This window comes from Wolffia australiana, chromosome 15 (genome assembly GCF_029677425.1).
Source record: "Wolffia australiana isolate 7733 chromosome 15, ASM2967742v1".
NCBI lineage: Eukaryota > Viridiplantae > Streptophyta > Magnoliopsida > Alismatales > Araceae > Wolffia > Wolffia australiana.
In genome coordinates, this window is record NC_135849.1 from 1,898,646 (window position 1) to 1,959,593 (window position 60,948).

At 45.5% G+C, this 60,948-nt stretch overlaps 5 protein-coding genes and 1 long non-coding RNA gene across 10 annotated transcripts in view; 4 read left to right on the top strand and 2 right to left on the bottom strand.

Moving 5' to 3' along the window:
• The window catches only part of LOC144713192 (vacuolar protein sorting-associated protein 20 homolog 1-like), a 4,541-nt gene extending 4,401 nt beyond the window's left edge, over positions 1 to 140 (bottom strand). The window contains exon 1 of the mRNA XM_078587707.1: positions 1 to 140. This exon is cut by the window's left edge and continues 54 nt beyond it. Within this exon, the coding sequence (XP_078443833.1) occupies positions 1 to 48 (48 nt within the window). The 5' untranslated portion in view covers positions 49 to 140.
• A 4,390-nt stretch (positions 141 to 4,530) lies between these two features.
• On the top strand, positions 4,531 to 9,454 carry LOC144712890 (Ubiquitin system component Cue protein). Of its 2 annotated transcripts, none has more exons than XM_078587261.1 (5): positions 4,531 to 5,040; positions 5,651 to 5,810; positions 7,135 to 7,322; positions 8,159 to 8,332; positions 9,221 to 9,454. In XM_078587261.1, exons 1-5 carry the CDS (start codon positions 4,825 to 4,827, stop codon positions 9,305 to 9,307), a joined length of 825 nt encoding a protein of 274 aa, XP_078443387.1. In that variant the 5' UTR covers positions 4,531 to 4,824; the 3' UTR covers positions 9,308 to 9,454. The 2 variants fall into 2 exon arrangements, with proteins under 2 accessions (XP_078443387.1, XP_078443388.1); XM_078587262.1 differs by having other exon boundaries at positions 7,138 to 7,322.
• A 103-nt stretch (positions 9,455 to 9,557) lies between these two features.
• LOC144713124 (uncharacterized) lies at positions 9,558 to 10,538 on the bottom strand. The gene is made up of 2 exons (XM_078587618.1): positions 10,236 to 10,538; positions 9,558 to 10,043 (listed from the first exon to the last, which is right to left on the bottom strand). The coding sequence occupies exons 1-2, from the start codon at positions 10,536 to 10,538 to the stop codon at positions 9,558 to 9,560; spliced, it is 789 nt and encodes a 262-aa protein (XP_078443744.1).
• Positions 10,539 to 11,878: 1,340 nt separating this feature from the next.
• LOC144713125 (uncharacterized) lies at positions 11,879 to 16,634 on the top strand. Its single transcript, XM_078587619.1, has 6 exons — positions 11,879 to 13,374; positions 13,711 to 13,890; positions 14,001 to 14,059; positions 14,228 to 15,573; positions 16,161 to 16,372; positions 16,499 to 16,634. Exons 1-6 carry the CDS (start codon positions 11,879 to 11,881, stop codon positions 16,632 to 16,634), a joined length of 3,429 nt encoding a protein of 1,142 aa, XP_078443745.1.
• A 9,301-nt stretch (positions 16,635 to 25,935) lies between these two features.
• LOC144712939 (Alg9-like mannosyltransferase family) lies at positions 25,936 to 51,045 on the top strand. Of its 4 annotated transcripts, XM_078587367.1 has the most exons (11): positions 25,956 to 26,056; positions 26,143 to 26,204; positions 27,001 to 27,121; positions 27,687 to 27,791; positions 27,875 to 28,161; positions 29,399 to 29,680; positions 38,822 to 39,020; positions 39,539 to 39,690; positions 40,350 to 40,509; positions 41,348 to 41,439; positions 50,851 to 51,045. In XM_078587367.1, the coding sequence occupies exons 1-11, from the start codon at positions 26,015 to 26,017 to the stop codon at positions 50,975 to 50,977; spliced, it is 1,629 nt and encodes a 542-aa protein (XP_078443493.1). In that variant the 5' UTR covers positions 25,956 to 26,014; the 3' UTR covers positions 50,978 to 51,045. The 4 variants fall into 4 exon arrangements, with proteins under 4 accessions (XP_078443490.1, XP_078443491.1, XP_078443492.1 ...); XM_078587364.1 differs by having other exon boundaries at positions 25,936 to 26,204; XM_078587365.1 differs by lacking the exon at positions 50,851 to 51,045 and adding an exon at positions 49,990 to 50,211 and having other exon boundaries at positions 25,936 to 26,204.
• On the top strand, positions 32,352 to 34,482 carry LOC144712942 (uncharacterized). Its single transcript, XR_013583910.1, has 2 exons — positions 32,352 to 34,234; positions 34,308 to 34,482. It is a non-coding gene; the product is annotated as an uncharacterized LOC144712942 (long non-coding RNA).
• Positions 51,046 to 60,948: the final 9,903 nt, after the last annotated feature.

Below are 60,948 nucleotides of genomic sequence, written 5' to 3' on the forward strand. Positions count from 1 at the left end.
CCTGTCAACGTCCGTGACTTTGGGCTTCTTCACGAAGATATTCCCCATTTCTGCCCCTCCTCTCTCTCATTCCCGCCCCTCCTCACTGGCTTGCAGAGGAAGAAGACCTCGCCTTCTCCCCCACCCTTCGAACAGGAGACAAAGTCTTTGGAGATGTCATTTAGTATTTATATATAAGATGAGACCCACAAGGAGTCCGATTCACCTCCAATCTGTGGGTCCCGTGTAGTGTATGTGCATGATTATGAAAACTCTGCATCATCATCCATGGTATCACTATCACCATCATCATCATCGTCCTCATAATTTATTATATCGTCATCGTCATCATGACCATGATAGTCCTCCATAGTATTGTCATCATCATCCACAGAGTCACCACTGTCACTGTCACAGTCATTCATAGCGTCGCCGTCATCATCATCATCATCATCATCATCCATAGTATCGCCATTGTCATTCATAGAGTCCTCACCATCACCGTCATAGACATTTGTGGTATCGTCATCGTCATCGTCATTGTCATCGCAATCCATAGTATCTTTGTCCTCATCATTCATACTACCCTCATCAAACACGAGAAAAAGTCTTTGGAGAGGTCATTTACTACTTATATATGAGATGAGACTCACAACGAGCACAATTAACCTCTACTATGTGGATCCCACGTAGCGTATGTGCATGATTATGAAAACTCTGCATCATCATCCATGGTATCATCATCATCATCATTGTCATCATAATTTGTATTATCGTCATCGTCATCCATAGTGTCACCATCGTGACCGTGATGGTCCTTCATAGTATCCCCATCGTCATGCATAGAATCACTACCATCACCGTCACAGTCATTCATAGTATCGTCATCGTCATCGTCATCCGTAGTGTCGCCATTGTGACAGTAATAGTCCTCCATGGTATCGACATCATCATCCATAGAGTCACCACCATCACCGTCACAGTCATTCAAAGTATTGTCATCCATACAGTCGACATCATCACCGTCATAGTCATTCATAGTATAGCCATTATCATCGTCATTGCCATCCATAGTATCTTTATCGTAATCATTCATACTAACCTCTTCAAACATGAGAAAAAGTCTCTGGAGAGGTCATTGGCTATTTATATATGATGATGACACCCGCAACGAGCCCGATTCACCTCCACTTGGTGGGTCCCATGTAGTGTATGTTTATGATGATGCAAACTCTGCATCATCATCCATGGTATCATCCTCATCATCATCATTTACAGTGTCATTATCATCATCCATAGTGTCGCCATTGTCATCGCGATAGCCATCCATAGTATTGTCTTCGTCACCGTGATAGTCCTCCATATTATCATCATAGTCATCCGTCGCCATCATCACTGTCACGATCATCCATAGTATCATCATTGTCATCGTCATCATCATCATTCATAATACTCTCTTTGAACAGGAGAAGAAGTCAGCTAGAGAGGTCATTTGATTTATATATAAGATGAGGGCCAGAATGAATCCACTTCCTGAGTCAGTTCCACTAGGGGGGTCCCATGTAGTGTAAATGGATGATGATGAAAACTCTGCACCGTCATCCAAAGTATCATTATCGTCATCGTCATCATCATTTATAGTATCGGCATCATAATCCACAGTGTCACTGTCGTCATTAAGATAGTCATCCAGTGCTTTTGGATTTCATAGACGATAACAGATAACAGATGAAAAAATATGTTATATGTTATTGTTATAACGAATATTGGATACGAAATTATCGACGATGAACAAAAACCAAACAAAACATTTTCTAATGTCATTATTCAATGTTTATTTTGTGCTTGTTATCTGAATTGTAGCCCCCTACTTCATATGCATTTTCTCTTTGTTATGAGCATGAAGGAATGACCTAAACAGAACCAAATGGACATTGCAAAGAGACTAGTGATGATTAAGTTGGGGAGTGATTGTTAATCACAAGTTATCATAGGGTTAATAGCACGAAATATCCCAATTTTTTTCGAAAATCTGAGATATAACCTAAACTTTTTTTTTGGCACGGTATATCCCAAACTCTCTAAGTCGACGCCGACATATCCCGGTGATGACGTGTAATCCATCGTGGCTGCCAGGTGGATTTCCGGCCAGATTTTAACCTGACGGAATCCACCTGGCAACCACAATGGATTCCACGTCATAACAGAGATTCCACCTGCCAGGTGTTTTCCGATAAGAGAGAGAGAGGCATTCTAGAGAGAGAGGCATTCTAGAGAGAGAAAGAGAGGCATTCTAGAGAGAGAAAGGGAGAGAGAGAGAGGCATTCTAGAGAGAGAAAGAGAGGCATTCTAGAGAGAGAAAGAGAGGCGTTCTAGAGAGAGAGAGAAAGGGAGAGAGTGGCCTTGTTCCTTGACTACGACGGCACGCTCTCGCCCATCGTCGACGACCCCGACCGCGCTTTCATGTCCGATTCTATGAGTTTTCTCTCATTTCCCTGCTCGTTCCCTTCTTCTCTTCTCTCTCTAGAACGCCTCTCTTTCTCTCTCTAGAATGCCTATATTTCTCTCTCTAGAATGCCTCTCTTTCTCTCTCTAGAATGCCTCTCTCTCCCTTCCTCTCTCTCTAGAATGCCTCTCTTTCTCTCTCTAGAATGCCTCTCTCTCCTTCTCTCTCTCTAGAATGCCTCTCTCTCTCTCTCTTATCGGAAAACACCTGGCAGGTGGAATCTCTGTTACGACGTGGAATCCATTGTGGTTGCCAGGTGGATTCCGTCAGGTTAAAATCTGGCCGGAAATCCTCCTGGCAGCCACGATGGATTCCACGTCATCACCGGGATATGTCGGCGTCGACTTAGAGAGTTTGGGATATACCGTGCCAAAAAAAATTTAGGTTATATCTCAGATTTTTGAAAAAATTGGGATATTTCGTACTATTAACCCAATTATCATATGGATTAGTCCACATTTATTGATTTTTTAGAATGAGCGTACATTTATGCAGCATTTATTGATCAAAATAGTATTAATGTGATTTCACTTTTTAAGTTTTAATGTGAATTATTTTATTCATTTTTTGATATATTTAGACTAACTACACTTGACTTTCTTGAAGTCGATGTCAAGATTCTCATATCTTCTTTAGGCTATTTAAGTGCAAGGACTTAAGAGAATTTAATCAGCATTTATGTTGTGAAATGAGAAATTTGAGACAAGACCTAGGCCTGAAGAGAAGCTACATTATCAAAGAAGAATTAGGCACCTAGGGCTGAGTTAAAAGGTTCCACCTATATTCCACAATGATGATTCTATGCCTTGGTTAAAAAAGTTTCACATTTTTTGTATATGGCTTAAGTCTGAATCTGGTACCCATTTTTCATATCTAGACCAAGCAAGGTTGTCGATGTGACAATCTAATTGACACAAGGATGCAAATCTGAAGATCATTCTGGCCCTGTTATTGTGAATGATCCTACAAAAGAGTGAAATGAAAAATTAGATTGGGATTTTCTCTAGAAGCTAAGGCATTTTGGCACCACCCATCCAAGGACCGTCGTTGGTTGAAACTATGCATCGTTGCTCCATACAGTGTGTGGCGCACCTTTAGTATTTCTTTCAATCCCCTTACTCTATACTAAAGTGAGGAAAATTATTACATCATTGCATCAACTGGAGCTCCTCAAAGGCATAATTAACAATTAAATTATGGTTCATCAACAGTCCTTTATTATGTGCTTTGAATATGGTCTGTAAACTTGATAAAGTTAACCATCCAGCCTTGTCAAGATATACAATAGGTATGACACATTTAGAGAAGTTATCTCAGTGATATCAAAATGGGATCCAAAGTATGAGCAATATGACCCATTTTATTTAGGGCCATACATATTACAAAATTATAGGTGAAATATTAAATGAAAAAAAAATTTAAAAATTAAAGAATGCTCAAACAAACAATATACATAGCTCCCAGTTGCTTACTTAAGCATCATAAATTATTTAAATATATTTTTATTCATAAGTTGGATATTGAAAAAACCGATATCCGACTTCAATATCCAATATCGGCATCCAACCTTTGAGACAGGACGGATGCAACAGATATTCAGTATCGCAATCCGGAAATTTAGATATCAGTATAGACTGATAGCGGATTAGCCCATTTCGGAGATCCGGTTCAGCATCCATCCCGATATCGTCATCCGATATAGGGATGGGGACGGGCGAACACTAGCCCAACAGTTCTGTCCAGGACGAGAATCAAGCAATCTTCTACCTATTTCAAATTCTCTACCTTTTTATGACTGATATCACCTTCCTTACTACTATCAACTCGACTACTTGCCATATTAGATCGAGATGACAAGTGATTTCAATTTTAGGAAGGAATATTTTTTCTACTTGTAAAAAAAGTAGGAAAATTCTTGAAAAGGAAACTTTCCAAAACAGACCCATTGGCCCAACCAGTAGAATCCGAAGTGCTTGACACGTGTGAATTCACACGTGTAGATATCTCTTTATATATCTTTTCTCTTGATCAGATATCCCATCGGCAAGACATCTTCCAGCATTTTCCCAGGCGGGCAAGAAAGAAGAGGGAAGGGGGAGGAGATAATTTCTTCTTCCTCAATCTCTACTTTCTTCCTCCTCTCTTGATTTTCAATCAGCTCGAAGAACGCAGAAATCTGTAATCTGTGATGATTTTGGTGGTGGAAAGGTTCTAGGGCTGGGATCTCTGCGGCCGGTGGATCAACCACCGGCTTGGGCTTTCGAAAGAAGCGAAATTGGGAAGAGGGGGGAGATCGATTTCTTCTTCTTCGTCGTGGTTTTCTCTGTTCTTGCATCATCATGTCTGCTTTAGTTCTTGGTAAGAGGTCTTCTTGCTTCTTCGAAGAGTTGCTCGTCCACCCATCTGCCCAGACGCCTTCTGTATCGAAGAAGGCTCGATTGGGTGCTTCTTCGTGGTCTTCTTGCCCCCGAGACGCCGAAATCCAGAGTTCTGTTGGTGGTAGACGGGCTTTGATTGGGTATCTCCGATCGATAGCCCCTGATATGGACGAACAGGTTTGCCATTTTCATCTCTCTTTTTTCATTACTTGTGATTATTGTGGTGTTTTTCATGAACTAGCGAGGGATAAGAAATTCGGAGCATTTTCTTAGGCGTTTCGTTGTTTCAAATCAACTTAGAGAAATAATCGATTTTTTGCTCCTTTCTGAAACTATAATGAGATTCATCGTACTGCTATTATTATTTTGATCAAAAAATTCTTGCCAGGCTGAGACTGTGGGGCGGCCTCCAGCAATGAAATGTCTTGAATCCAGTTGGAAATAATATGTGATGCACTCACTCTATTTTTCTAGTTGTAATTCAGGTTTATATTATCTAACTTACTATTGCAGCTTTGGTGCCCAGCCTCCCTCCCCACCCACACTTCTCTCTGACTTTCTCTTACACAACTTTGTGTAAGTGCATTTTTTAGTAATATAACATGTATTCTTTTGAGCTGTCAGCCACGAAAAAATATGAAACATAGTTATTTTTTTGAGTTAAGAATTTTTATAGAAGAAAGCCTCTGGTGTAATGGCTGAGTTAATGGATGCCGACATAGAATAAACTTGGGTCTTTGGCTTTATTTGTATTTTCTCTGAATTTTAGCATCCAAAACTTTTCCAGCTCCTCGAGGAAGTGCTAGAGGCTTCTGGGGATGACTTAGATTTGGCCATCAGAAGATTGAATGAACTTCGACTGGGGTCTGCTGAGAGTCATCTGAGCTCTGCATCAAACGAAAACCCGAAAGAAAATGTTGGCCCAGACTGCCAATCGTCTGAAAAAGGTACTAGAAGTTAATAATAGTTTTGTTGGGACCGTTTAGTACTGTTTTTATTAAGTTGTTTTGATTGGTAGAGTGCATCAGTGGGTAAAATTCTGCATCAAATCCCCTGCTTTTTTAATATTTACTCTTAAAAAATGCGCGATGGTCATATTGATGTTTGATTTATAAGGTGCATGAAGTTCTTCACCTTAACCATGCCATTGGCTAGAAGGTTGTGCTATTCTGGGTTTGACCTCTTTGTTTGATCGAAGTTGTGTTTTGTGGGAAGTGCCTTAAAAAGTTGACTTTTTATTAGCTCACGTAAAAACTCATGGCTCGAAGAAGGGGTATTATTGTATTTTCCTTATGATTTCTATCCCTATGCAATAGATGTGAACCACCTAGTGTTAATTGAATCTGATATAGAAGAGTTTGGATTTTATGCTTCTCAACACTCTCATCTCTGGGATGTTCACTGATTCGTCGGGTGTTCATCCCTTTTATTGTTAAAAAAAAACCACACTCATCTCTTCTTCCCTATCTTTTTCCTCTATCTATCTTCCTTCTCGCTCTTACTCTTCCCAACAGATTTCAACTTGTGCTCTTATAGGAATTCTCATTTGAAAACCTGATAGTAATTACCAGTACAACTGTACCAATCTATTAAATATCTGAGGTTTTGTTAAGATACCGAAGTAATCTTAACGATTCCAAGGAGCTGGGAATAGAGATCCCGATCAGATTCCAAGGGATCGGTTAAGGAGCAATCTCAGAATTCAAATGCAACCAATACAGAGTCGAGATTCAACTCAGTACGATAAACTTGCACACAATATTTCCAGATAGTAGAATGAAGAACAAGAGGAATCAAAGATTGATAGACTATTGTCGGAGTGTCTTGGATGCTGGCGGCCGGATAGGACAACTTCAGCTCTGGCGGGGAGGATCTCCTGCCGCGTGCTCTTGAGGCTTAACAAATTCTTGATGCCCTTCACAATGCTGCCCATTATATATATACAGACTCCTTCCTCCCGTGCCTTTCCCGCACTTTATTCAAATATTCCCACGTGTTGGATCAATCCGCACGTGTGGAAATAGTCCTCCGCCTCTTCTTGGTTTGGTAAGTTCTCGTTAGAGGCTTATCAGGTTTCTTCCAAAAATTTATCCGGATAATATTTTTCAATTCTAGAGGCATGATCTATTCTGGAAGTTATTTATTTGTTATCATTGTACTATTTATTTACCTTTGGCCAGTTAGTTCACATAATTTGACATTAAAAACCGTATGAACATTCAATAATGATCTTCTGATTTGGATTTGATTGCATTTTTGGTTCTCCTCGAGAAGCTGGAGCCAGTGATCTTCACAGCGTCTCATGCAAAACAGAGGAGTGGGTAGAAGTGTTGGTGAGGGAGATGATGAGTGCTAGTGACATGGATGACGCAAGAGCTCGCGCCGCCGCAATGCTACAGGCCTTTGAAAAGGCGGTGATGACCACCGTTGCTACTTCTGCTGCTGCCGGACTTCAGAAGGTAAGTCAGTTGCCATAGCAGCAACTGAGATGCCATTATCCTTTGCGGCCATTGAGTTGTTATTTATGATACATCAATCTTCTCAAATCTGATTTTGTAGACTCTGGACCATGTAAATAATTTGTTTCAGTTTATGTTGTTCATTGCACAATAGCAATTAGTCTCAATACAGATTAGGCTTTTGCATCCTCAGCGACGATTATGAATTTGCATTTTCAAACTGTTTCTTTGAGCCATCTTTGTAATAGTCTCTGTCATCCATCGTTTGATGGTGAATCATCATCTGGTTTCCATGTGTCGTCAAGTTATCGTCTATCGGTTTCAACAGATGGATAACAATGATGACAAACTCAATCTGAGTAGTCACATAATCGCTCATCCAGTTTCCAGAGCCGTCATCCTCGCCGTCACCATCTTTCATCGGTGGATGATGAATCTGTGTTTTCATCGTCATATAGATTCCAAGAATTGCCATTGTAATTGTCTTGGTCATCCATCAATTTCCAAGCAAAGATAGAGCAGTTAAGTCATGCATTTATTGACTAAATTTAGGAATGACGAGGAGGATGACAATGACGATTACCACCCTTATCTTGATGTAGGTATTTTATCATCGGTTGATTAGGTGCATGTAATGATATCAAATATTCGGGGTTGATCACTGATTTTGGGATATCTTCCCTATTATTGAATATATAATATTCAATAAAAGTTGTCTTCAGGACTAAGATAAAAGGGAAAGTCACCATCAGAACTCAAAATCCCTGAATTTTGGAAGGGATATTATTTGTTTTGTAATATTAAGGTGTTGATCATTTGATTATATTTGGTCACAGGAGGAGGAAGTTCTCAAGGAACAAGTGGACGGGCTGCGAAGGGAGAATGAAATACTGAAAAGGGCTGTAGCGATTCAGCACGAGCGGCTGAAGGAATTTGAAGACAAGTCCCAAGAGCTGAGCCAGCTCAAGCAGCTCTTGGCCCAGTATCAGGAGCAAGTCCGTACACTTGAGGTAATTTTCCTTATCTCTCTACCCACCCTTTCTCTCTCTTCCTGTTTCTCTCTATTTTTCTACAGTGTCTTTCTCTCTGATATCCTTGTGCATGTATTCCCATTATCCTATGATGATTCTTCGCTGTCTTTGCGCAGATTGCCTTTTCTGTCTGATTTTCTGCTCAGTTGATGTTTCTCTTTTCTTCTCCCTCTCTGATATCTCTCTCTGACCCTCTCTTTTATCCTTTTTTTTATCTCTCTGTTAAAATCTCTCTCCAGTTTTTTTGAAAATATCTTCCTTGTCTTTATCTCTATCTTTTTCTCTCCAGTTCTGTCTCTGACTCTCTCTCTCTCTCTCATATGCTTTTGATTTTTTCTCGATATTTATAACTCTTACCCCAAATCTTTTAAAAAAAATTACATTATAATCTCTTCCTTAGCTCTCTTTCTCTCTCTTCTCCTTTCTCTCTAGTTTTTACCCTATATAGTTTCTATTCCCATTATACTGTGACGATCACTCACTCTGAATATTCCTAGATTTTGCCGTTCCTAACAGTTGCTTTGTTTCTCATTTCTCTTCTCTCTCTGCTATATCTCTCTCCAATTCTTCTCTCTCTAACTCCCTCACGTGTATAGGTCTCTTTTGTTCTCTGTATAGGTCTCTTTCCAATTCTTCATTAACTCTCTTCATAATCTCTATACACAGAGCCTTTCTGTCTCTCCCTGTTTCTCTCTATTTTTCTACTATATCTTTCTCTCAAATTTCCTTTTTAATATTATTCCGTTTGCATATTTTTCTACCCTGTGATGATATCTCTCTCTATGTGTCTATGCATTGATCTTATATTTTCCATCATTGTTTCTCTATATCTAACTCTATGTTTTTCTCTCTATCTCTTGGTTCCAGGTGAATAACTACGCGCTGGCAATGCACCTGAGGCAGGCCCAGCAGAGCAGTTCCATGCCCGGGCGCTTCCACCCAGACGTCTTCTGATCTCCTAGACCAAATGATGATCCGATTGCGGTGATGCTTCCACGTCGATGTATTCCATGCGTTGGGTGGCGTCCCCAGCACCTCATATCTCATGTTAAAGATTCAAGTAATGTTCTTAAAATTAAGAAATATCTCTGAGTCAAGTAATGTCCTCTCTCACTTTTTTTTTTTGAGGAAAATAGAGAGAGTCCCCCAGAATAGGGACCCCCCGTTGCCATTGATATAATGACATAGAAAATCAAGTCATGCATTACAAGGGGGACGAAACCAGGGGGCCACAGCCACCTCTCTTCCAAAAATTTGCCAATCCCCTAGCGTCGTGCAGAATAGCATCGACGGAGGGAGGTCTCCCCTTGAAGATGACTTCATTTCGGTGTAGCCATATCGCCCAAAGGTGGGCGAAGATCCGTTGCCACTCCGGCTCCTGGCGGAACAGCCCACCACTGATGGAGTTCCAAAAGTCCTCTTCAGTAGCGGGGTCAACGCTACCCACCCCGGCCGCCTGCCACACAGCCTGGGCCGTCGGGCATCGGAAGAACAGGTGGCCACAGTCTTCCACCGCCCCGGAGCATAGGACACATTCGGCAGTATTCCCCGGGTACCAGCGTTGACGGAACTGTCGCGTCACCAGTCTACGCCGCAAGAGAAGCCAGCCGAAGATTTTCACCTTCAGTGGGATTCGCCGCCTCCACAGTATTCGACTTCGGGGTATGAGGGAGCGGTCTGCTGGACTCCCCTGTCCCCGCAGAATGCGGTATGCAGTTTTGGCCGAAAAACTGGCTCCTCGCCACTCCTAGGTGTCCCGCGCCCCTTCTTGCGGCTGCAAAGAGGCAATCAATCGCTGTAACTGGAGGAAGTCTTCCATTCGTTGCTCGGAAAGATGGGCAGGTAATGTTGGGCACCACGCATTGTCCCACATCCCCCGAACCGGGGTCCTGGGGGCGGGCGAGAGGCCAGATAATCTGGGGAATAGGTCTCGCAGGGGCCCAAGACCGGTCCAATCGTCCAACCAGAACCGAAGGCTGGTTCCATCCCCTAGCTTCGGCCGAAAAAGAGGCTGAGCCTTGGCAAAGACCCCCCTCAGCCCCCTGATGAAAGCGGAGTCCCCTCGGAGGGGTGTAGCCCATTGCTCCCAGTCCATTCCCCTTCCGTAGCTGTCGTGCAGGACCGCCGTGACCTGATCTGATGGAGGCTGCATCAGTCGACGTACCCATTTGATCAGCAGAGCCATGTTGGTGTGCTGAATGTGCCTGACACCGAGGCCTCCCTGTGACGTGGGGAGACATACAGTATGTCCCCTTGACTGGGCCCGCTCCAAAAAAATCGCCGCATGCAGCTTTCAAGCCTTCTACGAATGCTCACCGGCATCCTGAAGACTGACATGATTGTCCTCTCTCACTTTCTCTGTCTAATATATCTTAATCTCTTTCTCCCTTGGTCATTGAGTTCCTTTACTTTCCATCCTATTAAGTACATCATTGGTCGTTGAGTTCAGAAGTTAGATGTAAAAAATAAAGTATGAAATAATGGTTACTCATGAAATTTTAATTTTGAATGCACATTAATTAGTTGATTTGCATTACTTCATGATGTAGACTTTTCAGCAAACAATAAGCTTCCTTGTTATTTTAATTATTTACTTATTCTTTCCAGCCTACAAGCATTGTTGCATTGTTCTCTCCTTTCAGCCTTCTTTACACTTCTATCTCCGTCATGTGACCTCCAATTGAGTTGAGACTGTTTTCAATCACTATGAAGCACAAATACAATTGACTTTGGTTAAAAAAACATTTAAAATCGTGCCCAAACACTATGATTGATTCTTTCTTCTTCAAACATGTTGCTAAGACATCTTGGAGCTTGGATTATGATAAGTTCTATGCCAAAAAATACAAGAGGAGGAACAGGCATAGGGCTGGTCAACGCCATACGCATTGATTTAAGTGCGGATTCGATAAGTGGGAAGCGCCAATCCCTATAAATAAGGGCAGCTATCCCAGTCGAGGTACGTTTTTAGCAATTCTTGAAATCAGTCGGCAGTTAGCCGGCAGGCCGAGCCAGCAGAAGACAGATCTCGACGGCGACCGAGGGAGGAGTTCATCGTGCGAGGTGACGCCCAGGGAGCTAAGAGAAGCAGCTTCAACTGCTGATCGGAGGGAGCATTATTGAAGAATCGGAGGAATCTGGAAGGAGCAGCTCCTGAGGAAGGAGGGTCGTCCTGATCGCCGCTATTCTTCCTTATATTCCCGTGAAACTTAAACCTAATAGAGACGCATTGTCTAGAACTATTTGGAATTTCATCCATTGATATCTTGGTTATATCAATCTGGTATCAGAGCTTCAAGATCTTCGGGTTCAAGATTCGGAGAAACAAGCGCACACAAGAACTGTGTTACGACCAGAACAACAAAGCGCCAATCCCTTGTCCACGGATCCAGTGATCTGAGGTCACGCGATCAAGATCCAACACCATTTCGACATTGTAGTGGCCATAGACCACAGAAATCTGAGAGATCAGAATCAGATCTGATCGAAGAACAAGGAGGCGCTATATGAGCTTATTGGAAGGTGATGGAAGATTCCGTGGACAAGGGAAAGGCTAAGTGCGACGAAGTGCCGGTACCTGCAGAAATTCTAACAGGTATCCTTCAGCAACTCAAATTAATGAATTCGAAGTTGGAAACAAATCCAACCGCGCCATCCAAACCAGTCCAAAAAGAAGGGCAAAGGTATGGCAGAGTCCAAATGCTTCAAGATACATCCTCAGATCAGAAGCATTTATTCCGAAAGGGAGATCTCCCATACTTTAATGGTACCAATGCACAGATGTGGCTAAACTGTGTAGAGAGGTTTTTCAAAATTAACAAGTTGGTAGAAGACGAGAAGCTGCAGCTAGTCTCGTTACATATGGAAGGACCCGCTCAGGGATGGTTCATATATACAGAAGAGAACTTTGGATTTGAGAACTGGCTAGGATTTCGCCATTATTTTGAAAAGAGGTATAAATTCTCAGCAAGATCTTTATGTACACAACTCATGAATCTCCGACAGAGGGGAACTGTATCTGAATATAGATCAGAATTTGAAGACCTGGTGGCCTTTCTATCACATGTGCCGAATGACATCCAGGAGACAGCATATCTCAATGGGTTAAAACCTGAAGTCAGAATCGAGCTAAACAAGTATAGACCTTTTGGCATTCAGGATATTATGGACTATTCTCTGGAGGCTGAAAGTAATCTAGCTACTTTAGATGAACAAGGGCGTCAAGATCGAGCTATTACACATCTCCCTAGAGCCAATTACAACAACAACAATCCAAGACCCATGGTGACAAATAGAGGGGAAGGACGACATCAACAACAACCCAGAGAAGCTCCAATTCCAACCAGAAATGAAGTATTCCTGCGAGAGAATAAGAAGAAGATTACAAGGCTGTCTCCGGAGGAATTTCTACATAGGAAGGAGAAGGGTTTGTGCTTCAATTGTAATGATAAATATACTCCAGGTCATCGGTGCAATAAGAAGCTCAGCATATACATGCTCCAAGAAGATATAGAGGTGGAAGAAGACCAACCCATTACAGAGGAGGATCTCATGCAATTGGATGAAGTTCCCCTTTTTGGGGGAGAAATTATGGCAATCCAGGGAAATAAGGTTGATACAGGACTCAAGCCAGCTTCCTTCAGGCTGTGGGGAAAACTGTATGATTACAAAGTGAGAGTTCTCATCGACGGAGGAGCCACCTACAATTTTCTTAGACCAAGTGTTATCCAACAGTTAAATATACAAGTTCGGCCTTACCACAAGTTCAGCATTGCACTAGGCAATGGATTCTGCCAACAGACCGAAGGAATTTGCTGGAATCTCCCTATTAAATTCCAAGGGCTGTGTTTCAAACAGAATTTCATTCCATTTCCGTTGGGCATCTGCGACATGATTCTGGGCATTCCTTGGCTGAAAACCTTGGGATGGTTTCACTGCAACTACCACCATTTAATGCTCAAATTTTATTGGGATGGACGTGTTCATACCATTATTTCTGACCCAGAACTGAACTCTCTGAGGTACTCACAGTTCGAAATTAATCAAGCTCACCAGGAGTGGGAAGAGTCGATTACCCACATTAAAGAGACCAAGAATCATCCAGTTATCAAAACTCAAATGGTACTTTCTATCTCTCTGGATCATTACTTACGTTGGTTATCAGAAAATTATCCTCTTGTTTTTGAACAACCGAACACCCTCCCACCTGCCCGGGATTGTGACCATCAGATACATCTGATACCAGGGGCAAACCCCGTCAACAAGAGACCATATCGATATTCTCACACACACAAAAATATTCTTGAGGAACTAGTTCAAGAACTGATGGAATTAAATGTTATTCAACACTCTAACAGCTGTTTTGCAAGCCCTGCCCTACTGGTGAAGAAAAAAGATGGGGGATTTCGACTTTGTATTGATTACAGAGCATTGAATCAAATAACAGTTCCGAAGAGGTTCCCTATACCCATGGTTGACGAACTATTAGAAGAGCTATATGGAATGAAGGTTTTCTCAATAATCGACCTGAAGTCAGGGTATTATCAGGTGCGGATGCATCCTAGAGATATTCATAAAACGGCCTTCAAAACACACCATGGGCATTTTGAATGCAATGTGATGCCTTTCGGTTTGTCTAATGCCCCAGCCACGTTTCAGGCCCTTATGAACTCGATCTTCCACCGGCATCTCCGGAAATTCATATTGGTATTCTTCGACAATATTCTTATATATAGTGAAGATCCACAATACATGAACAGCATCTTAAAGCTGTTTTTGAATTGCTTGAGCAAAATCAACTTCATATCAACACCAAGAAATGTAAATTTGGATGCCACTTTATTGATTTCCTCGGTCATGTTATGTCTGCTGAAGGAGTATCAACTGATCCGTCAAAAATAGAAGCTATCACAAAGTGGAAAATACCAGCTACATTGAAAGAGTTGAGAGGATTCCTGGGGTTGACTGGGTACTACAGAAGATTTGCGTCAAATTATGCAGCCATCGCTCAGCCTCTGACTGCTCTCCTGAAAAAAAATTCTTTTGCTTGGACTGAAAAAGCTGACTTATCTTTTATAGATTTGAAACAAGCTCTATCCAAGGCCCATGTATTGAGACTACCCAATTTTTCTCTACCTTTCTCCATTGAAACAGATGCTTCAGATATAGCAGTTGGGGCAGTATTACTACAGGAAAATCATCCCATAGCCTACTTTAGTAAGGCATTCCCTTGTCCAACGAGGTACAAATCTGCGTATGAAAGAGAACTCATGGCGGTAGTATGGGCTATTAGCAAGTGGAAACACTACCTCATGTTCAATAAATTTACTATATACACTGATCAATTTAGCTTGCGGTTCTTAACAGATCAAAAAGAGGTGCCAATCCAATACCATCGTTGGGTTTCAAAGCTTCTGGGGTATAATTTCGACATCCAGTATAAGGCAGGGAAAAAGAACGTCGTAGCTGATGCACTATCCAGATCTCACCCTGCTACCCTGGGAGAGTGCAATTCAATTTATCTGACGCACTGGTTAGATAAGCTAAAGCTCAATCACGAAGTGAAACGTGACCCAAAATTGGGAAAAATATTCCATGATATAGAATCAGGCCTTGATCAATTTCCTAACTACACCATCCAACAGGGGCTCTTACTCTATAAAGGAAAAATTATTCTACCGGCGAACTCGTCCTTGATTCCCAGTATTTTGCAGGAGTTTCATGACTCCACTGTCGGTGGACATGGGGGTTTTCATAGAACACTCCAAAGAATATCACAACAGGTTTCCTGGCCGGGTATGAGGAAAGCAATTAAGGCTTATGTGAACCACTGTGCAGTATGCCAACAGCATAAGTATTCAACACTATCACCTGCCGGACTGTTGCAGCCTCTACCTATACCTAACCAGATTTGGGAAGATATCACCATGGATTTCATTGAAGGACTACCCAAATCCGAGGGGTTTGACTCTATTATGGTTGTGGTTGACCGCCTAAGTAAATACAGTCATTATATAGCCGTCAAGCATCCCTTCTCTGCTGCTACCATTGCGGAAATATTTGCTAAAGAGATTATCAGGCTACACGGGCTACCTAATTCCATTGTTTCGGACAGAGGTAGTCCATTCACTAGCAAATTTTGGAAAGAATTACATCAGCTTCAAGGTACTAAGCTCAAATTCAGCTCTTCCTATCACCCGGAAACAGACGGTCAATCTGAGGTCACAAACCGTGGGTTGGAATGCTACTTGAGATGTTTCACTTCAGAAAAGCCCAAGAAATGGAAAAACTGGCTGCATTGGGCTGAGTACAATTATTATACATCGTTCCATACTTCCATAAAGACTACTCCGTTCAGAGCAATATATAGTAGAGACCCCCCTTCATTAATTCGTTATGGATCAACTCCATTCCCTTTTGATTCTATCGATCAACTAATAGTTGAGAGGGATCAGATTCTTACGATCCTAAGGCGCACTTAGAAAAAGCCCAGTCTAGAATGAAAACTCAAGCAGATAAACACAGACGAGATGAAGAATTTCTGGAAGGTGAACTGGTATACTTGAAGTTACGGCCCTACAGGATGAAATCATTAGCGAAGAGAGCCTGCGAGAAGCTTAGCCCAAGATTTTTTGGTCCCTAAAAAATCTTACAGAAGATAGGGGCAGTAGCTTATAAATTAGAATTACCACCTTCTTCGACCTTACATCCAGTCTTTCATGCTTCTTATTTAAAGCGAGCACTCGGACAGCATCATCAAAATACTCAACCGTTACCCCCTTATCTGACTGATGAATATGAATGGCAGGTATATCCTGAAGAAATACTAAAGGTGCACCACACACTGTATGGAGCAGAGATCCTAGTCAAGTGGGCCAATCTACCAGCACATGAAGCTTCTTGGGAACATGTCCATCGCTTCCGAAAGTCGTTCCCAGATTTCCAGCTTGAGGACAAGCTGGCTCTTGAAGGAGAAGGTATTGATAAGTTCTATGCCAAGAAATACAAGAGGAGGAACAGGCATAGGGCTGGTCAACGCCATACGCATTGATTTAAGTGCGGATTCGATAAGTGGGAAGCGCCAATCCCTATAAATAAGGGCAGCTATCCCAGTCGAGGTACGTTTTTAGCAATTCTTGAAATCAGTCGGCAGTTAGCCGGCAGGCCGAGCCAGCGGAAGACAGATCTCGACGGCGACCGAGGGAGGAGTTCATCGTGCGAGGTGACGCCCAGGGAGCTAAGAGAAGCAGCTTCAACTGCTGATCGGAGGGAGCATTATTGAAGAATCGGAGGAATCTGGAAGGAGCAGCTCCTGAGGAAGGAGGGTCGTCCTGATCGCCGCTATTCTTCCTTATATTCCCGTGAAACTTAAACCTAATAGAGACGCATTGTCTAGAACTATTTGGAATTTGATCCATTGATATCTTGGTTATATCAGATTACATGCAGCCTATACCATCAACAAGATGTATTATTTTCCTTGTTCCAATTCATCCTAGAAAGATGTATCCAATGAGCTTTGAGTATGAAACTGTATTTATAGATCAATTTGTGTTGTTTTGTCAGCATGGATCAGCCAGGTATCAACCCACCATATCATCCTAGGAGATGATGCTCCATTGGCAAACAATAATCGACCATGATAGCCACTAGGACAACCTGGTCAACTCATAAATGGCCTGGATCAAGCTATTCAAATCACAAGAATAGTTAAATAAATGACATTGCCATCCCTTAAAGAGGCGACTAACATGTGCAGATTTAAGAATGAAAAAGAAGAAGCTTGTTCAGATGTCACTGCGCCACATGGCATACATCTAACCATCCACACTAACAGCTCAACGCTAATCAGGGATCATGATAAATCCACCTCAGCTACAAACAATCATGTTTCATCAAGATAAAATCACTAACACATTCAAGTCCATTAGATTGGCCAAGGAATAGCAAACGGACGAACCAGATTCAACTAGCACAACTAACATGCTCTTCAGAGCATTTGCCCCACCAAAAAGAACCAGCAATGATACCCATCCCATCCCAATGTATCAGAGTCATGAAAGAGAGACAAGTCCATGGCCCACCTTGGCCTCAATTATTCTGAAAGAAAGTGATATATATTACCTTCCAATTAGATGCATCTAACCAGCTTATGATTGGACCTTTTCTCCCCTTTGATTCTACATTGACTCTAAGAACATACAAGGAGATGGAAATATAAGAAGTGTGTCTGTCCTTCATGGTTAATGAATTCCATGTCCTTATGCAACCCTTTGCACTATCTCTCATGTGCAGGTGTTTTTTGAATTCCGAAGCAATTGAATGGCATTCACATAGCTTATCGAAATGTGAAGAATTTCACATGCCCAACGCTGATCGAGGTCATAAACTAAAAACATTTCATCATCAAAACAAATGCCAGTCTAATCTCTGGCTGGCATGGGATAGGACAATGACTAAACAAAACAAGGGCATGCACATGTATAGATGGAATGTTGATGCATGAGGCCGCCTACACATTGTTTAACCATTTAGGACCATTCTTGGACCACACTTCCTAGTCTACCTCATTTCTTCACTTTGAATGCACTGATCTTAGTTGCAAATCTGGTTGATGCTTATGTTTGCATCAATCCAACTCCATATCAGATCCTTGTCTAGTCATAAAAAGATGAGTATAAAGAGGTAGAGCACTTCGTCCCGACTCAAATTATTTATTTAAATGAATATTTTAACTTTTAACTGGAGGGTTATTGGTAATGTTCCAAAAACAATTAACCTGAATTATTTGATACATATGCCATTAAATTATTGGATAAATAGCATATATTATTCCCATTTCTGAATTGGATTCTCTCAAGGTACTATGGAAGTCATCAACTTTTTTAAGGCTTAAGGTTAGTGCATAACCGACAACAAACGTATCACATGTCCATCCAGATATTTTCATCGTTCTATCATGTATGCTTCACCTCACGCATGACAAAAAAGAACAACTTTGGATACACAAATAAAAATAAAAGCTCTCCAACTTGATGTATAAACATATCCATGGATTGCGATAAGAGACATTAATTATATAATAGATTGCACGGTGAAAATATGATCTTCCAATTTCCGAGAATTATGGACAGTTTTTCTCCATAAACCATGTAAAACGAGTTGACTATTCAACCCTTGGAAACAGTTAGACATGTTAGTCTAGTCTCCAGGGTTCTTCACTAATATGTCAACATTTTATAGATGCTTTCATATCAAAATATCATAATTATGTCGAAAATAATCTCAGGTCATTCTTCACTATGTATCATTCCTCTATCATCACTCACTAGGCCAATAACACCCTTTCGATTGCAAGACATGCAAACTCACCACCTGAAATTCTTTGAGGCAAGCATGATTGAATTGAAACACCTCCTCTTCTTCTCCAAGATATAATTCTTAAGTTATAAGTTGTTGAGAAGAACTACAGGTATATTTTTAATTTGAGAAAAAGAAGAATTCAAACTCAAGGTTTACTCAAATTAGATGTTTCAATTAGATCCAGATAGTAAGAGCCTACATCTAGATTCATGTTCATACTAATTCAAGTCATTGCCTATCAGAAAGGTTCCAAGTTCACTAACCTAAAACTAGATGATGAAAGCTGAGTACATTGATATTGTTGATATCTAAAAGGAGAAAATATGGTTAAATGAGTTCATCACTAACCTTGGCATGCATTTTGAATGAGTACATCATCTTTTTGATATTATATCCCATTTTATTGTTGATTGACATCAATGGTGCCATTACACAAGCAAAAGAGCCTAAAAAAATAAGAATTCTAAGGCACTTTCACTTGATTTTGATGATCATTACTGAAGGAGGTATCAAGATGAAAATAGTTCTCTTGACCAACTATATAACATATCCATAAACGAAGCCATGAACTCGATATATTTTGAACATCACTAGAAATAAATGATTTTTTTTGGCAAAAAGCACGGTGCCAGGTACGGCCAACCCTGTATTTGTGCACATAGACCAATCCAACCGTGCCCTGGATGCCACTCAGGGGGATTTTATTTATAAAGTGAAGTGTTTATCAATGTTTATAGGCGTGGAGCGAGTATAAATATCTGAATTACACTCGGATCCCACTCGTCCACGCCCATGTGCAAAAAAGGAAATGATGCATAAGTGATACCTTGCAGGTGCTCGGGAAAGTGCTCGCGTCGACGCCTCACACAAGCCCCCTGCATGATGATGGTGGAAAGATAGTGGAGCTGTCCCCGCCTTTAACAAGTGCATCGATGAAGTGCGTGGTGAGGATCTCATCCGAGGTGGGCACATTCCACCCCGCTGTCATGATCATCGGATCAGGCATGAGTGCTCCCACCTCGAGTGCTCCACACGATCCGCCACTCCCGCGGGGCCTCCTTGGAAAGTGTGTGGCGCGTGCGGAGGTTTGGCAAGACGGGATGTTTGACGCGATAGCATCCCCTAGCGGTCGGAGGGAGTGCCTGCCAAGAAAGGAAAAGGGAGGAAGGGAATCGTGTGTGTACCACGTGGTTGGCGAGGGCATCTGCTGTCTGGTTGCCCTCTCGCAGCTGATGACGAACGCTAGTTATGCAAGGGTGGCACCGCATGATGTCCTGCCATACACGATGTAGTCGCCATTGGGAGCATGTACCTGCATGAAGTATGTCGTCTAACACCTGTGAGTCTGATTCTACGACGATATTAAATAGGTTTTGTTCCTCGCAGAGGAGTAAACCATCACGTATCGCCATTGCTTCGGCTATTGTGTTAGTTTGTCCGCGATAGAAAAAGGAGAAAGCAAAGAGAATACTCCATGTATGATCACGGAGGATACCACCTTCCCCTACTGGCCTTGGGTTCCCTTTGGACGCACCATCCACATTCAATTTGAGGTTGCCAGTTGGCAGTGGGTGCCAATGGATGACCTATAGCTGAATGAGGAGAGGGGCAAGGGTCACTGGAATGCCCTAGGCACAAAGGAGAGCGCATCCGAGTTTTGAGCTGCAGTCGCGAGTGGGGATGAGATGTTGGATGCGTCGTATTCACAACTTGACGTGACACATGCTATCCACGGCGCGCATGGGAGTCCATGCAAAAAGAGAACAAATAAATGGGTTTGTTATTTAAGAATGTTTCCTTTTTTCCAAGTGAGAAACTGATGTAAATATAAATGGCATGCAAAGCTGTCACACATTCAATGTCTCATTAAATATTCATTTGTAGGAATGTATTCATATAATGCATGTGAAATACTTATAACAAAGTCTAAAGATACATGCAAATATTTCTGAATTAGGGTAATATCATAATACTATGATCATTTATCTCTAAACATATATTATAAAAAATTCTCTTCATATAATATTCAATCAGGATAATGAAATCCTAAAAAAGAATAACACTATCTTGTCCCACTTATATGTTGATTATGGTTGATCTCATCGTTATTATTGTACAAACATAAATGATGGATAGTGGTTGCTCTTTAAGGAAAGAGTTCAGTCAATTGGTATGTATAAATCTCTAGTTGGTATTACTTCTGAGTTCAAATCAAGTTGATTCATATCACATTTGTGCAAGTAGTCCTTAGACTCGAGACACAAAATAAATCTTATGGATGGATGGTTTCCTATTTATTCTATACATAGAAATTTTTAGGGGACTTCCAAAGTTGTACATTGAATGCAATAATAAGTTCCAAAAGATGATTTTGTAATAAAGATAGGCTTGTTTTCCCCATGTATAAGAGGACATTGACTCAAGGAAGGTGATGCAAATGAATCCCATATCAAAGGTAGAGGAAATATCAAAGATGACTGATTAGGGTTTAATTGTTGATCATGCCCTAAGTAAACATAAGAGTGTCATCAAAATGATGCACTATACGTACACAGTAGCTGATGTCATGAAGGTTTCATCAAAGAGTTCAAAAACTCCTTTGAGCTTTCTAGAGCATGAGGTGTAGCTTGGTATTCCATGCACTGGTAACCTGGCCTAACGATAGGGTTAAATCGATCCATGATTAGTAATCTATACGTTAGCTATGTATAGTTAATCAAGTTACCCAATAAAAGGTTACTGAGTTTATTGGACATTAGATGGTATACTTATAATATAGTGGTTGTATGAAAAATTATTGTTAATTATAAATAGGATAAAGCCCAAAGAATCACACATGAGAAGAAGAATGATATGGAGTAACAATTCATCAACTAATAATATAAAAGGTTTAGGAAAAATCTGTATGTGGTTGACATACCTTATTCCATAATATACAATGGCGATGATGATGTACATATATGTGGCCGTCGAGCCAATCACACATTCCATATCTCGTTCCATGTTCATTAATAGAACATATTCATTAAAGTGCACGTGCAAAGCTTACAATGAAGTCCATGAATATATGTTCGGATTTAGTGATTTATGATGTGATCATAATACGAAGATCCCTAGTCTTTAAGCATGTGTTCTAAAATATTCCTATTCAAAGGATACTCGAGAAGGACATCAAAGCATCAGGATTGTTTAGCACTATCTAGCCTCACTCATATGATGATTATGGTCGTTCCCGTGGCCATTAGTGTGGAGACACTTAGGACAGATGTGAGTGCTCTTTAGTGGAAGGAGTTCAATGAATTTATCCATACGAATCCCTGAATGGTATTATACTAAATTGTCAATCAGATTGATTCAAGTCATGGTTGTGTAAGTGGTCCTTAGACCTGAGACCCCAAAGACATATTGTGGACGGACAATTGTACTTTGACTATGACATACGAGCCTCTAATCATGGGATTACAAACAATCTTAGTTTGGGTGCATCAAGAAGTTCACGAAGACGATGGAGTGGTCAAGATGGGATCGCCCACCCTCGGTAAAAGAGATGACAACTCATGTAAGATAATGCGATGAAGTCCTTGGGAAAGGCAGTGAAATATCAATGAAGAGTTTTCTGATGACTTTCTAACGCATTAGTACTATCCTGAACAACTGGTTAGGGCTTAACATTTGACCATACCCTAAGTCATCCTGTGATTTTCAAATAGATGAGGGACTATATGTACACGATAACCGATGATAAACCAATTCCATGAGTAGACATGCACTCCTTTGTATATTATAGAGAACAAGGTGTAGCTTGGCACCCCACATGTTGAAGACTCAACCAATAGATTGGGTTAAATTGATCAGAAATTCATCAATCTATCTGATGATACAATTAATTAATTTAAAAATGCCAATAAATGTTATTGGGATGGTGGTGTAGTTAAGTAGACTGATACATAGGCCTAATGGGTCACACACAAATGGTTTTTTGGATGTCGAGAGATATGCTTAATTTTTGGGGGTTTTATGAAAAATACCCACTTAATATAAATAGGGGAAGGCTCTGAACGAAATTCACCCAAGCTAGAATTGTTCAAGGGCATTCCCTTATTCTTACTTGTCCTTATGGCTCCTCTCCATTCCTGATGCAATCAGGGCGGCATAATGACGACGATGGAGGTTGAATTTGGCTCATCAACATGAAAGAGGAGATTCGACGTGATAAGGACTGCGTGGATACGTCTAGAGGCTGCACACATGAGCAGCTCGACATGTCTCACCCGAGGATTCAAGAAATCATGGATGTGATTCATGCACAAGTGATTCATTTCATAGTTTTTTTTATGTCAATATGATTCGTTAAATTCTTCTGTTGTAGATCGTTTTGAGTTGTTCATCTAAATCAAGGCCTCTAGAACCCAACAGTTGACTCTAAAGGTTGATGTTTACCATGACACAATACGTGGGCATTGATGCTCTAAGTCATGATAAGATGGTTTTAGGAGAATAATGGGTGTTTATTTTGTGGATATAGAGGCTCCTTAGTATTTTAACATATCAGCTAAACTCATCCACTTGAGTATAAGAGGGGGGATTTCCATTCATCAAGTTTTCACATGTTGGAAGTCAGTTCTTCAAAATATTAAGAAGACAAATGACACACCCCATAAGCCTTTTATATTCCATAAAATATCATAAGATATGAATTTTAAAAATAAATCAATTTTTACCGAAATAACTTTTAGTACTCTATACGTGTTCTAAAGTTGAATCACCCAAAAGAATTAAAAATAAAGGCTCACAAATAAGCCACAAATTAAAGTGGAAAAATATGTCTCTATTAACTTGTGAGTTTTTCCGCCTCTAATCCTTCTTGAATTTTTTCCACTTATGACTCATTTTTATCAAGAGTATTGATATTAATTTTTGTGTCGACCTTTTGGTTTTGTAAGTACGGTTCTTTGAGAAGGGAGTGGCTACGCTCTAGATCTTATAAAAACTACCACCGGTCAGGTCAACTCTATTTTGGGCCCACCCCTTTACCATTATTATAGGGTATGGGGTTTGAGACAAAAAAAGATCAAGACAGCATATCATTTTTTCCTATATACTTCACATGGATCCATTTTAATGCTATTAGATATTCCACTGGTTCTTGTCCAAACAAGAACAATTCACAAATCTTATTAACCACAGACTCTAGTGAGTGGCGCCAAATCTTTCTATGGATTGCATATTTTACCTATTTTGCTGTAAAAAGGCCTATTGTACCAGTTCATATTTGATTACCCGAAGCACTTGTAAAGGCAGCGACAGCTGGATCCGTCATGTTGGCAGGAATTCCTTTAAAATCGGGAACCCACGTGTTTTTAATATTTTCAATCCCCATGTTTCCTGAGGGCACATAATATCCATCAGACGGAACTGAATGGACATGAATGCATCATTTGGGATGAATGGGAAAAATTTATGTCCCAAACCCCCACATTCACACCTTCATGTCCATCAATTTTCTTGATGCAATCATATTATTCAAGCTATTGCAAAGTTTGAGCTTGAATATGCAAATTCTAGTTGTGCTAAAAGTAGTTATGTCTTGAGTCCACAAAATTAGCTGCTTCAGCTCTTCGATCCACAAGGATATAAATATAACCGTCGAGTTCAAAGAGAGGTGTGAGGGGGCTTGTATCTGGTCACTAAGAGACCTGATAATTCTTAAAAATAATAAAGGGAGATATTTGGTCACTAGGGGACCTGATAATTCATAAAAATGACGAAAAGGATAATCTGGTCACTAGCATATCTAACTAGTCCCCAAAAATGATAAATGGGACTTGGACTAAAATCTCTATGAAACTGCAAAAGAAATGTTTCTGATATCCTATGTAGAATAGATAGATATTAAAAGACTTCTGACAAGTATTCTTGATGGAAGTAATGAAATATTTGCCAAAGATCTGAGATAAACATGCAGACCTAACAAAAGGTGTGTTAGACATCCCTATCATCAGATTCTAACAGCCATGCTTCCAACAAAGGGTGTGTCATAATGACATCTTTGACCGCCTTGAAGACATGACAAAACATGTGACAGAATGACCTAACATCTCCAACACATGTTGTTCTCCTAATATCCAGCTATCAAAAGCCAAATGGAAATATATTTGGGACATATTTGAAGTCATAAAAGTAGTATTCAGCCCTAGTGGACCAATCATTGGAAGGCCTTGTCAGGATAATTGGACCACTGTCTAGATGTTTTTGAGCTACATCACTGTCTCCCTCAGGCAGACACATACCTGTCCTAACAAGGGCTTTGTGCCTCAACCTCTGTCTTTGTTTTAACTAACCAGTTTGAATCTGGTTGTGAGGAAAATCCATCTTGTAAGGCCAGTATATTTGATTTGAAGGAAAGACAATGGAGTAGGACAAGACAGAACAACGATTTTGTTACTCCAGTCAAAGAATTGTAGTTTCTATCCAGTTCAGTCTTAGGGGTTTGGGTGGAAGGGACAAATGATAGTTGTAAGTTTAGTCTAAATCACCAACACCCAATTGATGGGAATCTAAAATCTGGTATCTTTTATACGTCTGATATCCAATATCCGGTATCCCTTGTCGTCTCGAATATCATCCTAGCTTATAGTAGTTTATCACCAGGTCATGAAAGGATGGAACATATGACAGAAGGGACAGAGGACAGTTCTAAGCTAAGTGTAAATCACCAGCACCCAAATTGCGAGGCATTTAAAACATGATTACCGATATCTATCTGATGTCTGACATCTGAAAATATCTTTATTTCGTCCTGGCTAATAGTGGTTTACCACAAGGCGATGAAGGGATGGAACGGATAACGGAAGTGATAGAGGACCGTTGTAAGCTTAGCGTATATCACTAGCACCCAAATAGAAGGATTCAAAATCCAATATCTGGTTCTCGTTCGATATCCGATATCCCGTATCTGTGGTCATCTCGATGACGTCTTGGCTAACCGAACTTCGGTCAGACCGTGTCCTTCCCTAGAAGAGAATGAACGGAACGGATGACGGACGGGACAGAGGATGGTTGTAAGCTTAGTGTAAATCACCAGCACCCGAACATAAGACATTTGAAATCCAGCTCATCCTGGCTAAGACTAGTTTGCCACAAGGTCAAGACGGGACGGGACGGATGATGAAACGTCATCCGTCCCCAAATCTGACTAGTACATAAAGTCGTTCTGTTCAAAATCTGTTCTCGCAATGGCAACTCGCAGACGATCCTCGGCGGTCAGCGATCGAGGGGATCGACCGGAAGAACAGATCGATGATGGATCGAGCTATAACGATCGGAATGAGAGATTTGGAGGTTTAGATTGCTGGTTATTCGCTTCTCAGCGGAGATTATGGTTTCTGTGCCTGCTGTTTCGAATTGTGAATTCGTTGCTGGTGCAGACCTACTTCAATCCAGACGAGCATTGGCAAGCTTTGGAGGTCGCTCACCGTGTTGCCTTTGGGTAATGCTTGTTCTTTGTTGCTTTGTCTCCTCTGTTGGGACTTTTACAGCGGATGTGTTTTCGTATCTTGACGTTCTTCGTGATTTTGAGTCTATTTCTTCTCCGTTTTTATGGTTTCTGCTTCTTATTATCGATATTTAACTGTTTTAAGACTAATGAGATGCCAACACTTAAACAATTTTCTGTTGCCAACACTGTTCTGACGAAATGCAGAAACTTCGAGGATATAACATGAAAATCTGAGATTTTGTGTCTGTTTCCTTGATTTCGTACCATGTCTTTCCCCTTCGTTTAGAATTTTTTTCTTCTCCATGATTATGATCTCTGTCACTTCATTTCTAGAAATTCCTCTTCATGTTCCATTTTTTCCTCATTTCTGACTCCTCTCTGGAAGAATGCAGATAATTCGAGGATACATCATGAAATTTGGAGATCTACTGCCCATTTCCCGACTTTAATTTTTATTATGTTTTCCGTGTGTGCCATCCAATTGTTCCATCTGGCATTTCCTCACAAAAATCTTTACAGCGGTACTATTTTCCGCGTCATGGTGTTTTCTCGTCATTTTAAGACAAATTTTCTTATTTTTTATGATTTCAGGCACAATATCGTCAAGCTTTTATTATTTACTACTTTCCTCATATAGTGGGTTGACTTTAAAATATTCATGTTTCCATTTTCCACTTCCCACCAGGCACAATGCTGAAACATTCAGGAATATGGTGAAATTTTGACATTTATGGTTCGTTTCCTTATTATTATGTTGTTAATGGACGTGGAATGGTGAAAATTATAGGTATGGCCATTTGACATGGGAATGGAAGGAGGGTATCAGAAGCTATCTTCATCCGATGGTGTTCCTCTTGCTCTATAAAATATTGTATTTCCTCCACTTAGACGATGTGCCCTGGGTTATGGTAAGATTGTTCTTCTGGATTTATTCTCATTATTCTATATTATTATTAATATTATTATTTTGATGAGAAACAGTGATAACCGTGTTCTTTTCCTGGATCTAGAATTCAAACGCCCGTCAACTTATTACAGACGTGTCCAAACTAGATGTTTTAGAATATGTTTTTTGTCTTCCATTTCGTGAGCGAAAATTAAGTGCCTTTTTCATAGGAAATTTTTTACTGAATCCGAGTATTCATTAAGCTTCAATTTTGGGAATCGATAGAGACCTCGGTTAGGTTTCCATTGGGGAATAATCTTGGAACACGTTAAAGGTAATTGACAAAAGTATCCCTAATATGACTTTGGAACCATATCAAAAAAAAAATTACAATCTTGGCGTACAATATTAATCACTTTGCGACTTCCTGTCTTTGTCTATTATTATTTTTATTTTGGGGCGACTTTTTAAGCATCTATTTTCAATGGCACCTTTTTGTATGTTTTTTAATCTGTGACCTGATAGCGAAAACTGTATAACTCTAGCCTCAACATGTTAACTTATTTGATCTTTTACCTTTTTTTCAGATTAAATCTCCTAGATTGCTGCAATCTTTTTTTGCATCTTTTGGGGATCTCTACGTCTACAAACTTTCTTATCTCTTATTCAACAAGAGTGTTGCTCAATGGACTGTATCCTTCCAATATTCCGTTTTTGCTTATTTTTCTGTTCAGTCTCTCAACGAATTTGGATTCCCCTTGATTACTTCTCCTAGCTGTTTTGCCAATTGACATGCTGGTTTATGTTTTTCTGTATTCCAAGAACATTGTCCAACAGTCTGGAGACAGTGCTTACTGTTGTCAGCGTATTTTATTGGAGTTGTAACGACTCTTCATCTGGAACAGCATGCAGCAGCTCAAGGAAGCTTGCTTTGTTTATTTCAGCGGTGACCTGCATTATAAGGCCCACCAGCGCTATTACCTGGATTTATCTTGGGATCTGGGAATTTGTCATGGCTAAAGACAGATTTAGATTCTTCCTCTTTGAGGTTATCCCGATCGGGTTAGTATAAGATTTTTTCGATTTATAAATCATGTGTGCCTTTATGGATCCATTATTATTATCATATCAATTGTACTTCATTACTTTTGCAGAACGTTGTAGAATGCCGTACATAAGCCATTGAACTTTCTGCCTGTGGGGGTTAACCATTTGAATACCATCAATCTTCCCATAATGAATAACTCGAATTTCGTTGTGCCTTACTAAGTTCAAACACTTGCTATCATTTATCAAATATTCTCAAAAAAAATCATTCATCAAATCTGGTCATGGTTTGGGTCCTAGATCTCTTAAGAGAAAGGATCTTAGAGAAGGAGCGAGAGACAGATTGAAAAATATGGAACGCCAAATGACAACAGCCTTTAAGGAAGGACAACTTCAAGTCCCCCCCTTATTGGAGAGCTACATGTATTCATAGTGGCAAAATATCCAAAACACACTTGGTAGATGTTTGGCCACCAGGGTAACTTGGTCAAGTTGAGTCTGTTTCTATCAAACGGCTATACATTCTAGAGATGGAATAGAATAGTCTGGAACCCGCCATGGCTGTGAGTGGCCCTTTTATTCCTCATCTATCCTCAACGAAGTTCCTTTACTTACACAAGAGGAGATTTCTCAAAATGCCCGTCTGGATATTCAGGCCCTAGTGTGCCCCATTTGCCTGGGTTCATATTGGATATTACAGTGCATGATATGACAATAAGGTAATATCATCGCTTGTATGAACCCTCGTTGCTGGTTCTCACGTCCCTCAAATTTCTCAGATTCTAAGACAGAAGTTGTAGACTCACTTTCTCTCCAAAGATTATCTTATTGCAATATTTTGTGATATAGATCTCGGGAAGGTCTCCTCCAGGGATGGATCTTTGAAGTGTAGAGAAGGAGATCGACCGATAAAGGTAGAGGAAAATTGGTTACAGGCCAGGATCTGTGCCTGAACCTCCTCCAAAAAGGTCTCCCAGTCGATTTATTGACAACTTCTTTTCTTCCCTTCTTATGGGAGGGCTGCATCTATTTTAAGGGAATTAACGTAAAGAAAAATTATGAAAATACCCCGTATAAAGTTTAGGGATTATTACATTTTGCTTCGTGAAATAGCCATGTGATGAGTGCCCAACTAATCTTTTGGCGTAAGTTTTCTGATTTTCAATCTGCAAATCTCAGAATGCTTGGACTTCATCTGATGTGATGTCTCCCAATCAATGTCATTACCACTGATTTTTTCTTCTTTAATCAGGGCGCTTGGTCTGGCAATTGGATGTGCGATAGATTGGTTAATGTATGGTTCTCTGGTTCTTGTTCCCCTTAATTTTCTTAAATTTAATCTTCTTTCTTCTGGTGGAGACTACTACGGTACACACAAGTGGCACTGGTATTTCAGCCAGGGGTTCCCTGCTATGTTATTTACGTTTCTACCCTTTTCATTAATGGGAGTAATCCAGTCAAAGAAATGGAAACTATCGGGTCTGATACTTTGGGTTTTGGGAGTCTACAGCATCCTTGGTCATAAGGAATTCAGGTTTGCACTTTCAGATACTTTTATTTTCCAATTATACATAGATATGAATAAAAGTCTTACCATGAACTTCTAAGCTTTAACTCTGATATTTTAAACTTTAAAAACCTACAGTTGATGTTTCATTCATATTGTTCTAGATTGCAACTGTCCCTTCAGAATGTATGGTCTTGGGTGCTGTCTTGTGGGGATTGGTGAATGATACGGTTATCATATGACACGTTCCTATTGGGACATACTGGCTTCAATGTAATTTCGATGATGAAATGCACCAGTTCTGTAGAGATAGAATGGAGTTGAAAGGGAAACGAGAGAGAGAGAGAGTTATCCGGGTGAGGAGGAGAACAGAGGTAGGTATCCACCGGTGACAAACCACCTGAAGACGCAGTTGAAGGGAAGACAATCACAAGAGACGGGGATCGAGGTTGAGACGAGGTTTAGTTGTAGAGTGGAGAAGGTTCGAGCACTTGCAATGACAAAACACTTTCTGGCTGCCCTCCTAGGGGGAGACCATGCAGTAAACATTAAAGACGATCAGATGTGATACAGTGATATGATCCCTAACCCCTCTTAAGGGCAGTCGCGTCTTTTCCCTTCTTCAATCTCTTTCTCAGGTAGGAAGTCCCTGGCAGTTCCTTAGTCCCTGACAGCTCCTTAGTGTCGTCTCCATTTGCTCGCCCACCCCTTTATTGGGTTCTTGCCGCAGCATTCTAGTAATGGCATGTACGGCCATTACATTCATAAAATGTCACATGCGTCTGCATGTGATACACTGGTTCCTTTCTTCTTCTTCTGGATGTATTTAACTGTCAGTAATGTATCACCTTTCTTTTTTCCTTCGACGATTTACTGTAAAACTTATATGTGGGTTTATGACTTCATAAAGGATTCACATGTGGACAATTTTTCGATCAGGAAGTTATTTTTGAAAACGGAAAAATACGATCGATTGCGTTCGAAAATGGAAGGTTCGACAAAGAAGACAACCTCGAGACAATCGTCGGCCGAGCCCATACCAAGATGTCCGGCTAGCAAGGAGACGTAGACTGAAAAGCCATTTAGTCACAACCGGAGAACCGAAAACTGGAGCATGCATCTGACGATAGCTGAACTGGCTGGGAAAATAGAGCTTCTAACAGCACAGAGACAAGGGGGGCAACATTCATCCCAATTATGAAATGCATCTCTTGGAATGTGCATGGGCTCCTCGATGAAGGGAGACGTATTGTGGTGGGAGGGTATTTGAGGCAATGTGGGGCCGACATAGTCTGGTTGCAAGAGACGATGCTGGAGAAATGCGATGCTAAGGCATGGAACTTGGTGGGATGAGATTTCCTTGAGGGATATGTGGCAGTCAATGCATTTGGTAGATCTGGGGGATTACTGGTGGCTTGGAATACATCAACTTTTGCCAAGGAGAGCTCTTGGAAGGGTCAGCACGTGGTGGTCGTAAAATTGAGGAGAAGAAGTGACAATTTTCTATGTATGGTGGCCTCAGTTTATGGCCCATTTCTTGCGGCCTGTCGACATAGGCTATGGGAGGAGCTGGACGATGTGGTCTCACTCTTCCAAGAGACCCCAATGCTGGTTGGAGGAGATTTCAATGTAATGCTAGAGTCAGGGGACAGGCCAAATGGAACTTTAGGGCAAGAACCAGGTTTGGCGGAGTTTTGGTCTTTTATCTCAGGCGTGAGTATGCAAGAAATTGGGCCGACAAACTGTACCTACACATGGCGAAATACGAGGGGGCCTACTACTTTATCCCGTCTGGTCAGATTTCTCTGTTTGGTGGACCTCCTCGAGAAATATCCATTGGCCGATGTGAGCGCACTTCCTAGACCGATATCCAGACCACGTCCCAATTATCTGGCAGGATAACGCAGGCCACAATGGACCCACGTATTTTAAGATGGATAAGTCATGGTTAAGAGAAAAAGTGTTGAAAGAAGAATTGAAATCATGGTGGATGTCTCAACCCGTCCAAGGCACCTCCACGATGCAACTAGTCAACAAATTGGCAAAGCTTCGCCTTCACCTGATAAGCTTAAGAAAAAGATCCAAGAAGAAAGACACCATCGAAGAGATGAAGCCTTGTCAAAAGTCCAACAACTTGATGCCACAAAAGATACTCGGAGTTTGACAGACGCTGAACGCAACGAGCGAAAAACCTATAGAAAGGTAGTGGAAGAAGAGAACAGAAAGCTAGAGATAGATTGGAGGCAACGCTCACTGCAACTTCGGCTGAAAGAATGGGATGCCAATATTCGGTTCTTTCACTTGGTAGCTGTTAAGGATTGATGCACTAACCATGGGCCTAAGGCCATGTAACTGTAATAGAATCGTTAGGGTAGTAAGAGAACTGCTAACTCCCCTTAGAATGCTGCTAATGGACCCCTGGAAGGCCCATTAGCAGCCCAGTAATGGTCCACTAAGGGCCCATTACAATCCCACTAAGGACCCATTAAGGGCCCATTAGTGAAGGCCCACTAAGGGCGGGAATGTCAGGCCCACTAAGGGCCTGATATGTTCTGGGCCTGTCCTGGACAGGCCCAGAGTCCAACGGCTAGTAAAACTAGCCGTTGGACCCTCCAACGGTTTCTTGTTTAACAACAGTTACTTGTTAAACAAGTAACCTCTCTTTTGAATTTGAAAGGGCCTAGTGCCCTGGATTTTTTGTGTATAAAAGGGGAACTCTTGGCAGTAATAGATCATCTTTTGTGCCCCAACTCTGGTGTTCATCTCTCTCTCTCTAATTCTCTCCCTAGCTTTCTCTCTCCTCGGATTACTCCATTTCACATTAGCAAATGGAAGGCAGTGCTCAAACCAAATACTTCATGTGCAAGTGGGGGATCGGAAATTTGTCAGGTCAAAGGCTGTCGGAGGAGCATTGGCAGATCACTTCAGATCGGTAACTAGAGGAGGGGCTGGGAACCAATGGAGATGGAGCGGAAGGAGCGCTTCCAAAGTGACACAAGAACAGCAAGACGAGCTGGTAAAGCCATTCCACGTGAAAGAGGTGCAGGAGGCTATGCAAGGATTAAATGGAGAAGGCGAGCCAGGCCTCGATGGTTTCTCAGTTTTCTTCTTTAGTGAATTCTGGGAGGTGGTCAGGTCTGAGGTGATGGGCACATTAGACGAGTTCCGGTGGGATAACTTTGGCCTGAAACGACTCAACAGATCACATCCTTTCTATTGCCAAAGTGTCCAGGTGCCATCAACGTTGGGGACTTTAGGCCCATCGCACTGTCGTATTCTATATACCTCATCATTGCCTAGGTACTGGCGAACAGGTTAAGGGAATAATTGGGGACTTAATCAGTCCCATTCAGTCGGCATTCATTCCAGGTGGCAGCTGGTAGATAGTGAGGTAGTGGCAGGAGAGATTGTATCAACATGGAAGACAAACATGACTAAGGGCATCGTTTGGAGGGTTGACTTCGCGAAAGCATATGACTTGCTTGATTGGAGATTTTTATGGTCTGTAATGCAAAAGCGTGGTTTCCCCGAATAATGGTTGGCTTAGGTGAGGCGGTGTATTTCATCCCACTCATGCTCGGTCATGCTCAACGGCCGAGCCGAGGGGGGATGGATCCACCCACAAGGGGAAGTTCGACAGGGTTGTCCACTAGCACCACTGCTGTTTGTCCTTACTGTTGACAGTTTGGCCACCTGCACCACAAAAGCTTGTGAGCAAGGCCTTTTGAGGGCTTTCAGACGGCAAGCTACCCAGAGGGTATCCCATTGCTACATACAATATGCAGATGACAACATTTTTCATGAAAGGTTTGGTGAAAGAAGGATGTACCATGTCGGCTTTATTAGACTTATTTTCTGACTTCTCGGGGTTGCAACTCAATCGATCCAAGTTGGCTTTTGTGGGTTTTGTGCTTTCTTCGGAAGAGGAGCAATGCGCCATTGCACTAGGCACACACAAGGTTCGATCCCAATGAACTACTTGTATCTCCCACTAACAGGGAGGCGTATTTTAGTTGCGGAATGTCAACCAGTGGTCGAGAAAGTGGAGAAGAGGCTGGAGGGGTGGCAGAGAAAAACTCTATCAAACAGGGGTTGTCTAGTGCTCTTGCGTTCAGTGCTTTCAGTAATTCCTATATTCTATTTATCGGTATTCAAAATTCCAGCAGTCGTGTTAAATCGGCTGGAGGGTTTGATGAGAAGGTTCTTTTGGGGAGGCAACAGCAAGGAGGCGCGTGGGGGAGTGGCCCTAGTAGCGTGGGAAATCATAAGTAGACCAGTGAAGCAAGGAGGACTGGGGATTCTTCATTTGGAATCCATGAACTTGGCCCTGCTGTCAAAATGGGTGGAAAGAATTGTGTCATCAGCAGAGGGACAAGTCTTCAAGGTCCTGATGGACAGGTATGGCTCCACAATGGATTGGGAGACGCGCTGGGCTAGAGTTAGGGGGGAATCTGATATGATCCACCACAAGGTCTACATCCGCAAGCGGGCCGGGAACGGACACACCAAAGTACCGGCCCATGACCCCCCTCTTCCTACTTAAGGGAGAGCACCACCAGGAGACAAGTAGGCAATCAAGAAGTAAGCATCCTCCCATCCTTTCCCTTGTCTCCCTCTCCGGGCCTCTCTCATCTCTCTCTCTCTTGGTGTGTAGGTCGACGCGCCTCTTCCTCATCGCGGAGCCGACAGACCACCTTCCCCCCTCCGGCCATTCCCGTTTCCCTCTCTCTCTCCACCCGGGGAACTTCCTCTCCTCTCTCTCCTTCTCTCCCCTGTGGAACGCTTAGACGTTGAATCGTGCTATTGAATTGTTGAATTGTTGAGTACAAGGCGAACTACACGATACGTCCGCGGAGGAACGTATCAGAATCCCCCTTCTAGAGTGGCCTACGTCAAGTTATACCCCACATCCGTGAGTTTTTTGACCCCAGACTGGGGGACGGGGCTGATTTTTTGTTGAACTCCATGCTAGGGCTTAGAGGAAGGAGAAGAATGAATTCCTTAACTAGAATGTACATGAGGAGGGGTATATATACCCTAGGAGAGAGAGAGAGGAGAATATGAGTTAGTGATAAGTGAGGGAGCCTAGTGGGTTTATAGAACATGACCCACTAGGAGAGGCCTCTCACTAACAGCCCCCCGCAAGCGAGGTGGGCAGCCGGTTGATGAGATGAGTACTCGTCAGAACGGCTTCCCCCCAATAAGTCCACGGGACGTGGTAGTCCAGCAGGAGAGTGCGGGCAGTCGACGTGACATACCCAATACGCCGCTCGGCAAGGCCATTCTGCTCGGGCGTCGCCACGCAAGACGTCTCGTGGAGAATCCCATGGGCGGTGAAATACGAGGTCAACTCCTGGTTGACGTAGTCCCGCGCATTGTCGGACCGGAACCGCTGAATAGTCCGGCCAAACTGAGTCTGAAGCATGGTGCAGAAGGCTTGAACAGTCGAGGAGACGGCGCTCTTGGACAGCAACAAGTAGGTCCACGTGTAACGGGTGGCCTCATCAACAAAGATCAAGAACCACCGGTGTCCCTTCAGGCTGGCCTGTCGCGACGGACCCCATACATCGCTATGAATGCGATATAAGGGAACATCACTGTGAGAAGTCGACGGAGGGAAGGAGGCCCGGCGATGCTTCGCCAGTTTGCATGCATCACAAGCAACAGAATAGAGGTCCAAGCCAGTACACAATGTCGGAAAAAGTCTTTTCAAAACATGGAAAGACGGATGCCCGAGCCGCTGGTGAGTGAGTAGAAGCCGCTGCCGGCGCTGGTCCTCGACCGTCAACAAGCACCGCTGCACCGGGGTCCCCGACCGCCCCCTCTCGTCCAACAGCAGTAGGCCATCCGAGCGCCTAATTCGCAAAGTCTTCCCCACCTTGTCAGTCAAAAAGATCCCATCAGACTGAATGTGGAACGAGCAATGGACCGCATCGACGAGTCGCTGCGGTGACATAAGTAAGGTCTGAAGGGACGGAACATGAAGGACGTTGTGAATGATACCAAGGCCATCCACATGGATCGACCCGATACCAGTCACGCGAAGTCGTCCCCCATCCGCCGTGTGGACAGCTCGACCACCAAGGTGCCGCTCGTAGGACACAAACCGGTGGTTGAACGGGGTCATATGCTCTGTGGCCCCAGTATCAAGCACCCAGGTGGTATCCGAAACGAAGGGAGCTTGGAGGGCCGAGTGTCCACAATACCACTGATCTGACTTGGGAAGGAAGAACGCACCGAAGTCACTGAAGTGAGCCACGGTAGGCTGCGAAGAAGACGCGGTCTGCAGGGCAGCCAGCTGGGAGCTGATACGGGCAAGTTCGGCAGTCAGCTGGTCATTAGTCATGGCTGGATGGCTGGAGCTAGAGGGCGACGGGGCCGGTGCCTGGGCAAGATGGGCTCTGGCTTTGCGGGACCGGCGAGACGACGAGGCAGGAGCTGATGACGACGAGGGGGCGGCCTCTGGATCCCGGGTACTGTCCAAAAATTTCTTGATGCACCGGGCCTCAAGATGATTCGGCTTGCCGCAGTAGGAGCAAACCACCGGTGCCCGAGAGCCCGAAGAAGGCTTGGGCAGCAAGGGAGGTTGCTCCGTAGGGCGGGACAGGAGGGCAGCACTCTCGCCGGGGGACTCGGCAGGCAGGTCCAGCAGCGGACGTTGACGACGAAGGCTGCTTTCAACCTCCGTCAACTCCTTAACCAGACCATCGAAGTCCGGAAGAGGAGTCTGGGAGTGAAGAGCCCGGCGCCGGACATCCGCATATTCCGGATTCAGCTTGTCGAGAAATGACATGTAGCGGAGCTTGAGAGCATGGCGGTCGGCGCAGTCGGATCCCCACCGGCATGTAATAGTCCACCTCGCGCCACAGGGCTTGGTGGGCAAGGCTATAGTCCATAATGGACATGGTGCCATGTCGGAGTGCACTCGCCCGCTCGGCCAAAGTAAAGATCTTCCAGTCATCAGCATCATGCCCGCAGTAGCGACGGGCGTGCTCCCAGATCTCCCGCGGAGTTGTCAGGTGGAGGAACTTGTCATAGACCTCCCGAGAGAGAGAGTGAGTCAAGGGCCAGGAGTGGACGAAGTACTGCTCGGGACTCCAGGCCGGGAAGTGCGGGTCCGTGACGGGGAGGGGCTGGCAGGTGAGATGTTTCTGGAGCAGACGGCGCGCAGAGTGTACTCGGCGAACTTCAGCCACGCGACATCAAGTTCGGAGCACTGAGGCGGCAGTTATCCGGGCGGAGGGAGAGGAACACCGATTTTCGGCGGGAGTTCCCGGGCAAAGTCAGCGCGGTGAAATCTGCTTGGGTTGGCGTCAGGGCGGTGGATGCAGACGGATCACTGCCCATGCTGGAGGTAGTCGACATGACGGCAAACAGCAGCAGCGGCAGCGAAGAACGAACACGGTCCGACACTGCTGGCGGACAGTAGCTGCTGGCGGCGCGCGCGCGGCGGCTGCTTGCGGGCGGCGGCTTGCGCGCAGGCGGCTGCTTGCGGGAGGCAGCTGCTTGCGGGCTGCTGGCGGGCGCGTCGCGCGGGCGCTCCTTGCGGGCGCTGCTCGCGAGCGGCAGTGCGCGAGCGGGTGCTGCTTGCGGGCGGCGGTTCGCGGGCGGCTGCTCGCGGGCAGCAGCGATGAACGAAAAATGCCCCCCCCCCTTTTCCCAAATCAAGGAAGCAGGGAGAGGAGATCCGCGAGCAAAGAACAGATTGAGAGGGTGATGGTGAGAGGGAAGGACACCACAAGGGAAGAAGAAGAAGAAGAAGCCCGCACAAAGGCTTAGGGCTAGAGATGGGGATCAAGAGCTTTGCTCTGATACCATGTTGAACTCCATGCTAGGGCTTAGAGGAAGGAGAAGAATGAATTCCTTAACTAGAATGTACATGAGGAGGGGTATATATACCCTAGGAGAGAGAGAGAGGAGAATATGAGTTAGTGATAAGTGAGGGAGCCTAGTGGGTTTATAGAACATGACCCACTAGGAGAGGCCTCTCACTAACATTTTTACTTCTGGACGGTTAACTGGTCCAATCAAGGGACCATGAAGCTGAAGTTTCCAAGACTCTTTGCCCTAACAATGAATCCAAATGCCAAGGTTGTTGACTGTTGGGAAGGGGCTTGGGTCCCTAACCTGAGAGGGGCATCATCGGATCTACGATTGGAGGAGCTATTGGGGATGCAAGAGATCCTTCTACCCTTAACCCTGTCAAGGCAATCGCGAGATGGTTGGGTATGGCGGAGACAATCCTTCTCGGTGAAAGATGCATATTTGAAGATTCGGGGCGAAGGGGGGGCGACTCGACAATCAACAAGACATGCCACACGCTGATAAAGCAAAAAGTTCCCCTCAAGGTGCGGATCTTCAGCTGGTTGTTAAGGCATAGAAAGCTGGTCACACAGGTTCTCCGTATGTGCACAAGTGACGAAGACGAAGACTGCTCCCATTTGTTTTTCACGTGTCAGTTTGCTCAGAGAGTATGGGCATCACAGCAGATCCCAGGGTGGTTATCTCCTCCGACGAGGCATTTTGGGCCTCAACCACACTCGGGAGACCCAGAGCAGACTGGAGTGGGGGGAGGCTGCTAGCGACATTATGGGCGCTGTGGCTACACTGGAACGAGGTGGCGTTTAAGGGGAGGAAGCCTTCGGTGGAGAATGTCATCCACGACATTCAGGCGCTAGTGTCATTGTGGGTTGGAGGGGGCAGAAAGGCAGACCCTTTTTTGGGTCTTGATTGTATATGGTCTGTACATGACTTTTATTTTAATGGAATCAGGTAGACTACCGGCCCTGGGTGGTCTTCCATATTTTCGTTCAAAAAAAAAAGTAGTTATTTTTGAAGAAAAATGTTACGATGGATAATTATTTGATTTATTATTGAGGATCTAAATATTAAAAAGCTATGAATGGAAAATCCAACATCGATGCTTCAGATTACTGTTAAATTTTCAAACATATTTAAACCTCATCATTGTAGCCATTTATGACACTTTAATAATGTTAATAAAAGTATTAATGAAAATTTTAATTCCAAAACTTGAATTTCTGTTGTCTTAATTCTTAGTGTATTAGAGAGCCACAACGTGGAGTGTTTTTTGATGAATGCCGATCATACAAAGTAATGAGTATGTTTGAAAATTTTCTTTTAACTGTTGAAGGGGGCAACTTTCAGGTTTGTTCTACCTGTGCTTCCACTAGCGCTAGTTTTTTCCGGATACTTTCTTGCCACTGCTCCTGCTCCTAGCTGTCACCTTCGTAAACAGAGAAAATCATCTTCGTTCTACCAGCTATGCCCCTCAAGAAAGACGTTGGTACTTTTCCTAATCGCAACAAATGTTCCAATGGCTCTTTACATGAGCTTAGTCCACCAGGTGATCTTTCGTCCGTTTGATTTACAGAGGAAAAGTGATGGAATCTTATTATTACTGTTTGATTTTTTTCTTCCTTATCGTGACAAATATGCCTATTGCTCTTTACACGAGCTTAATGCTGTTTGATTTACTGATAAATGTGCTGTGATCTTATTATGCTCTGAATTACTTATTTTCACTCAGTCGTTTGAATCTTCATCTTTATTGCAACGAATGCACCTATGGGCTATGGCCCTTTCCATGAGCTTATTCCACCAAGTGTTTTTTTTCATCTGTTTGGTTTACAGCTAATGTACTCTTTTCTTATTTTTTATGACGTGAATTACTTATTATTGCTTATCCGTTTGAATTAATCTTCCTTAATTGCAAAAATGCACATATGGCTCTTTACAGGAGCTTAATCCACTTGGTATAATTTTTTATTTGTCTGATTGACTGATCAATATGATTTGATATTGCTTATAATGCTATGACTTATTGTTATTTATTTTTTTGCTGCTGATAAATATGCTAGTCAGAGAGGGAGTGAAGATGTGATGAACTTTTTAGCTCATGAGGCTCGTGACGGTAAGGCAAAGGCCATTCTCTTTCTAACGCCATGCCATGCTACGCCATACTACTCCACGCTACACAGAAATGTGACCATGCAGTTCTTAGATTGTTCCCCGAAGTAAGCTTTTCAGTGCTCTACATAGAATTTCCCTATCATATAATTCCCTTTTCTTAAGATCAGATCAAATGATTTGATCTATTGGTCAACCCCAATCACGATCTGATTGATTCAATCGATCATATTGAGGGTTGAGATTAGATCATCGGTTGATCAAATCAATCTGATCAACTGCCGACCCTTGTTAGGCATATGAGTTGGCAATCAGATCAGATTGGATCAAAATGATTTGAAAGCGTTGATCAGTATAGTTCTGATCATGATCATATCAATCTGATCTGATTGATTAGATTGATCCAATCAATTTGATTAAAATCCTGATCAACTAACGAGTCCTCCCAGGGATTTCCCTACAATAGATTTACATTTTTTCCCTAATTGGTTGTTCCTTCTCGTACCCCGCTTTGAGAAGAGAGCCATGGATCATATCAAGTCGCAGGGTTTGATCAGTATTAAATTCATATCAACCTCTGTTAGGCGTAGGCGCTGGTAATGGAATCGGATTGAGTGGAATCGAGTTGAAAGACTTGATCAGTATGATTCTGATTGTATCATATCAATCGGATTCAAATTTTGATTGATTAACAAGTCCTACCTGGAATTTTCCTACCATAGATTTACATTTTTTTCCCTAATTCGTTGTTCCTCCTCATACCCAGCTTCGAGGGAGCCATGGATGAGTCAGATCGGTTCATGAACAATCCTAATGCGTTCATGTCAGAAAAGGCGAAAAATTGGTCTTTGCCAAGTCATATCGTCTTTTTCGAGTCTGAAGAAAAGCAGTTGAAAGATTTTCTTCTTTCCTATTCATATTCTGAGGTACGCAAGGACATATTTTCATTTTATTTTGATCACATCCTCACGGCCAAAGAAGCAAATAACATTCTGCCATGATTAATTATTCACATACATTTACAGTCCATCTATGGAAGATCAGAGGAAGCAAGGGAATAACAGTTAAAACCTTTAATATTTAAGGGTTCATTCACTAGAGTACAATGTATAACTCTTAAAGTTTGATAGTAAATAATAGAAACTATATAAAACTTTTTTTTCTTGTCAAAATCCTCGGATGTCATACTGAAGCTCAGTGAGAATAATAGCTGCATTCTGCTGATCTCAATCACTGCTAAAACTTCAATTAAGTATTGAAGAGTTCATCAATTACAATGCGATGAATTAAGACTTAATTTTTTATCTTTAAATAATATAAAATGTATGCCATTTTATTTTCAATTGTTTAATCCCCCGGTATCAATCACTGAATCTCGTCCCTGCTTTTCTCAATGAATAGTAATAAATTTTGCATTACTTAGGAGAACTGACCGACATGAACCTCCTTCAACATATAATGGTGCAAATGCTCACCTTAATTCCATTAGTATTTCGCTAGCTTGCATATTAATTCCCATGTATCTATGAAATCTTAACAACTTTGCAGAATAGTGATTAAATTTATTTCATAGACGTCTATAAAGATGTATAGAATTATCCATGGACATTTTATGAAGGGGAATACGAACTTGACGTTAGACTTCTACCTGCGAAACTGAGAATATGACTAAAGACTCGTTGAAAAATGTTTTTGGACTATTTTATGTGGTAAAAGAATTTCAAGAAAGTTTTCGATGATTAATCCCCTCTACATTTTTGGCAGGTGAAAAGATTTTTCCATGCCCACTTCAAAGTGGACAGAAATCTTCAGGCTTCTATCGTCGTGTATTCTTTGGACGAGGAAAAACCAAAGTCGTGAGTACTGCGACCTCCCTTCATTTTATTCTTTCTCGGCAGGTCGTTAAAATATATCCTTGAAATTAAAAATTCAAGAATCATGCATGAATAAGACCCTCCAATTTCCTTTCACAAATTCCATCGCTCTTATTTTTCTCTCTATCCCTCTCTGATTCTCTCTACTGCGGTCGTTGCCAGTTGCAGCCGTCGCAGCATCTATCCCTGCCTGTTGACACTGTCTTTACCTATTTGCTTCCGTCGGTACCCCATGGCTACGTGATAGGATCCTAAACCTATCTAGGGGTAGTTTCGTCATTTAGCCCACAGGGGCATTTCAGTCATTTGGCAATTATGTATTTCCTTTAAATAGGGATGCCCTCCCTTTAGGGGGGCAGCCAAGAAGAAGTTGATTGAAGTGAGGTCTTCTTGTCTCCCCTCTCCTCGTCTAGGTCAGGCCTTCCCCTCTCCCTCTACAATCCCGTTCTCGAGATCGAATATACCTCACCGCATCTTCAGGCGGCTCGTCCATGGCCGATCCCTACCCCCTCTGCTCGGCCTCCTCTCCGATCCTTCCCGTTTCACCTCTCTACCCGGGAATCTCTACCTTATCTCGTCCTCTACCGTCCCTCCGATACGAGCCTAGATCCGGGTTCGTATCACTACGGCATATCACTGCTACAGTTAACTTCGAAGTTGATTAATATAGTAGTTTTTACTTAGTGGGGTTAATGGGCCATTGGAACAATCCTGTCCCATCCCAACTCATCTTTCGCCTTGGGCATTGGAAGTGGACAAAATTCCATCCCTCCGACGAAAAGTTTGTCTTGTCCGGAAATTGTCCTGACCTATCTGCAATGCCTAGTCATGAAGAGAGCTTGCAAAGAATGTAGTCAACTTGCTTCGCCCATCAGAGCGACGACTGTGATGTTAATACAAATTCTGAGACCATGGAATGATGCATCAACTATGAGAAACTTATGTTCATCTGAATCGAATGTTTGTGGGATTCACTTCAAGGAAACTAGATCAGAAGGTTGACTTGATCAGACTTTGTGGTTTACCGTGCCATTGCTGTTGATGATTGAATATGCGATGCTGTTGACGACTGTGTGATTATAAGAACTCTGGGACCAAATGAAGGATAAAGGAAAGCTCCCTTCTTTATTATCACTATCTTTGGCAACAGAGCTAAACGAAGCCAAAAAAACCTCAAATTTCAGCAATTGTCACAGCTTATACCAACCAAGAAACTAAAACCTTCTTGATATGGTTTACTGGTCAGATTGGTCAAGCTGACCCCTTGGTTGACTAATCCCAATCTGACATCTTGAGAGTCTGGCCCCAAGGAAGGGTTGGGGCTCGCCCCCCGCCCATTTTTCATAACAACCCGAGAGTTCTTATCGGGGAAGATAGGTAAGACTGTTGTTGGGAACTCAGAGGAAGAGTAGGCGGGGAGGAGATACAAGACTCGACAACTTTTATAGCTTCTTGTAGAAGCAATAGAAGGGGAGGGTGTAACGATCCCCATGGAGATCTAACGAAATCAAGAAATGGGATGAGGGAGAGAGGAGAATGGGAGAGGGGAAAGAGGTAAGAGAGAACAAGAGAGAAAGTGATAGGTGAACAAACTCTCAATAACCTCCGAATCGGGAGTTCTTGCCCTCACGACAGCCGAATACAGCTACTCGTGCCAAGAAATCACAAAATGACCACTCATCAAAAGGTCTCTGATGACCTTACAAGAGGGTATATATAACCCTATGATTTTCAAGAATTGGTTATTACATCACGACTCTAACAGAGGGCTAAGACCATTTAATGGTAGAAGCCCTCAAACATCAAATGGCAAAAATGCCCCTAGAGCAAGAAATTACAAGAATACTCCTAGGTGCGATGGGAATGTATCAGAGGTTGACTTACCCGATCAGTCTAAAAAGGCTCAGAGAGACCTCGGTCAGATCTGAGCATCCAAACTGACGCACGGGTCGACTAGGCAGACACGTCCAAGCAGGTAGTCGGGTCGACCAGCCGTTCCGATCTAACCACCTGACCCCGACGAGGGTCATGATGAATCCTGTTGTGGAAGGAAAGAGGAAGATAATAACATGCACAAAGCTGAGTACATAGGTGGGTATGTATACCCTAAGAGAGAGAAGGATAGATGGGCTAATGGGCTTATAGAATAGGGCCCATTAGCCCATAGTAGCTAGTCTCTAACTAACACCCCCCCGCAAGCGAAGTATGGATATCTTCCATGCCGAGCTTGGAGACGGCACGTTGAAGAAGTGGGCGGGAGAGGCCCTTAGTGAGGACGTCCGCTGCCTGGTCGGCGGAGGCAACAAAATCAAGGTCAAAGATCCCTTCGTCGACTCACTCCTTGAAGAAGTAGCGGTTGCGCTCCATGTGCTTGATACGTCCCTGTTGTCCAGGGTTCTTGGCCAACGCGATCGTCGATTTGTTGTCGCAGTAGAAGTGAATCGGGCCGGCGTACTCCACGCGGAGATCGTGAAGGATGCCATAGATCCACTGGCCCTCGGAGGCCCCATCGGCGAGTGCGCGGTACTCGGCTTCGGCACTACAATGGGACACTTTGTCCTGCTTGCTGCTTTTTCAGCTGACAAGACTGCCAAAAACAAACGTGCAGTAGCCCGTGGTAGACCGATGATCCACAACGTAACCGGCAAAGTCAGCATCAGTGTATACTTTGACGGTCCGGTCAGTATTGCGAGGGAAGAGCAGGCCCTTGCCGGGGCAGCCCTTCAGGTATGCAAGAACCCGGTGGGCAGCCTGACGGTGAACCTCCCGGGGAGAATGCATAAACTGACTGAGCAAGTTGACGGCGAAGGCGATGTCAGGCCGAGTGTGCGTCAAGTAGAGGAGTTTCCCCACCAGTTGCTGATACCGGTGGGAATTCGTCAGTGGTGAATCCTCCCCTTTGCCCAACTTGACGTTGGGATCAATGGGAGTGCTCACCGGCGCACAATCGGTCATCCCAGTCAATGCTAGTAAGTCGACGGTGTATTTCTGCTGTGAGACGAAGATCCCACGAGGAGAGTAGGCCACCTCGAGACCAAGGAAGTAGCGAAGAAGGCCGAGGGCCTTGATCTCAAACTCCTTAGCCAAGGCGGCGCTCAGGCGGACAGCTTCAGCAGCATCAGACCCCGTGATGAGGATGTCGTCGACGTACACGGCAAGAATGGAGATCCCGGTCGGGCTGTGACGGAAGAAGAGGGAGGCATCTCCATTACTCTGAGTGTACCCTTCGGTCTTCAGAACGGAGGAGAACCGCCCAAACCACAAGCCATAGACTGCTTGAGTCCATAGAGAGACTTCCGCAGGCGGCACACGTGACCGGGGGGGCCGAGAGAATAGCCCGGCGGCTGCTGCATGTACACCTCTTCCGTCAGATCGCCATGCAAGAAGGCATTCTTGACGTCGAACTGGCGGATGGTCCAGTGGAAATGGGCCGCAAGAGCCAAAAGAAGATGGACAGTCTCCATCTTCGCCACTGGTGAGAACGTCTCGAAGTAGTCTACGCCATAGGACTGAGTGAACCCTCGAGCCACAAGCCGAGACTTGAGGCGTTCGAGAGTCCCGTCCGCATGATGCTTCTTGGCGTGGATCCACTTGCAGTCCACAGCCCTCTTGCCAGGGGGAAGTGGAACGACGTCCCTCGTGTGGTTCTTGAGGAGAGACTGCATCTCCTCATCCATCGCCGCTTTCCAAGAAGGAGAGGCGAGAGCATTGGCTAAGCGACGAGGAACAGGATCAGACTCGATGCGGGAAAGAAATAACCGGTAGGGAGGACTCAACCGGTCAAAGGAGATAAAATGAGAGAGAGGGTATAGGGAGGCCGTAGTGCACTGACGGACCCCTTTCCGTAGAGCAATAGGCCACCCCAACTGATCGTCACCATCGACAGAAGGAGGAGCGGAAGCAAGGGGGAACTCCCCGGGAGGAGTAGGAGACGACACACCGGATGAAGAGTGTATGTCGGCGGTAGGAGGGGAAGATGAGTTGGATGGAGACGAGGGCTTGTCACGAACAGGTGACAAGGGCGACTCACCGGGAGGGGACGAGGATGGTGAACCGGAGACCAATGGGAGAGGAGGAGTTGCCAAGGGGGGAGGGGCAGGAAACGAAGACGAAGTGGAGGACACGTCCAAGGACCCCGCAAGGGGAACTGAGGAAGAGGAGGCAAGGGGAGAGAGATCATGGAGGGAGGAGGGTGGTGTGGTGGTGGTAGACTCCACAATCAGACGGGGGGCCGAAGGGGCCTCATCCAGCGGAAGGCGTGATGAGGTAGAACAGTCCCCAAAGCAGGGTTCATGCTCGACAAAGGTGACGTTTGCCGAGATGAAGAAACGCCGAGAGGGCGGATGGTAACATTGATACCCTTTTTGGAGGGAAGAGTAACCCACGAACACGCACCTGAGGGCGCGAGCATCAAGCTTTGTCACGTCGGAGAAGAGTCATGGACGTAGGCCGTGCAGCCGAAGATACGAGGCAAGAGCCCCGTCCTCAGGGAAGCGTCCAGGAAGGCCGCAGTCATCCGGTCCAAGGGGCTGGAGAACTACAGGAGCGAGGTGGGGATATGGTTAACGAGATGAGTACTCGTCAAAACCGCATCGCCCCAAAAACGCCTAGGCGCCTTCGAGTCCAACAGCAACGTGCGCACTGTCGAGGTAACATAGCCGATCCGCCGCTCAGCCATGCCATTCTGCTCGGGGGTGGCCACACAGGAGGACTCTTGGAGAATGCCCCGATCGGGAAAGAAAAAGTCGAGGTCAGCGTTGAAGAAGTCCCGAGCATTGTCGGACCTAAAACGCTGGATGCCGCGACCGAACTGTGTCTGGAGCATGGTGCAAAAATGTCGAACATTCTGCGCAACCTCCGACTTCGCAGTCAGAAGGTAAACCCACGTATAGCGGGTAGCTTCGTCCACAAAGAGTAGGAAGTAGCGATGCCCTTCAGACTGGGCTGTGGGGCCGGCCCCCATACATCACTATGGACGCGGAACAGCGGGGTCGTAGTGTGAGACGGAGAGGAAGCAAAAGAGCATCTACGATGCTTGGCCAACTAACAAGCTTCACAAATCACAGTCTTGAGGTCCACGCCCAAACATAACGACGGAAACAAACGCTGTAAAGTAGAGAAAGGTGGGTGTCCAAGACGCTGATGCTCCATCAGAAGACGACCCCGACACTGCTCAGCCGCCGAGAGTAGAGTCCGGTGCACCATGAAGCACTGGGAGCGGCCTCCGTCATCCAGCAGCAGCAGTCCATTCTCCCGCCTAATCGGTGTAGTCCGGCCCACCTTGTCAGACAGAAACATACCGTCAGGCGTGAGGTGGAATGAACAGGAGACGGCATCAACTAAACGCTGTGGAGACATAAGAACTGCCCGCAGGTCGGGAACATGCAGGACGTTGTGGACCACACCAAGACCGTCCACATAGACTGCCCCGATGCCAGCCACACGAAGACGTCCACCCCCTGCCGTGAGAACAGTACGGCCACCATGATGCCGCTCGTAGGACACAAACCGGGCATTACTCGGGGTCATATGTTCGATGGCCCCCGAGTCAAGGACCCAAGTAGTATCAGAGACGACAGGAGAGTGAAAAGCCGTATGACCACAATACCATTCATCGAAGGGGAAGGAGTGGAAGACGCACCAAAACCACCGAAGTAAGCCGTGGATGGATTCTGCATGGCTGCCATCTGGTCACGAAGTCGGGCCAAATCTGCCTGGAGCTGATCCATGGTCACTAAGGAGGCGCTGGCGGAGGATGAGTCAGACTGGGCCACCATGGCCTTGCCGTCGGCGGCCTCTTTCTTCTTTCTCCAATCATTCAGGCGCTTCTTGCACTTGTTCTTCCCGGGGCCCGGTTTGCCGCAGTATGAGCAAACCGCCGTCCCAGCTGGTGGAGCAGCGGATGTGGGCGTAGGGAGGATAGCCGGGGGCTTGCCGCCGGAAGAAAGTGCAGACGCGGTGGGGGCAGAAAGCAGGGCGGTCGACTCGCCCGGAGGACCGGAGGAGGGAGTCCCATGGAGGAGAAAGTGACTTTCCTCCTCTTGGAGCTCCTTCACCAATTCCTCAAGAGCAGGTGGACCTTCTTTGCAGTGCAAAGCATGACGACGGACGTCATCATACTCACGGTTCAGGCCGTTGAGGAAGCCCATGATCCGCAAGAGGAGTACATTCTGGTACGTCTTCGACGTCGGGTCGTCGGGTGGAAGATAATAGTCCACCTCATCCCACATCTTGTGGGCAAGTGCATATTCAGAGATGGTCAGCGTCCCCTGACGGAGATTGCTGGCCTGACATGCAAGAGCATAAAGGCGCCACCAGTCGTTGTCCCGGCCACAGAAGCAGCGTGCCTGATCCCAGAATCCTTTGACCATTTTCTGATGCGGAAACCGGTCGCGGAAGTCGGGAGCCAGGGTGTACGCATACAGCCAGCCAAGGACGAACTATTCCTCAACGTCCCACGCCGCATGGTGTGGGTGGTCGACTGTAAGGGGCTCTTCAGTGCAGTGCTTGAAGAGCTGACGTGCCTTCAGGGCGGTTTCGACAAAGCGCATCCACTGAAGGAGATTCGGGTCCCGTAGGAGTGTCACCTCCGGGACCGATGGGAGCGGATGGGCCACCTTGTAGGACAAGGGCCTCTCGGCGAAGTCAGTCTCAGCGAACGGCATGTTGGTTTCGGTAGCGGCGTGCGGTGGCGGCTGGCGGCTGCGGCGCTGGCGCGCTGCGGCTAGGGCTGTGGCGCAGGCGCGCTGCGGCGGGCGGCTGCGGCGTGGGCGCGCTGCGGCTAAGGCTGCGGCGCGTGGCGCTGCGGCGTGCTGCGCTGCGGCTGCGCGGCGCAGCGGCTGGCGGCTGCTGCGTGGCGCGCTGCAGCTAGAGCTGTGGCGTCGCGTGCAGCGGCTGGCGGCTGCGGCGCGCGCTGCAGCTAGGCTGCGCGCGCATGCGCGCGGCGGCTGCGGCGCTGGCGCGCTGCGGCTAGGGCTGCGGAAGCGTCGCGCGGCTGGCGGCTGCGGCGGCGCACGCGGCAGCTGGCGGCTACGTCGCGGCGTCTGGGGCGCGGGGCTGCTGCGGCGTGCGGCGCGCGGCGGGCTGCTGCGCGTGCGCGCGGCGGTGATGTACTGCTGCGCGTGCACGCGGCGGCGGCGGCTGCTGCTGCAAGAGCGGCAGCGGCAATGTGCGGGCGATGTCAAACCCTAGGTGAGGAGCTCTGGAGCTCTGATACCATGTTGTAGAAGGAAAGAGGAAGATAATAACATGCACATAACTAAGTACATAGGTGGGTATGTATACCCTAAGAGAGAGAAGGATAGATGGGCTAATGGGCTTATAGAATAGGGCCCATTAGCCCATAGTAGCTAGTCTCTCACAAACAAATCCTTATTCCAGTTGACCATCCGCTGACATCGTTAAACCCCGTGGACTGTCGACTAGTCTTCTCCGCCTCCCATTTTTGCCAGCCCTACAAACCATTAATCTTTATATTGAATTAGAGAATGTACAGCGCATGACGTGAGATTGGACTCAAAAACTAATGAACAAAATCAGTCTAGTTTCTTTCTCAGCTTGAGAAATTCCATGGAACAAACTTCTGACTGTTCTTTAAAGCATCCCGGCTAATATTATTAATGCCGCCTTCTATTCGTCTTTGAGGATCGTCTTGCCTTAGTCGTAGAGGCTGGACGAGCAGGCATCGGCAGTACGCTTCCGTGTTTGATTTCATCGGCGTCAGCTATGTCGCTAAGCGCTATCTGCGCTTGGATGTAGACGGAGATATCTCTCACCTGTACTCAAGCGGAGTGATACAAATTTCTAGTATCAATTAGATTATTATGTATGAAGATAATAAATGGAGACACAAACCAAAATAACTGCCTTACCTCTTCCTCTAGATCCCGGATTTTTTCGTCCCTCAGTTTTAATGCTGATGTCTCCCTGCAATTAAAATATTGATAAATCCACAATACAAGCGATGTGGTTCTCTTGAATGAAGATGCAGCTGGCAGGTTATACGATTAATACCATCATTAATAAGATTAATATGAAAGAGATATATGAAAATAAAGGAAATAAATACTAAACATGTCAAGAGGCTGATGCAAAGAGCTATCCTAAAAGGAGTAAGAGTACCTTTCTTCGACTTTCTCGAGCTTTTCTCTGAAGAAATTTTGGTCCTTTAGGAGTTTCTCATTCATCTGAGTATCAGAAACAAATCATAGGTTTGAATCAGTATCACGAATGGCCCAGTTCGTATTCATATGAATAAAATATTTTCATTACATTCTCGTAGGGTCTTTTTAAATTATGAATAACCGCATATCATGACTGACAAGTAGAACATGAGAAAATCGGGTTAAAACATGAAGAGAAATTACCTCTTCAACGATTGTCTTTTCCTCATTTGCCTTCTCAATCTCAAGTTGGATGTCTTGAAGTTTCTCCGAGATGGCCTTTTCTACCGCTTCCAAAATTGTTTTTTCTCTTTTCTCCCGAGCCTCCGAAATCAAGTTTTCATAATGCTATTTCACAAGTAAGTTTCAGCAGGTGATTCCAGGAGGATGTAGTGCAAGTATTGACCAGAATGTGTAGATATGCGAGAAATAAAAACTACTTGCAGAAAACAGATGCTTGAATTGTACAAGTGAAATTTCATCCGAAGAAGAGAGGCTTTGGTAAGATGTTATTCAAACCAGCCAGAGAGAGATCCAGTAATTCGGTTCTCTTCCTCAAATCCAGAGTGAAGAGCAGGAAAAGGGCACATTCAGCCCCAAGGAGTTGTGTTTTGGTAATTTTATTGTTATACCCCCAAGGGTATCTTTGGCATTTTAGCCCAATAGGGGCATTCTCCTCATTTTCATTCATGCATGTTTTCCCATTAAATAAGGAAGCCTTGCCTTTAGGCAGGACGACAGCAAAGAAACATTATCAAAGGTGCCCTTGTTCAAAGAATTATTGTCAATTGTTTTCTAAATAATGCAGAAAATTGATTTGCATAAATTGTTTGAAAACAACGAAATAATGTTAGATTCAAGAGAGAGATAGTAGCCTGAACTGAAGAGTTTAAATGCTAATTTCAGCAATTAGATCAGAACTAGGCATCATATAGTAAAAAATGGTCGATTACCTGTCTCTGGTTCTCGAGCTGGCTCTCGAGTAAGCGGTTGTACTCTTCTACAATCTGAAATGGGACGTGCTTATTCAAAATAAATAAAGAATTGACGAGCACGAAATCAAACTCTGACAGAGAAAATTACAGCGTCAACTTTGCTGTTCAACAGTGCAGCAGACGTTTCAGAATCTCCATTGCGCTCCAAAGTCTGATCCATTTTTGCGCATCTGCTTCGGCTCTTTCCTTTTATCAACTTTTCTTGACTTTTGGACTGATTGAGTCTATGAACATAGGTATCGCCGACGTAATCCCAAATCCGCTGAGTTTCCAAGTGAAGTGAGTAGCAGTGTTGTTTGTCCTTCCAGTGCTGAACTGCATGCCCTTCCTTGTACCTGCGCAGATTGTTTAGAAAATTTGTAAGTTTAGCATGCATGCCCTATGATGTATATACTTATTTTGCTTAATTGAAGTAAACATCATCCACATAATCGTGCCCTTGAGGTAACAGAGTGCGTGGTGAGCAGCCTGCGAATGAATTACTCAGGATGCATCCTAAATTGACTAAGAACATAAATGGAGTCAGAGATATCGGGCCAAGTGTGAGCTACGTAAATAATCTTTCTCACAAGTTGCTGATAGGCCAGAAGATCAATATCTTAATCATCAGCAGTATGAATAAGCTTCGGATTGATCTCCATCACATTGAAGTCTTCGAATCTAGCTACACCGACCTACAAGAAGAACATTCACATTGATGTGAGTATATAATGATAGAAGTTATGTTGATATAACTTCTATTATCATCTCAGATGAGTTATGTTGATAGGAGTATGATCACTATCACATTGATGATAGCTGAGATCTGTCAGTCATTTGTGAATTTTGTTATTCAGGCTTGGGACACTGTTTCAATCCATACAATATGCCTTCTCAAGATGGCAGATTTGGCCAGATGGTTGGTCATATCTGGGAGTAGGCTTCATATAAACTTCTTTGTTCAATTCACCATGCAGGAACGCATTTTTTTACTTCATATTGAGTCAGTTCCCAATGATGACATGGCGCAAAGGGACTAAGATTACGGATAGTATTCAGAGCAAAAGTTTCTTGGTAGTCGATACCATATTGTTGCGTATATATCTGGGCAACCAATCTTGCTTTTCTGTCTGTTCAAGTTGATCATCAGCTCTTTATTTCTGTAGACCCATCTGTAGCCTATTGTGCATGTCCCTGCAACAAAATGGGTGACTTCCCAGGTCTGATTTAAATGAAGAGCTTTCATCTCAGCATTCATAGCAAGATTTCAGCTCACCCAAAATCTGTCTTTAGTGTCGCGACGCTAATAGCCACAAGATTAACTATAGTTATTGTATAAGTAGGATCAGTTAGTGTTAGTGTGGACTTATTATTATTATCACTACTTACTCTCCTAGGGTATAAATACCCTCCATGTGACCCTTTGGGTCCTTATGTCATTCCGTTAGTCTTCCTTCATCGATCATCCTTCTTCTCCTCTCCCTCAACCCTTCTAGGGTTTCACATGGTATCAGAGCCCTTGGGCATCTGATACTAGGGTTTGACATCGCCCTAGTTCCGGCAGAACTCCGGTGAACCAAGGATCTGTTTGATCCTGCAGGAAGGGGAAACCCTAACTGCAATTTTGATCGACTGCTGGTTCTCCGACGAAGCTTTCTGCCGACGACCGCCAGCCGCTGCACAACCAGTCCGCGGACCCGCTGCACGAGCAACAGCCCGCGGACCAGCCGCGCGCGCAGCCAGCACGCGGACTAGCCGCACGAGCAGCCAGCCTGCACGCCAGCCGCCGCGCAAACAGCCCGCGGACCAGTCGCCCGCGCAGCCAGCCCGCGGACCTGCTGCACGAACAGCCAGCCTGCACGCCAGCCGCCGAGCAGCCAGACTGCGGACCCGCCGCCCGCACAGCCAGCGCGCGACCAGCCGCCGAGCAGCCAGCCCGCGACGCCAGCCGTCGAGCAGCTAGCCCGCGGACCAGCCGCCTGCGCAGCCAGCCTGGACCAGCCGCCCGAGCAGCCCCCCCGCCCGCCAGCCGCCGAGCAGCCAGCCCGCAGACCCGCCGCCCGCACAGCCAGCGCGCGGACCAGCCGCACGAGCAGCCAGCCCGCACGCCAGCCGCCGAGCAGCTAGCCCGCGGACCAGCCGCCTGCGCAGCCAGCCTGGACCAGCCGCCCGAGCCGCCAGCCCGCACGCCAGCCGCCCGAGCAGCCAGCCTGCGGACCAGCCGCCCGCCACGGCCAGCGCGCGGACCAGCCGCACGAGCAGCCAGCCCGCACGCCAGCCGTCGTGCAGCTAGCCCGCGGACCAGCCGCCTGCGCAGCCAGCCCACGGACCAGCCGCCCGAGCCGCCAGCCCGCACGCCAGCCGCTGAGCAGCCAGCCTGCGGACCAGCCGCCCGCGCCGCCAGCACGCGGACCAGCCGCACGAGCAGCCAGCCCGCACGCCAGCCACCGAGCAGCTAGCCCGCGGACCAGCCGCCTGCGCAGCCAGCCCACGGACCAGCCGCCCGAGCAGCCAGCCCGCACGCCAGCCACCGAGCAGCTAGCCTGCAGACCAGCCGCCCGTGCCGCCAGCACGCGGACCAGCCGCACGAGCAGCCAGTCCGCACTCCAGCCACCGAGCAGCCAACTCTGTCATGGCAGACGCGGACGACACTCCTCCCGTCTCCGGCAACTCCACCACGAAGGGGCCGCGAGTACCCCCGTCGCCAACGACGTCGACGACTGATTTTTCGGACGTTGACTTTCAGCGGGAGCCGCTGTCTCACAAAGTGGTTCATCCACTTCCGATGGTCCCGGAGTCGACACTCCTCCGCGGCCCGAACATCCTCTCCTGGCGCCGTTTCACCGAAACAACTCTCAAGGCCCGCCAACTGTTTAAACACTGCATTGCCGCACCGCTCACGCCGACCCATCCGCACTTCGCTGCCTGGGAAGCTGAAGAGAACTTCATCATGGGCTGGCTGTACATTCACACCCTCGCTCCCTGAATTCCGTGACCAGTTCCCGCATCGGACTACTGTGAAGGGCTTTTGGGACCAGGCCGCCGCCTATTGTGGTCGTGATGGCGACAACTGGCATCTCTTCAGCCTCGTTCAGCGCGCCAACAGCCTCCGTCAAGGACAATTGTCCATTTCGGACTACGCATTGGCCCACAAGAAGCTGTGGGAAGAGGTCGACTATTACCTGCCGACTGACGACCCGACCTGCGTGGCCTATCAAAACACACTTCGTCTCCGGCTCCTGGGATTCCTGAACGGCCTCAACAAGGAATACGATGACATTCGTCGTCGAGCACTCCACCGACGCGAAGGCCTCCCGTCGATTGATGATCTCGTCAAGGAACTCCAGGAGGAGGAGAGCCACTTCCAGCTGCAGGGTTCCTCTGCCGAGCCTTCTCCTGATTCGACGGCTCTTCTCACTCGGCAGTCTACTTCCTCCTCCGCCTCTACTTCCGACCCGCCGGCCTCTGCAGTGGTGTGCAACTACTGCAACAAGCCCGGTCACCGCAGTCGTTTCTGCCGGCGTCGCAAGCTAGATCAAGAGAAGAAGAAGGCAGCGGACGCGAAGGCGATGGTCGCCGCCACCTTGTCCGCTCCTGCCAGCAGTACCTCCCCGTCTCCCATGGATCAGCTTCAGGCCGACATGGCTCTTCTTCGGGAACAGCTGGCCGCTATGCAGTCCCAGTCCTCCGCTCACTTTGGTGGTTTCGGTGCGTTCTCCTCTCTGGTGTCTAATCAATGGTACTGTGGTCGTACGGCACTTCACTCACCTATCGTCTCGGATACAACCTGGGTACTTGATTCGGGGGCTACCGACCACATGACCCCATTCAATGACCGGTTTGTATCCTACGAGAAACACGATGGCGTCGTACAGTTCTCACGGCCGGTGGCGGGCGTCTTCGCGTGGCTGGTATCGGGGCAGTCTATGTAGATGGCCTCGGTGTCGTCCGCAACGTCCTTCATGTCCCCGACCTGCGAGCTATCCTCATGTCACCACAGCGTCTGGTTGATGATGTCTTCTGTTCGTTCCATCTCCAACCTGACGGCATGTTCCTTTCTGACAAGGGGGGGCGGACTACAGCCATTAGACGGGAGAACGGGCTGCTGCTGTTGGATGATGGGGGTCGCTTGCAGTGCTTCTTGGTACCTCGTGGCCTCCGTCCGGTTGATGAGCAGCGTCGTGCCCGACTTCACTTGGCCCACCAGCGCCTGGGCCATCCTCCCTTTTCTACTTTGAAGCGACTCTTTCGCCGTTGTGTACTGGACTAGATCTTGACGGTGGTTTGCGAAGCTTGTCGATTGGCCAAGCATCGCCGGTCACGTTTCTCCATCTACGTCCCACACCTCGCGCCGTTGTTTGCGTTCATAGTGATGTTTGGGGACCGGCCCCGCAGGCGAGTCTGAAAGGCCATCGATATTTTCTGATCCTTGTTGACAAGGCTACCCGCTACACATGGACGTATCTGTTGGCTGCGAAGTCTGAAGTTTCGGCCTCGGTCCGGCAATTCTGCACCTTGGTCCAGACCCAGTTTGGACGCGGCATCCAGCGCTTCCGGTCGGACAACGCCCGCGACTTCATCAATGCCGATCTCACCTCCTTTGCCGAACGGGGAATTCTTCACGAATCCTCGTGCGTGGCGACACCGGAGCAGAACGCCATGGCCGAACGTCGCATGGGCTGTGTCGCGTCGGCGGCCAGGACTCTCTTGGTGAACTCTCACGTGCCATGGCCATATTGGGGCGACGCGGTGTTAACGGGTACCCAACTCGTCAACCGCATTCCCTCCGATGTCCTTGGGTTTCAGAGTCCCATCGATCGGCTGACCGCGGCATTTCCTGGTGTTCCTCTTCGGACCGGCCTCCTTCCTCGGGTCTTCGGCTGCACCGCCTATGTGCACGACACCTCCCCCACTCGCACGAAGCTCGACGCTCGTGCCCTCCGGTGCGTGTTCGTGGGTTATGCCTCCCTCCAGAAAGGCTACCGGTGTTATCATCCGCCGTCTCGCAGGTATTTCATCTCGGCAAACGTCACCTTTGCCGAACATGAGCCCTACTTCGGTGACACCTCTTCCCGCCTCCCGTTGGATGAGGTTCCTGTGGCTCCCCACTTGGAGCCCTTTCCCGTTGCGGAGCCCACTGCTCCCTCACCATCCACTCATGTTCCACCTCCACTTGACCTACCTCCGGCTCCAGTGGCGTCGTCTCATGAGGGGTCTTCGGAGCTCTCCTCCATTACCCCATTGCCCCTTCCGGCAGCCTTGCCACCTTCCTCCACCCCTTTGGCGGTTCTGCCACTACCGCCCGCATTGCCTCCACCCGTGTCTCCCTCTTTCCCCGGTGTGTCGTCATCCACACCTCTCGGGGAGACACCCTCCATCACTCCATCTGCGGCTTCTTCTCCTTCCCCTCCCGGTGAGCTCGCTCTCTCTCCCGGAGAGGGGTCCTCTTTTCCCACGTATGCTTCCGCTCCTCCGTCGGACGAGTCCTCCCAGCCCCCTCCCGATGATGACGATCAGTTGGGTTGGCCTATCGCCCTTCGGAAAGGGGTCCGCGAGTGCACCCGCACTCCGCGGTATCCCTTGTCCCACTACATCTCCTTCGACCGGCTGAGTACTCCCTACCGGCTGTTTCTCACTCGCATCGAATCGGATCCTATCCCACGCCGCCTAGCCGATGCTATTGCTTCTCCTCATTGGAAAGCGGCGATGGACGAGGAGATGCAGTCCCTGCTCAAGAACCACACTTGGGATCTCGTTCCCCTCCCTCCGGGCAAGAGGGCGGTGGATTGCAAGTGGATCCACACCAAGAAGCACCGTGCCGATGGCACCCTCGAGCGCTACAAGTCGCGTCTTGTGGCCCGGGGGTTCACTCAGTCTTATGGCGTGGACTACTTGAGGCGTTTTCTCCGGTGGCGAAGATGGACACCGTCCGTCTCCTCTTGGCGGTGGCCGCTCCTCTTCACTGGGTCATCCGGCAGTGCGACGTGAAGCACGCCTTCCTTCATGGCGACTTGACGGAAGATGTGTACATGCAGCAGCCTCCGAGATATGCCCTCGGCCCTCCTGGCACCGTCTGCCGACTGCGGAAGTCCCTCTATGGACTGAAGCAGTCCCCGCGGATGTGGTTCGGCCGCTTTTCTTCTGTGATGAAGGCCGAGGGCTACACCCGAGCAACGGCGGCGCTTCTCTCTTCTTCCGCCATACTCCCGCTGGTGTCTCCATCCTGGCGGTCTATGTTGACGACATTCTTATCACCGGCTCAGATTCTGCAGAGGCTGGTCGCCTTGGTGTTGCCTTGGCCCAGGAGTTCGAGATCAAGGCCCTTTGGCCTCTCCGCTACTTCCTCGGCCTTGAGGTGGCATACGCCCCACGGGGCATTTTCGTGTCTCAGCAGAAATATGCCGTTGACTTGCTGGCGGGCATGACGGAGTGTGCGCCGGTGAGTACTCCCATTGACCCCAACGTGAAGTTGGGCACGGGGAGGACTCACCACCGTGAATTCCTTCCGATATCAGCAGCTGGTGGGAAGCTCCTCTATTTGACGCACACCGACCCGACATCAGCCGCCGTCAACCTCCTCAGCCAGTTCATGCACTCACCACGCGAGATCCACCGCCAGGCAGCATATCGGGTACTTGCGTACCTCAAAGGCTGCCCCGGCAAGGGGTTGTTATTTCCTTGCAGCACGGATCGGACAGTGAAGGTGTACACCGACACTGACTTTGCTGGATCGATTGTGGATTATCGTTCCACTACCGGGTACTGCACGTTTCTGTTTGGCAGTCTAGTCACGTGGAAGAGCAGCAAGCAGGACAAGGTGTCCCGCTCTAGTGCCGAAGCCGAGTACCGAGCACTCGCCGATGGGGCCTCTGAGGGCCAGTGGATTTACGGGATTCTCCATGACCTTCGTGTGGAGTATTCCGGCCTGATACACTTCTACTGCGACAACAAATCGGCGATTGCGTTGGCCAAGAACCCTGGCCAGCAGGGAAAGATCAAGCACATGGAGCGCAACCGCTACTTTTTCAAGGAGCGTATGGACGAAGGGATCTTCGACCTCGACTTTGTTGCTTCTGCCGATCAAGCCGCAGATGTCCTCACCAAGGGACTGTCCCGGCCTCTCCTTCAACGTGCAATGTCCAAGCTCAGCATGGACGACATCCATACTTCGCTTGCGGGGGGGTGTTAGTGTGGACTTATTATTATTATCACTACTTACTCTCCTAGGGTATAAATACCCTCCATGTGACCCTTTGGGTCCTTATGTCATTCTGTTAGTCTTCCTTCATCGATCATCCTTCTTCTCCTCTCCCTCAACCCTTCTAGGGTTTCACAGTTAGGACTATTCTTTTTAGATAATTTGATGTCCATCTCAACTATCTATCGAATAGAAACATTTAGACTACATGTTTAAAGACATGATCAATGTAATATGATCTCATCGTAATTCACTATGTCATTACGCGTATTCATGGACTTCGCTATAATCATCACACTAGAATAATAATGAACATAACATTTTATTCAATGAATTTAAATAAACATGGTGGTGTGATTGGCTTGACAGCCACATAATATCCATCAAGTGTAAATAGGGGAAAGTCTTGAACGAAATTCATCCATTCCATTTTTTTTAAGAGGCCTTCTCTTTCTTCTCCCTTCTCCCCTTGACTCCTCTCCATTCTCAATAGATACTATGAATCCTTGAATAATATTCTACCTAAACATCAATCAAGTTAATTAATGTCATGATTGTACAAGTGATCCACTGACTGAAGATACCAAGGACATGGACGATTACATTTTGACTACAACTAATGAGCCTCTAATCATGGGATTCAAACAAGTTATAACTTGGATGCAGTGATAAGCTCACGAAGATGATTGAGTGGACAAAACGGGATTATCCGCCCTCTATTAGAAAAGATTGACTCAAGCTAGATGATGCAGAAACTCCTACGCAGAGTAGTGAAGATATTGCAGAATATGTTCTCCAATAATCCCCATTGCGCATCATTATTGATCCAATGATGGATTAGGGTTTGACGATAAACTATACCCTTAGTTGTTTGCGAGTATTGCGCGGATGATAGATTACACATTAACAGTAACCAATGATGTTGGATCCACCTTATGAAGCACAAATCTAAAGCTACTAATATTACGTGTATTTTTTAGTATAATCCATCACCAGTTTATAGTAAGTGTTTAGAGATTTTGATATGAAACATGAAACGTCATGTCCCTACACCCTTAGACAAAACGGAGTGGCTGAGAGAAAATTATGTCACTTTCTTGAGAAGACAAGAGCAATCACGACTCAGAAAACTCTAAAGACTCTTTGGGAAGAAGCTGCTAATGCTTTCTGCCTACTTGCTCGACCGCTTATCTATGCCTACTCTCCATGGTAAAACACCTCTGGAGGTAGTCACTACCTCTTATCCAAATACTCGATTTCATCCCAACTTGGGACTTTGCCTCATTGGATGAGAGTGTTATGTCCATCTACACCCACATCGAACTAACAAGCTGTCACCAAAAGCCATTACTTTTGTGTTTGTTGGGAGCTGAAGTACTCAAAAGGGATAGATGTGTTACCATCCCCCTACGAGAGGTGTCCTTGTATCCAAGGATCTTACACTTAACGAGCATGAATTCTATTATTCTAAACAAGATTTGGTCTCTAACAACCCCCCTCACCTACTTATATGTCTCCTTTGGACCCGCCTCCTGATTAACAATGGAGTCTCGTTCCACAGCACACTCACGAACCAGCCATCACAGAAGTTGACCCATTGATTGAAGACCTCAGCGATTCTACTCTTGTTGACCATACTTCCCAATCCCTGGCTGATCATGTTCCCGAACTCCCTCGGGTCACACCCTATCCTTGTCACTACAATCATCACAAGACTCCACACAATCCCATTGACCAACCACATGGTTCGCAAGACTCTGTCAGTTCAGGATAGCGCCCCACTTTGTCAAACTGCCCATTTTCCATTAAGTGATATTCTAACTTACCAGAATGTCATACCATCACACAATGTGTTTCAGCTGGATCTGCAACAAGTTATTATCCCCATTTCTGTTCTTTATGCCCTTGTTCACCCACATCTGAGATCAGAAAATGGGGCCGGTTTCCACACATCACAATGAAACAGCTCGAACACATGCTTTGTCCTGTTTGAGATAAAAGGGTAAGTGGTGCGCTTAAGCTTAGGCAATTGACAGGTGGGCCCTAGTGAGCCATGACTCAGACTAACTCAACACCCTCCTCTATCTCTATATTCCCCCAGTCAGAAAGTCCACTCATTTAGGGATCACCTTCCTAGAAAGTCGGAAGACGATAGAACCCTCTGTTAGGCTTGCGGTGAAGAAGTACAGAAAAATAGATCACCGTGCAGGCTGTGTCACAAGGGAGAAGTAGGGATTGCCCAGTGCAAAACCCTTGTTCAGGCCACGGTCCAAGCTCAAGATTCCCACAGATAAGTTCTCTCATGTGCAGAAAGTTGTCGGGTGAACCAACCTTGCTCGCCTCGCTCTGATACCATGCCAAGATTTAGATGTCGAACTGCAGTCAGATCACCGTCTGCAGAGAAGAGAACTCCCTCTAGTGCACAGCAGAGGTAGAAACCTGACATGCAAATGCCGAATGACGCCTAGTTCACTCTAACATCACCCGTTAGAGACAAGTGCTACGTCATAACAAACGTCATCCACGAAATTTCTGGACTTCCATTCCAAATTTCTAGGTAGCAGTGTTTTCGTATACAGTACTGATCTCATGTCTGTACTGTATTTCACGATCATATATATAGTTAGATTCTGGTTGATCGCCATTCTCAGGTGATCTTCCCTGTTTTTCCTTCAAAACTGAACTTCATGTCCTTCCGTCGACATTTTCTATCTTTATTCGAATATAAATCACTAATGGAGACAAAGATGAAACTTACCTTCCACATCCAATAAAACCACATATGACACAGATCCAGAGATTCTCCGAGGTATCACATATTGAACAACCCGGTTTCTCGCAATGCTCCAGACAGAGTCGACAGACCTGAAAATTTCAAATAAATCCAATGCCCATGAGCCACGCGTTAGACTAGTATTGAGCTTTATTTTCTTCTTTCAGTGACTAGGAAATGAAAATGATTTGGTGGAACTGAGATCATTTGACATTTAACAAGTTTCCAACCCTAGAATGCAACAAAAATTACGGAAGTGTTCCTTGTTGGAATTTCCAGCGGAGAGGAATTTTGTTGGACCAAAAACATTCTCATAGTTGAAATTCTTCTGCTTGTGTTCTTGGTTCTCCGTTCCCTATGATATTTATGTAATATTTAAACATA

Bases quoted from the DNA above. Each gene is read 5' to 3' on its own strand.
- LOC144712890 (XM_078587261.1), top strand. From the start codon at position 4,825: ATGTCTGCTTTAGTTCTTGGTAAGAGGTCTTCTTGCTTCTTCGAAGAG. The intron at 5,041-5,650 runs GTTTGCCATTTT...AAACTTTTCCAG, and splicing joins CCCCTGATATGGACGAACAG to CTCCTCGAGGAAGTGCTAGA. The intron at 7,323-8,158 runs GTAAGTCAGTTG...ATTTGGTCACAG, and splicing joins CTGCTGCCGGACTTCAGAAG to GAGGAGGAAGTTCTCAAGGA.
- LOC144713124 (XM_078587618.1), bottom strand. From the start codon at position 10,538: ATGGCTCTGCTGATCAAATGGGTACGTCGACTGATGCAGCCTCCATCA. The intron at 10,044-10,235 runs GTTCGGGGGATG...CTGCGGGGACAG, and splicing joins CGCCCGCCCCCAGGACCCCG to GGGAGTCCAGCAGACCGCTC.
- LOC144712939 (XM_078587364.1), top strand. From the start codon at position 25,951: ATGGCAACTCGCAGACGATCCTCGGCGGTCAGCGATCGAGGGGATCGA. The intron at 29,681-38,821 runs GTTTGCACTTTC...GGCAACTTTCAG, and splicing joins CTTGGTCATAAGGAATTCAG to GTTTGTTCTACCTGTGCTTC. The intron at 41,440-50,850 runs GTGAGTACTGCG...CTATGAACATAG, and splicing joins GACGAGGAAAAACCAAAGTC to GTATCGCCGACGTAATCCCA.
- LOC144713125 (XM_078587619.1), top strand. From the start codon at position 11,879: ATGGAAGATTCCGTGGACAAGGGAAAGGCTAAGTGCGACGAAGTGCCG. The intron at 15,574-16,160 runs GTCACAAACCGT...TATGAATGGCAG, and splicing joins AAACAGACGGTCAATCTGAG to GTATATCCTGAAGAAATACT. The intron at 16,373-16,498 runs GCATAGGGCTGG...TCTTGAAATCAG, and splicing joins AAATACAAGAGGAGGAACAG to TCGGCAGTTAGCCGGCAGGC.